Raw genomic sequence first — 72,089 nt, forward strand, 5'->3', positions numbered from 1 at the left:
TACACACATGTACTTTGATATAGGCATGTACCTTGGTGTTACACACATGTACTTTGATATAGGCATGTACCTTGGTGTTACAAACATGTACTTTGATATAGGCATGTACCTTGGTGTTACACACATGTACTTTGATACAGGCATGTGCCTTGGTGTTACACACATGTACTTTGATATAGGCATGTACCTTGTTGTTACACACATGTACTTTGATATAGGCATGTACTTTGGTGTTACACACATGTACTTTGATATTGGCATGTACCTTGGTGTTACAAACATGTACTTTGATATAGGCATGTACCTTGGTGTTACAAACATGTACTTTGATATAGGCATGTACCTTGGTGTTACAAACATGGACACAAGAATGCTTCAAAGTTATAAAGAAGGCAAGGGTTACAGTTATTTCACAACAGGTCAGATTTCCTTTATGTTTGTATTTTGATGATACCATATGGTGAGATCACCACATTTTAGCTACATGAACGTTTTTTGTTTAGTTTTTTCACCAATATCTAGCTGTCCCATACCTAGTAATTTTATTTAGCAATATTTGGTATAGTAAGTTTCCAACACAATTGTGCATGTATTTAAATACTTGGTACATCATTTATTTTGATGCAATAGCTAAACATAATTATAGTTGCAATAGTTTTGTTTTATTTTCAACAGACTGCTTAGAGAATAATTATCGGTAAATGCAATCTATGAAATATTTAATTCATTAATTTGAAAAGTTCTTCACTTTAAACAGAATGACATTCACCCCTACTTATGACGTTGAACACATTACACACCATTATACTAAATGTATGACTATTCCTTGCAGGTTGGATGAAGGAATTGTTCTACAATCCTATCAGCAATGATGATGATCATGTTCCACAGATTCCACTCCAGTGTTGAGTTTTGGGGACTGAAAAAAAGAAGAAGAATATGTCATTTAAAATCATTTACCAAGTAATATGTGCCAAAATTTCCTACAACTAAATGAATTTAAAACTGAGATAATTGTTTTTGGTGCTAAAAAAGAAAGGTTTAAAGTCATCCAACACCTTCAATCACTGTCCCTGAAAACCTCAAATAAAGCCAGAAATCTTGGGGTTATTTTAGATTCTGATTTACATTTCGACAGTCACATCAAATCAGTAACAAAATCGGCCTACTATCACCTCAAAAATGTAAAAAGACTTAGAGGGCTCATGTCAGCTCAAGACTTAGAAAAACTTGTACATGCCTTTATTACCAGTAGGCTAGACTATTGTAATGGTCTCCTTGCAGGTCTTCCCAAAAAAACTGTCAGGCAGCTACAGCTTGTTCAGAACGCTGCTGCTAGAGTTCTAACAAAGACCAAAAAATGTGAGCACATTACACCAATTCTTAAATCCTTACATTGGCTCCCTGTACATCAGAGAATAGATTTCAAAATCCTCCTGCTCACATATAAATCACTACATGGTCTAGGGCCCAAGTATATCACTGATATGCTCCCACTATATACGCCCTCTAGATCACTAAGATCTTCTGAGACCAATCTGTTAGCGGTTCCAAGAGTAAACTCAAATCAAGGGAGATCATCATTCAGTCACTATGCAACACATAGCTGGAATAAACTTCCTGAAGATGTCAGACTCTCCCCAACTCTCACTACTTTTAAAACTAGACTGAAGACTTTTATGTTCACCTTAGCTTTCAGCTAAATATTTTAATCTTTTAACTTTTAACGTCTGCACTGTTCTTATTTTTATTGTCTGCATTTTAATTTTGCTTTTATTTTCTTTCATTTCACTTTGTTGTCTGTGAAGCACTTTGAGTCTGCCTTGTGTATGAAAAGCGCTATACAAATAAAGTTGCCTTGCCTTGCCTTGCCTAATAAAACTGTTAATTGGTACTTTTTAGTAAACAAATAACTGTCAATTGATATAACCTATTAGTAGATAATCCATGACACTTAGAACATTTGTGATTACAGGATAACAATGATGTAATGTACCTCTTATGAATATTTGTACACAACATTATTGTATAATGTAGCAATTTGTTTCAACAATGTGTATTTCAACTACTGTCCATGTCATGTTTTATCATACCTGGTGTGGTGGATTCAGAACTATCCTCTACTTGGCCAGTCTGTGGGATAACTTCATCCATGGAAGCAGCAGCAGTAGTTGACGCTGATGTTGACGTTTCTGTAGGTCCATGCCGCACTAGTCTTCTTCTTCTTTTCACGCTAACTGTTGATGTGTAGCCCATTTCTAACAATGGCAAAGGGTGCTCATCCGTTGGTTTACCATGCAAGAAATGTTTATTGCAGATCTGTGAGTCTTTTGGAGGCTTCCAGTCCACCCACTTGTTATTAGCGTTCTTACATTTCCTATTAACGACCTTAATCCATCTTATTTTCATGTCTGGATCTTTTGGAAACTGGTACTGTTTGAATGGTGGATCACAAACACATCTTCCTGAGTCAAAATAACACTCTTGAATGTCACACATAGTTTGTTTCCATCTTGTGAGGTGATATGTACTATTAGAACATCTCACAACTGCACAAATTGTCTTCGGCATATTGAAAAATATACACGACGCGGAATAAACAAATCAGAAATATATCTACTACTATTCACATTAAAGAGTATAAAAACAAACCATGAACGGACGAAGTTTACTAAAAAAGTATGGAGTTGCTTGGCTTTGTTTATCCCTCACGAACTTTGACCTCCACAAATTGGACATGCGCAGAAGCCAACTTGGAAGTGGTCCATTGAAATACCGGAAGAGATCACCAATGCAAAAGATGGCAAAAAGAAGCATTTGACACAATCATAGCATCTTAATAAACAAATTAGAAGGGTATGGAATCAGAGGGTTGGTCTTGAACTGGGTTAGAAGCTACTTAACCAACAGGAGGTGTACAAAGTCTGCCTCTGTAACGCTTGTTTTCTTTTTGTGTCATTGGGCTGCTTGAGTGTAGTTCACTTTTACGACACTGGAGGGGGCATTGAACGCATCATTGCATCATCAAGCTCTGAAAGTTACTGTGAACTTCAAAGTCAATTGTTTAAAGGCCTACTGAAATGCGATATTGCCATATTTTTGCTGAAAGGATTTAGTATAGAACAACGACGATAAAGATCGCAACTTTTGGTATCTGATAAAAAAAAAAAAGGCTTGCCCCTACCGGAAGTAGCGTGACGTAGTCAATTGAACATATACGCAAAGTTCCCTATTGTTTACAATGATGGCCGCCAGAAGTGAGAGAGATTCGGACCGAGAAAGCGACGATTTCCCCATTAATTCGAGCGAGGATGAAAGATTTGTGGATGAGGAAAGTGCAAGTGAAGGACTAGTGGGGAGTGGAAGCGATTCAGATAGGGAAGATGCTGTGAGAGCCGGGGGTGACCTGATATTCAGCTGGGAATGCCTACAACAGTAAATAAACACAAGACATATATATACTCTATTAGCCACAACACAACCAGGCTTATATTTAATATGCCACAAATTAATCCCACATAAAAACACCTAGGTGTTTGTTATGCTAGCTCCTAGCTACTAGCTACTAGCTCGAGCTAGTTATAGCTCGAGCGGTATATGGACGGGATCCCGTCCATAAAACCCGCCAATACAATTCAAACACCTGCACAACACACACACTCACTCAGCCCAAAGGACCGTTCACCTAACCCAAGGTTCATAAAGCTTATATATTTAACCAAAGTTACGTACATGACACGCACGTACGGGCAAGCGATCAAATGTTTGGAAGTGCGCGGGTGGGACCTGATATTCAGCTGGGAATGACTACAACAGTAAATAAACACAAGACATATATATACTCTATTAGCCACAACACAACCAGGCTTATATTTAATATGCCACAAATGAATCCCGCATAGCAAACACCTAGGTGTTTGTTATGCTAGCTCCTAGCTCCTAGCTCGAGCTAGTTATAGCAAGCGATCAAATGTTTGGAAGCGTACTCACGGTATCGCGTCTGCGTCTGTTAACGAAGTCAAAGTCCTCCTGGTAAGAGTCTCTGTTGTCCGAGTTTTTCGATCTTGAGTGCATCTTTCGGGAATGTAAACAATGAAACACCGACTGTGTTGTGTTGCTGACTTCCCTCGCAAAATACTCCGCTTCGCACCGACTTTCTTTTTTGCTTGCTCAGCTTCTTTCTCCATAATGCAATGAACAAATTGCAACAGATTCACCAACACAGATGTCCAGAATACTGTGGAATAATGAGATGAAAACAGAGCTATTTCGTATTGGCTTCAATGGGGAAGCCATACCTCTGTTGAACTGGCTACGTCACGCGCATACGTCATCCTCCAAAGGCGTTTTGAACCGGAAGTGTGGCAGGAAATTTAAAATTGCACTTTATAAGTTAACCCGGCCGTATTGGCATGTGTTGCAATGTTAACATTTCATCATTGATATATAAACTATCAGACTGCGTGATCAGTAGTAGTGGCTTTCAGTAGGCCTTTAATTGGCAGTGTAGTGAGTTACTTTATATACACTTAAATATCACTTGTTATGTGCTTACAATTGTATTGCAACTCATTCTGTCAGTTTTATTGTAGTCTAATGGCTGATTGGCATCAGGTTGACGAGCTAACTGCTAGCTGAATATCACACCCTGGTTGGGGCCTGTTTGTAGCATTGGACATGTTTGTTAGCCCCAACTTACCATTTACAATTATTGTTGTGATGCTATTTACATTCCATTACTCATTACATTACTTAGGGCTGGGATGGTCAAATTCTGTGCATTTATGTACATGTGTATACACAGCTAAGCGATGTATATTTAACAGCCCTGTAGCAGGCTTGTGCCTATATTTCATTGCATTGTGCTCACTTTAGTTGATTTATAATGATGGTATTTGTTTTGTATAGGAAACAACACACACACACACACACACACACACACACACACACACACACACACACACACACACACACACACACACACACACACACACACACACACACACACACACACACACACTCACACACTCACACACACACACACACACACACACACACACACACACACACACACACACACACACACACACACTCACAACTCATGCAAGTCTTCAATAGACAATTGAACCTACAAATCTGGATTTGGACAATCTATTATTCCTCCTGCACTCACCTGAACGAATAATTGCTGTCCTGACCAGACACTCTGAAGTGATTGCTAATCCATATTAATCCAGTCATAGTCGTCACTACAGGAAACAATACTTGAAGATAGGAGAACACACTTCTACACAGCTCAAAATATCGTGTGGCGTACCTCAGGGATCAATACTTGGACCAAGATTGTTCAATCTTTATACAAACAACATTTGTAAAGTTACAAATGACTTAAAGTTAGTTTTATTTGCAGATGATACAACTGTGTTTTGTTCAGGAGAGAACACACAGAAGTTAATACAAATAATAACAAAATAAATGAACAAATTAAAAAGATGGTTTGACATAAAACAGACTTTTCTTTGAATCTCAGTAAAACTAAAATAATGTTATTTGGTAACAGTAGAAGGGAAAGTCAAACACAAATACAAATAGATGGAGTAGACATTGAAAGGGTAAAATAAAACACATTTTGGGTGTAATAATAGATGATAAACTGAACAGGAAACCTCATGTAAAAAATATACAACATAAAGTAGCAACAAACACGTCAATAATGAATGAAGCAAAACATGTTCTAGACCAAAAATGACTTCATATTCTCTACTGCTCACTAGTGTTACATATCTGAGTTATTGTGCAGAAATATGGGAAATAACTACAAATGTGCACTTCATTCATTAACTGTGTTATAAAAAAGATCAATTATAATAATACATAATGTTGGATATAGAGAACATACAATCATTTTATTTATACAATCACAAATATTGAAATTCAACGATTTGGTGCAATTTGCAAACAGCTAAAATGATGTACAAAGCAAACTATAACCTGCTAGCCAAGAATGTACAACAATTCTTCTCTACAAAAGAGGAGAAATATAACCTTAGAGGAAAATCTAATTAAAAACATTTGTATGCACGTACAACACTTAAAACCTTTAGCATATCAGTATGTGGAATTAAATGATGGAATGGATTAACTAAAGAAACCAAACAAAGCACCAATATGATCCAGTTTAAGAGACTGTTCAAAAAGTACAAAGAAGAAGAATTATGAACATCTTGAACCTTTTTTTTTAGATAATGATTATTTATGTATTTAATATTTGTTTACTTACTATTGTGTATTAATTATGTATTCACTGTTCTGTTACAGAGAACAAGGAAATGGGATAAAATTGCTATGATATGAAAAGGGCTAGGATTAAATAAGCTCTGCTTCTTCCTGCTCCTTTTCGGACGTGCTGTCATGAAGCAACTGGAAATATGTGATGCATTACATGTATCGTATGCATGTTCCACATAAACTGAACTGAAACTGAAGGGCAATAACACCAGACAAAGTGCGGCCCTTTTAGGCTCATTACGTGACACATACTTTTGTTTCTCATTCTAATTCTGTTTTTCAAGAGACGCTTGGCAACCCCAAATTATCACTAAATAATTCAAACAGCTAGAAAAAAAAAATCAAATTTTTTGTCTCACAATCTGCTGTATGTGCTTTTTTTTGTTTTTTACAGGAATACTTGAGACATTTGACACTTGTTTTGCATGACTGCAAACTAAAAGTGTTATCATGTGTGTAATGACAAAGCACCTCCAACACAGAATTGTATTTGACAAGTTTTTACTGAATAAAACAGCCAGAATGTACATGAAACATAGTACACATAAAACACTGAATATCAAGAGTGGCCTTCCTTGTTTACTTCCCAAATGACATCCTCGCCATGTTTGGCAATCAAGCAAAAATATGACTATGCAAAAAGGAACGGAAATAACAGCAACTATTTTCAAAAAATATAAACATTTTGCAACGCTTTGTCATAAATGTTGTGTCACTGTCCCCCTCCGTCACACTAACTGGTAGGTTGGCTACCCAATTCACTACTTTGGTAGGTAATGACCCCAATTCCCTTAACTATCAATTCAAGTAAAATCAAACGGTGCCATAGTTGGATACCTTTGTTGCATGTGACGTCATGTCCGGTTTCAGACTGGTCATGTCTGCTTTCAGACTAAACACGGGCTCACGTAAACAATCACTCAAGCAGCACTGAGGCCAGACTCAGCCAAACTCCCTCTAAGTCACCTTGACATTTTCAACACCAACAAAGTGTGCTTCATAAAAAAACGCTCAAAGGTAAAGTAATGCTACACTCTTTCAAAATGCGCTAGCTTATTGCTAATTTACATAGGATTTGCCATAGACAGGCTACTATTAGCATGGGCGATTTTACATGGCGATTTCAACACCTTGGAATTTGGTAAAGGAAACGACAACTAAGATTATAGTTGGAATTTTACAGTTTTGTGTAATGAGGACAATACTTACAGTATTGACACTTTGTAGGGCGCAACCTAACAAATTCATCTTCCTGGAAAAAAGCTACTTTTTAGTTTGACAACATAGCATAAATAGTTATACAGTGCTGCCATCTAATGGTCTTGGAAGTGCAACTGCATTGCAAATGAGACTAATGTCATCAGAAAACAAGATATAACAACTGGACAACATTTTTAAATGTTACATGAAAAAATGATTACCAAACCAATAACATTAACATACAAAAGTACTGAAAAATGGTACTATTGTTCCAAAATATTAGTGAAAATAATGCTGACATGTGACACAAGGTGATATTCACTGATAAGCAGCTGTCTATTGGTTTGAAAAGGAAAGAAGAAATCCTTGTCAATGTGATGACACATGAGCCCCAAATGATGACATCACAACTACATGGACACAAAGATCAACATCAACATGATTGACTGGCAAAATATTGTTGAAAAATGCAGATTTTCTCAGCCATAAAGAGCCAAAGAAGACATGATGGATGAGATGAGGAGCAATTAGTGCATAAATGTCCAAGTGTGATGAGGTCCCTCAGCGATGGAGACATCTCTCTGTGTTCCAGTGCACAAAGCATCCTGGAGGAAGAAGATGACTCAGCACATTCCCAACAAAAGCAGGTGAATCCAAGTGCAGATGTTAGCATGTGGCAGAGTGAGAGCCAAGTTGAACATCATCTTCACACAAAGTCAGAAGAACATTTGGAGGTGCATGAAAAAGAAAAGTCCTCACTGTGTCTCACTCAGCCTTCAGCCTTCACGTCTCTCTGAGAGCTCGTTACCAGCGTCACCAGCTGTGGGAGCACAAAAGGCACCGTGAGCTGGTTACGCTGCTCATGCTAAGCCAACACCTCACTCTGGTGAAGGAAGTCCATCCAGAAGGTGCATCTTCACTCATATCACATCTTTTCAGCTGTCAATTCAATCAGAAGCAGAATTCTGCTCTTCTACTTCCTGACTAGTCTAAGACTAAGTCTCCAAACAGGTTCAGCTTGGCTTCAAGGCTCATGTGCAAGCAGCCCTCCAGTGTCTTAGTCAGGTAAGTGTCCCATTAGTGCCATGCCTCCGTTTCCTTTCACCAAGCCCATTTCATCTTCTTCTCTTTAGCTGCCTTCTTCATCTTTATTCTTGAGTCTGTTCTGTGTGAGATGCTAAATAATTGTGTGAATGCTCCAAACATTCACACATGTGCTTTTCTACACCAAAATTCATCGATTTATTATTCAACTTCTTCTTCTGGTTAACATTTTGCCGCGTTCTACGTTCCGTATTTTTCACCCGATTCAAAGCGTTCCAACTTCAAACTGTTCAGCCTATTCGAGAATCGCGGGCTTTCCCTTGACAAATTCCAAAAATTCTCAGATTTCCCAGAATTCCAGGTTTTCCAGGACATTTTTCCCATTCCAAATGAATTGGCCATTTTTCAAACTTCCACATTTGTCTACCTATTTAAACCACCTTCAACACATTCCACCATCCTGGAAATTCAAACTTCCCCTTTTCCAAGCTAAAAAAAATTCCAGGATTTTCCACAAGTCCTGGTTTTCCAAAGCCCCATTTCCACCTTTTTTCTGGCGAGTACTCCTTTCACATTTTGCAACGCATTTCAACCATTCTACTGTCAAAACATTCCTCTTAATCAGGACAAAAAACTAATTCCAGGAATACTATTTCTCAATTCAACATGTTACTATTTCAACATTTCTCGACCGATTTGAAAAAATTCCAACACCAACCATTCCAACTCATTCAGAACATTCACGTTTTTTACCATTTTTTAAAAAATGCAAATTTTACCAAAATTCCCTGATACCATTTACTACTTCAACATTTCTTGCCCTATTCAAACAATTCCAACACCAACCAATTCAGCTCATTCAGGACATTCATGCTCCTAATCATTTTCCAAAAAATTCCCAATTTTCCAGGAAGTTCCCATTGAAATGAATGGGACATTTTTCCAAGATGCACAATTCCCACATTTTTCAATCTATTCAAAGCATTCCAACATTAACACATTCCTCTCATCCTGGACATTCAAACTAACACTTTCCCAAGTTTCAAACCAAATTCCGGTTTTCCTGGGAATTCAAACTCTTCAACATTCAAACCATTCCAACATTCAAACTATTCTTACATTCATACTACATTCTGTCAGCATTTCAGTTCAACTTCAGCATTGGAGCATTCACACACAATTCCTTCAGGAATTGCCTCATTTAGTTACATTTGTATCTCCTCCTCCTACTATTGTGGGGGATTGATAATCAGCATATATTCTGCACATACATGAAGACACACACGCTAAATGGATTGTGTTCTCTATTTTGCTCATTTCAGAGACTCTGCGCACGAGTTAAGTAGATCAGGTTTGCACATGTTTTAATACACACAAACCTTTATGCCAAGTTCACACCAACGGCGCTTGCCGCGCTTTAAAGCGGCGAGCAAAGCGCCGTCATTTTTGTCAATTTTTCCACGAATATCCCGATCTCCGTAGTAATGTTATGCTTTGATACGCTCTGATACGCTCTGATATGAATTAGTTGCCGCTTAGTTACCGTTCCTCACGATTTGATGTCGCTTTGATACGCTTTAAATCACGCTTTGATACGTTTTATTACGCTTTATTGAACTTTATTACGCTTTGATGCGATCCTGACGCTTTAAATCAGGCTCTGACACGATTATCAAGCTCTGTTGTGCATTGTTACGCTCTGTTACGCATTGGAATTATAAATAGAAGAAATATGGCAAAAAAAAAGAAAAAAAAAGAAAAAAAAAGGGAAAAACTCAGGTTTTCCCCACATTTTTTAGATTTATCTATTTATTTGATTTCTCTTTACGTTTTATTATATACAAGATAAAACACATAATGTAATAAAAAACAGAAATATGATAAACAAATAAGTTAAAAAAAAGTGAAAAACTCAGTATACTAAGTTTCCCCCACATTTTTTAGATGTATCTATTTATTTGATTTCTCTTTACGTTTTATTATATACAAGATAAAACACATAATGTAATAAAAAAGAGAAATATGATAAACAAATAAGTAAAAAAAAAATGTGAAAAACTCAGTATACTAAGTTTTCCCCACATTTTTTAGATGTATCTATTTATTTGATTTCTCTTTACGTTTTATTATATACAAGATAAAACACATAATGTAATAAAAAAAAGAAATATGATAACAAATAAGTAAAAAAAAAATGTGAAAAACTCAGTATACTAAGTTTCCCCCACATTTTTTAGATTTATCTATTTATTTGATTTCTCTTTACGTTTTATTATATACAAGATAAAACACATAATGTAATAAAAAAGAGAAATATGATAAACAAATAAGTAAAAAAAAAAAGGTGAAAAACTCAGTATACTAAGTTTCCCCCACATTTTTTAGATTTATCTATTTATTTGATTTCTCTTTACGTTTTATTATATACAAGATAAAACACAAAATGTAATAAAAAAGAGAAATATAATAAACAAATAAGTTAAAAAAAAGTGAAAAACTCAGTATACTAAGTTCCCCCCACATTTTTTAGATTTATCTATTTATTTGATTTCTCTTTTCGTTTTATTATATACAAGATAAAACACATAATATAATAAAAAAGAGAAATATGATAAACAAATAAGTAAAAAAAATGTGAAAAACTCAGTACACTGTTTTCACACATTTTTTTATATTCATTTATTTTTTCAATTTCTCTTTTTTTTTCTCGTTATATTATGTTTTATATGAACCATTTTTGTTTACATTTTCATACAGAAAAATTATAGACAGTAATGTCAAACTGTAACATCAAACAGCAAACTCTACAGAAACAATGATCATCGTATAAAAAAGGCAATGATGCAAAAGAGAATGGATTTGTAATCCTGTGTTGGTTTTACATAAAGTTTCAATGTCACTAGTCAATATCACAGTCGCGCTTTGAACAAGATCTGTTAAGCTTTCCTACGCTTTGAGTCAAGCTTTGCTGAGCTTTGTCACGCTTTGATACGCTCTCGGCGCTTTATTCCATTCTTGACAGAGCGCCAAATTTTTTTAAACCGTTTAAAAAATTTTGGTGGACTTGCCGCATGTCCCGCTTCACTACAAGCTTTCCCACGATCCATTACGACCCTCACGCTTTAATCACGCTTTGTTACGCTTTAACGCCGCTTTGCATGCCGCTTTAAAGCGCCGTCAAAGCGCCGTTGGTGTGAACCTAGCATTAGTCGATCAGGCCCTTGATGTTCATTGTCATGACGACTCATCAAAAGTTGTCTGTGATACTTTCTATTGCGTGCGCTTACACCAGTATCAAGCTACTCCTAATGGAGGGAAGCTTTTATTTTCCTGTAACACGTGTCTACATCACACCTTAAAACAGCAAGTTTGCAAGTTGACCCTTACAAAGATAGCAACAATCCAGAATGTTGATGGTAACAGAAACAGAAAGTCAATATTATATTGAATATACCTGACATAACAAAGATGAATATGTAATAAATTATATGAATAACTTCAATCTTTGTGGGGGTAAACTTACAAAGTGTGTGAGTGATGCTTCACCACTGCTATGTTTATTGTTATGCTTTCCAAGAAAGAGAAGATGTTTTACTTACCAGCTGGATCGTATTGGGCTGAAATGAAAGAGAAAGCAGGTGAAATTCACATCTCATGAATGACGGCAGAGACTTTTCCGCGTCTTCCTGAAAGAGGAAACATTTGTGTCCCTCACCTTGTCTGCTTGGGCGACGCTTGATGATGAAGATGATGATGATGATGGCGGCCGCCAGGAGGACCACCACAGCGAGGACCGCCAGCGTGGCAGTGACGCTCACGTTGCCTGTTGGTATGGTATGATTGATTTGTTTGACAGCTGCTTCATAAGTCCCATGAAGGAACATCAGGTGGTTACATTGACACTATTCAACATCTCACCTTCATGGCTTGCGTTGCTCAGGATGCTTCTTCTCTCCAGCTTGGTGACCAGGTCCTCCTTGACGCCAGACAGCTGGAACACACATTCGTACTTGCCCTCCACCTCGGCCGTCACCTCCACTTTCAGCTCCACCGACATCTGGAAGGTTCCGTCGTGGTTGGGGAGCAGCTCTCCGTGCTCCACGTCCTCGAAGATCTGCTCGCCGTCTTTCCTCCAAAACAGGTCGGCTAGGTCGGGGTAGAAACCTGTCGCCATGCAGGTGACCGGAGAGGACGGCGTCTTCTGGAGGAGGAACACCTCTGGAAGCTCTGCCCAGGAAGTGACGTGTGCATGGAGGATGACGTGGAGAGAAGATGGAGGTCAATGGAGAGAATAGAGGTAAAGATGGAGAAAAGAGGAGGTGAAGAGAAAAGAGTATAAAGTGTAATGTCAGTAATGTTCCTATAGGGGGAGTGCTAACATGTTAAAAGGTGAAAGTACAAGGTGTGCTTCTACCTGTTCTCATTAGGACCTTCTTCCCATACTCCACATACTTCTTCAAGTAAGAAGGACAACGCTCAGTGAAATAATACTTTTTGTCATTTAGTATAAATATGTCCTGGTCCCACTTGAGTTTGGAGGGGAAAGCTTGTGGTTTTGCTGCAGTCCATGTCCATGTCTTCATGTCCAACGATATGAAATCTTCTCCATCATAACTGTACTGCTGCCAACCTTTAACCTCATCAGTCTCATCATTCCATTCACATCCTGTCATCACCTGGACAATGTGAACACCTGAGAGACACAAAGTGTTGTAAAGCAGAGTGAAACTAACACACAACATGTCTTTGTTGTAGGTTATTATGGGATGGACAGAGACAAGGTATATCAGTGCAGTAATGTGTGTTTTTAATACAGTATAAAAATATCAAATATATTAGAATAGTAGAAAGTTCAACATAAACAAACCTCCAGTTTGGTTGAAACGCTTCATGGCTGTTTCAATGTTGACTTTGTAGACATGTTCTTTAACAACATTGTTCTCTGTTTGTCTCTGCCAGTAGTTTGGATCCTCTGCTGTGATTTTGTTCATCCAGTCCTGTTTGGATTCTGTTTTCCTGATGTTGCTGTCATAGTAACTAATCTCAACTTCATCAACATAAGCAACACTCACAAACTCTGGGAAGTTTGGAACTTGAGAGGATGCAGTGGTGAAATACTTGAGTGAATGAATCACTGAAAGACAAAAGGCAGAAAAAGAACATTTTATTGTTTAGTTTCATGTTGAACAATTCCTGTTTGAAATTATGCTGTCTTCATTTCAACTTCAAACACTGCTGCTTCTCACACTAAACAATCACTTCCTCTTCTAATATTTCATATTTATACCTCACTTTAAGACCACACACATGAATAACTTGACTTATTTCCTTCTACAAGTGTAAGTGTCAAATAAATATATGACATTATTGCTAGCAGAGAAGTACAAGTAGTTTTCCTAGGTGAGGGGAAGTTCAAACTAGTGATGTCACTGCCAAAGCATGGAAATATAGCAGCGCCTTATGGAATGTTTACAATGGAATACAACAACAATATTAGAATACTCTTCATTTACATATTAGGACTATTCACAGTAAAAAAGCATTTAAGAAACATGTAAAGTCACTTTTTAGACTTAAGAGTTCATCTTTCATGTTATCAGTTTGACAACTTTTTTTTCTTTCTTTCCCTTTTTCCTTTCTTATATTGTAACTTGATGTGTGTATTATTATTTTACTTTGAAGTTTTGAAAAGGACCCTGGCGTTTGTGTGTCGGCTAATGGGGATCCTCAATAAACAATAAACAATAATCCATCCATCCATTTCCTACCGCTTGTCCCTTTGGGGGTCAATTATATCCATTATTTCAGAATAATTCCCAACAATAGAGTAATTTTTGTGTGCATTAAATGATTGTGATCTACATCTCATTTTATAACTGATACTTGATTGTTTCCTGGATTAATTATTGTTATTTTCCTATTTAAAAGTGAAACCAACGTTTCCGGAAATGCTCAAGTAAAAAGTTTGATGTATTTTGCTGCTAAAGTGAGACAACTTGAACAAGTTTGACTCATGAAATGTTTGAGCAACAAGTGAAGATGCAAACTATTCACTGATTGATGTTGGTGAAAAGAGAAGATAATAATGAGAAGAAGTATTTAGGATGAAATGAGCATGTAAGAATGAGGTGTATAAAGTTTTAAAGAAAGTGGACTTACCAGGCGTCACGCTGTGTGTTTGTACAACTAGGAGAAAGAAGAAAAGCAAGTTCATCATTAAATGTCACAAGTGCACAAGTCAATAAAAAAAAAGTTTCTAGTTTTAATCGTCAGAGAAAAACAAGGCGACGACAACTTGAGTAAACATGAAATGGACGCCAAGGCAGAAACGAGCTTCTATAAAATCACGTGACTTGAAAGAAGTTTCTGGAGGAGGAGACAAATATTTGACAGCAACGCAGTTCCTCCACTGCAGCTAACACGTGAATATTAACAAAATAAAAGTCATATCATCATTACAAGAATAAAAGTGAATCTAGCGAGGGTGACGTCATGTTTTCTGAAGCAGCTTTATTATAATACACACACAAACTTTATAGGACCAATACACAACAACAAGATGAACATTTGACATAAGTCATATTGTAGCGTCTAAGCCTTTAAAACATTGATTGATTGATTGAGACTTTTATTAGTAGGTTGCACAGTGAAGTACATATTCCGTACAATTGACCACTAAATGGTAACACCCGAATACGTTTTTCAACTTGTTTAAGTCGGGGTCCACTTAAATTGATTCATGATACTGATATATACTATCAGATATATACTATCATCATAATACAGTCATCTCACAAGATAATCACATTGAATTATTTACATTATTTACAATCCGAACTGTCCCTTACCGGACAACCGTGTCACATACATTGGTGGCTGGGTGGTAAGAAACATTCTCACCAGGCTAACATGTGACACATGTAGATTTGTCTTAGTTACAGACGTTCTCACACGGTCATACCACTTATTAAAATGAATAAACAATGGTGGACTTGTTATGTCTATTATGAATATTCACGGTGTCAAAGTGTGCAAGTTGCAGCATGTGCATGTGCACACACACATGACAGCCCAAATTCCTGTAGAGTTACATTATTCTATTTACAGGTTTATGGATTTTCTATGAACTAGAATGTAACACTAATTCCATTCAGGTGTATTGAGGGGATAAAAATAGTGTTTAAACAATAAAGTAGGGTCTGTGGGTAGAAATTAAACAGTTTGACTGGTAATGAATTTACATGAAAGTCACAACAGAAAACGTATACCTCCCAATCTCTGGAATACGACATTTTGAATTATACACCATATTGAATGTGAATTCACAAGATTCAACCATTTTAATTTTAAGACTCCAATCATTAGATTCAAGTCAATTTAAAACCCTCTTCAACACATTTAATCATTGCTACTTTTCTTATATAATGACATTTGTTTTTCCAAATGAATTTTAGGTTGACGTCATTAATAGTTTGAACAGTCTTGGTTGTAGCAGGCAGGGAACAAGCCGGGTAGATAAGTCTAGAGGCTAACCTTTCCTGTGATAAAATGGCAACCAAGGTAATCAAAAAGGTTAACCAACGAACAAGATTTCTCTACAGAATCTCCTCTCTGGTCAACAAAAGCACCATGAGGATTCTGGCGGGAACTCTCGTTCAACCCTTTTTCAATTACGCATGCACCTCCTGGTACCCTAGCACCTCCAAAACCCTCAAATCTAAACTCCAAACATCTCTGAACAAGCTAGTCAGATTACTTCTAGACCTCCACCCCAGATCCCACCTCACTCCTACCCACTTCTCCAAAGTGGGCTGGCTCAAGGTGGAGCACAGAGTTAAACAACTTGCACTGAGCCTAGTCTATAAAATCCGCTACACCTCCCTGATACCGAAGTACATGTCAAACTACTTCCTTAACGTAAATGACCGCCATAACCACAACACCAGGGGGAGCTCCACTAACCATGTTAAACCCAGATTCCGAACTAACAAAGGTCTTAACTCATTCTCTTTCTATGCCACATCAATGTGGAATGCGCTCCAAACAGGTATAAAAGAAAGGGCATCTCTATCCTCCTTCAAAACCGCAATAAAAGTTCACCTCCAGGCAGCTACAACCCTAAACTAACACCCTCCCCGGATTGCTAATAATTAAATGTAAACAATCATATCCTACCCCCCCCCCCCCCCCTCCACACCCCTGATTGTAAATAATGTAAATAATTCAATGTGATTATCTTGTGAGATGACTGTATTATGATGATAGTATATATGATAGTATATATCTGTATCATAAATCAATTTAAGTGGACCCCGACTTAAACAAGTTGAAAAACTTATTTGGGTGTTACCATTTAGTGGTCAATTGTACAGAATATGTACTTCACTGTGCAAACTACTAATACAAGTCTCAATCAATCAATCAATGGACATGATATCCATTTTAGTCAGCAAGATTCTTCCAAAGATGGATAAGTCCCGCTGAAGCCACCTGTTTAGGATTGATTTACAGCCAAGTTGACTTTATCTGCTCTGATCTTATTTGTTACATAAAACAATGCCTAAATATTTGCCCTCATCTTTCACTTTGATATTGTGCAATGTTGTGCTTGGACAATGGTGTAAGGTGACGATTTCACACGTGTCCGTGTTGAAGTCCAGTCCAGAAGCTTTAGAAACCAAATCAATAGCTTGTAGGGCCAAAGGGATTTGATGATGATTTTTCAAAAAAAGGGTGGCGTCATCAGCCAGATGACTTATCAATATCTCATTTCCCATCACTTGAATGCCTTCTATAAAAGAGTTCTTCATGAAAATAGCTAACATTTCTGCCACCATTATAAATAGTAAAGGTGATCTTCCACAGCTTTGTCTTATTCCTCTTTTGACATCAAATCTTGGAAAAGTCCCTCAGTCTAGAGCTACTCAACTATTAATGTTGGTGTATAACATTTAAATTGTAGCGACACGTTTGTGTCCAAATCCAAAATATTTCAAGGTGTGCAGAATAAATGGATGCTCAACACAGTCAAATGTTTTATAGAAGTCTAAAAACAACACAAGACTTTCGCTGTTGATGATAGCTTTATAGTCCACCAAGTCTAAAAGTAGCCTCTTTTAGGAATCCTGAAAAAAAAAAAAAAAAAAAAAAAAAAAAAAATATATATATATATATATATACATATATATATATATATATATATATATATATATATATATATATATATATATATATATACTACCGTTCAAAAGTTTGGGGTCACATTGAAATGTCCTTATTTTTTAAGGAAAAGCACTGTACTTTTCAATGAAGATAACTTTAATCTAGTCTTAACTTTAAAGAAATACACTCTATACATTGCTAATGTGGTAAATGACTATTCTAGCTGCAAATGTCTGGTTTTTGGTGCAATATCTACATAGGTGTATAGAGGCCCATTTCCAGCAACTATCACTCCAGTGTTCTAATGGTACAATGTGTTTGCTCATTGGCTCAGAAGGCTAATTGATGATTAGAAAACCCTTGTGCAATCATGTTCACACATCTGAAAACAGTTTAGCTCGTTACAGAAGCTACAAAACTGACCTTCCTTTGAGCAGATTGAGTTTCTGGAGCATCACATTTGTGGGGTCAATTAAACGCTCAAAATGGCCAGAAAAAGAGAACTTTCATCTGAAACTCGACAGTCTATTCTTGTTCTTAGAAATGAAGGCTATTCCACAAAATTGTTTGGGTGACCCCAAACTTTTGAACGGTAGTGTATATAGTTTTGTTTGCGTTGACAAAAAAAGAGCACAGTGAGTCGATCTTGTGTCTTGTATTTTAAGCACTTTGGTCTTTAAAGTAACATCTGCGAGGTCATTTGAGAAAGTAAATATTTTCTTGCCAAGTTGATTTCCAGTCTATATTTACAAGTTATTCCAGTAAAAACTGCTGCAGGTTTGAAAACAATGTCGCTTTGTAAAGTATCACTAAAGCACTGATTTGAGGATTTATCAGTCAATAGTGAGCACGTATTAGCAATAAATTTATCATTGGAGTAAAAGTTGAAGACGTCACATTTCAGATCCTTAGATTAGTAACCTTCTAGCACCTTCTGGTATTGCATCCAAATAATGAAATATTCACAGGTGTAACAGGTAGACCATATACTGAGCTAAATTATTTTTAATTTATAGAGTATATATATATATATATATATATATATATATATATATATATATATATATATATATATATATATATATATATATATATATATATACATATATATATTCTTATATCTAATGTCTTGATATTGCAAATATAATATCTGTTGGGAGAGGAATTGTGTTTGTATATCATTGACCATGACAATAGAAATCCACTATGAAAATGTTATAATTTTACTGGAAATTCTGAAATATTATAACTACATCTTAGCAAACAATTTGAAACCTCCTATGGTTTAAAGACATGAGCAGTAACGAAGTTCCATATGCAATTATAATTTTTTGTTTTTTAAGGACAGTTTCTCTTTGATTCTTTGGGCCACAGACACTCATTTTGGATTTGTCTGAGTTCAGCTGAAGAAAATGGTTTTGCATCCGCACACGGATCTGTTCCATGCAGCGACAAAGTGAATCAACAGGCCGACGTTCACCTGCCGTCAGTGACACGTAGATCTGAGTGTCATCTGCATAGTTGTGGTATGACACATTGAAACTGCATGTGAGCTGGCTTAGTGGCAGCATGTACAAGTTGAACAATAGGGTCCCAGAATAGAGCCATGAGGAACCCCACAGGTCATAGCCATTTGGTCAGAGACACAGTTACCAATTCCAACAAAGTATGTCCTGTGATCGAGATAGGACTTGAACCAGTTAAGAGCAGAACCGGATATTCTCACCCAGTTTTCTAACCTCTGTAATAAGATAGTATGGTCAACTGTGTCAAAGGCAGCCCTCAGGTCCAGCAGAACCAAGACTGAGACTTGTCCTGCATCTGTTCACAGGCCGATATCATTTGTCACCTTATCACTGTTTCAGTGCTGTGGTGGAACCTAAAGCCTGATTGGAAAGTAGCAAACACATTGTTGAACAGGAGAAAGTCACCAAGCTTTTGGTAGCTCAATGTACTGAAATTTCAATATGACCGATACCAGCTCTTTATGCTCTAATGTCGATTCTCAAGTCAAAATATTGATAGTTTTGATACTTTAGTTATTTGACCTGATGTTTATCATTAACATGAACACAGTTACTAAATCACTGATATCTTGTCAAAATGAAACGCGAAAGGTGGGAACTACTTTTTCTCCCGCAGAGGTAAGTACGTAGCGCAGCGGCACATTGTGCTGTGCTCAGTCATTCAGTCGGTCATTTGTTTATTTAAGAAAATTACTGGCAAGTAAAATGAGTCAGTCAGTATTATAAAACAGCAAATGTATGTTTCCTTTTATGTAGACTATTTGAAGACACTTCATACAGAGTTGAATATAGACAAGATAACACATTTAGTGCAGAATAACACCATTATTTGATTCGCCCTCTGACTTTATATCGTTCGAAGATGATTCCCCAAGATTAGCAGCACTCAAAATACACTACTTTTTAAACATTACCGGACCCATTAAGTATATTTGCGCAACGTATCAGTATCGGACCCGTATTGCACATCACCAGCTTTTGGGAGACACCTTTTTTCAGGACTTTGCCCAAAAATGGCAGGTATGATATTAACTATCCAAATCGCTATTATTAGCTAACAGCACCCAAAGCTAATGCATGTGTTACGTACGTATGTAGTTACATCATTACGGCCTAGAAGCTGAAAGAAGGAGGGATATGCTGTGTGAAATAAATTGTAAAGTTAGCGCCCTCTAGACATCTGTGTAAATGTTGCTAACAGCCCCTTTAAGGCCTTTGGAAATGTTCCAGTCTGAAGTGAGACGTTAACTAGATGAAGGACAAACTGCTCAGCACAGACTTTAGAAATCTAGTGGGTAAGTCATCAAGGTGTGTATGTTAATGTTACATATGTGCCGTCTCCAAGCAGAAGAAATCTTTGACCTTGGCTCTTGGCACATTTGTTCTGTCCATCTGACGCTTTGTGCTGACTTCACACATTTTATAGTTTTATTTCTGTTTGTGATAGTCACTCACATTTGGCAGTTCTGCCTCGCATGGGTTAGATTCCAAGCCAGGGTTACATTCCAAGCCAGGGTTGGATCAGGAAGTAAAAACTAAAGCTGAAACAAGTCACGTGATTGACTCGCTGTGGCCAAAGTACTAAAAGTGGGAGGACTAGAAAAGCGTGAGGCTGAATCTTCTGGTGGCAAAGCATCCAAGAAAAGGAAAGTGAAATGTGAAGTTAGACACGGTAAAGCCAAACATTGACTGGACGCTTGATCCAAGTCTGTTAACCGCAGTGACCATCATGAAAGGTAAAGATGGTAACTTCAACATGATAGGATCTGCCGCTATGAATATTACTGACTTACCTGTTACATCTCAGGGCAACAGGTGTGTACTTGTGGTTAGGGACTACTTTACACGCTATGTCAACCTTTTCCAGCGTGCCTTTACAGTAGCAACATGTATGTTTGAGGACTATATCAGACAACATGGGTTGCCAGAGTGTAGTCACACAGACCAGGTAGGCAATTTGAGTCAGACCTTGTAAAACACTTTGTAAAACCTTGCTGGAATAGTTACCTCTACTGCCCCCCAGTGGCCGTTACAAAGGATGCATACATTTTGTGTTGAAGTCCTTAAAGCTGTCTTTCACTTTTTGTCTTGTCATTTGTGTCCCAGATGAAGTGGTTAGTGACTCGGGGGAGGATAGGCGGGGCATTAGCTCAGCAACATTCTTCTTTTCTTTTCTTTTTTACAAGAACTTTGCTGACAGAGTGCAAGTGTTTGTGGGCTTTACTGTACATTTTGGTATTGATCACACCACCCGGTAAATACAGGGGAAGTTTTCAACATCATTAAATGATTTTGACTTTCAATTTTTGAACAATATAAACATATATGAATACAACAATGTAAGACTTAGTCACTGATGTGTGCTCCTTTCCAGAGTCGTGTAGAGAGAGAGTTTGGCCAACTCGGGTTCGGAGTCGGTGTCTAACAAGGCGCCCTGTAGTCACCTGAGGGGATTTGACCAATTAGAGAGAGTATGGCCAGACAGTCTCCCAAATGATTGGTTAAAAACCCTTCACGTGACTACAGGGTGCCATGTTGGACACCAACTCCAAAACCCTGTTGGCTATACTCTCTCTGAACCTTTCTGGCCTCGGATGACACTCACTACGTCACAGAAGCCAGTGTGAAAGTGACAGATTCACAAAATGTGCACAAAGCGCATTTACGTCCCTCGTCTGGGTTGAAGTGGATGAATGAACTTGTATTGCGTTTTGCATATGGTGAATGTTTATATTCATGTTGGAGAAAGCAAAGCACCAGGTTAACGAGCAGCTATTTCACTCTGGGCCATACTTGCCAACCCTCCCGTTTTTAGCGGGAGAATCCCGATATTCAGCGCCTCTCCCGACAACCTCCCGGCAGAGATTTTCTCCCGACAAACTCCCGGTATTCAGCCGGAGCTGGAGGCCACGCCCCCTCCAGCTCAATGCGGACCTGAGACTGAGTGGGGACAGCCTGTTCTCACGTCCGCTTTCCCACAATATAAACAGCTTGCCTGCCCAGTGACGTCATAGCATCTAGGGCTTTTAGAGAGTGCACAACTGCGCACACAACAATGAGACGAATCAGAAGAACGAGGAAATTGCAGACATGGCGGCCAAAATGATATACTCATCATGAACGGAGAAGTTAAACAGGACAATACTGCCATCTAATGGATAGCCACTGGAACACTTAAATTCAAGTTTGTTTGTTTTTTTCTATGTAAATAAAATAAAAAATAAAATATATATATATAGCTAGAATTCACTGAAAGTCAAGTATTTCATACACATATATATATATATATATATATATATATATATATATATATATATATATATATATATATATATATATATATATATATATATATATATATATGAAATATATATGAAATACTCAAGTTGGTGAATTCTAGCTGTAAATAACCACGCCCCCAACCACGCCCCCCGCCCCCAAACAGCCCCCCCCCCCACCTCCCGATATTGCAGGTCTCAAGGTTGGCAAGTATGCTCTGGGCACATAATAACATGGGGCCCTTTAGTACTGACATTTGTGTGTGGATTGGATTAGTTCTGGCGGAAGAAGAGGCAATCAAGTTGGACCTTGTCGGAAAAGCAACACATTTAGCTGAACTGCACCAATTTTGTCAAGAGGAGTGGTCAAAAATTCCACCAGAAACTTGCCAGAAGCTTGTGGATGGCTACCAAAAGGCGCTTTATTGCAGGTAAACTTGCCAAGGGACATGTAAGCAAATATTAACATTGCTGTATGTATACTTTTGACCCAGCACATTTGCTCACATTTTCAGTAGACCCATAATAAATTCATAAAAGAACCCATCCATCCATCCATCTTCTTCCGCTTTACCGAGGTCGGGGCCCTCTCCCCAGCCACTTCGTCCAGCTCCTCCCGGGGGATCCCGAGGCGTTCCCAGGCCAGCCGGGAGACATAGTCTTCCCAACGTGTCCTGGGTCTTCCCCTTGGCCTCCTGCCCGTCGGACGTGCCCTAAACACCTCCCTAGGGAGGCGTTCAGGTGGCATCCTGACCAGATGCCCGAACCACCTCATCTGGCTCCTCTCGGATGACAGAGCTTCTCACCTTATCTCTAAGGGAGAGCCCCGCCACCCGGCGGAGGAAACTCATTTGGGCCGCTTGTACCCGTGATCTTGTCCTTTCGGTCATAACCCAAAGCTCATGACCATAGGTGAGGATGGGAACGTAGATCGACCGGTAAATTGAGAGCTTTGCCTTCCGGCTCAGCTCCTTCTTCACCACTTCACGTCTTTCACAACATTTCTAAGTCCTGTTATTTGTTGGAGGCTAAATTGTAGTCTCTTAGGAATGGTTGAAAGGACATTGTGGTATCTATCTACTAAATACTACATTACATTGAAGAGATTATTGAAGAGATTTCACAACCTTTAACATATAACAGCAGCATATCATTTCAAAAAGGTAAATTCCCAAACAATATGAAAAATGTATAAGACTGAAGACAAACAGCAGTTTACAAACCACACACCTGTTTCTTTACTTCTACAATTTTATGAAATGATTGAAAAACTGTTTAACAACAGATTGGACAAATTCATAAATAACAATGAAATACTCACAGACAACCAATACAGATAGAGAACCAACATTTCAACATCAATGACATTTATCCAAATAACCACCAGATCACCAACACAATAGAAACATGTTCTAGACTAAAAATCACGTTGTATTCTCTACTGCTCACTAGTGTTACATATCTGACTTATTGTGTAGAAATATGGCGAAACTACAAATGTGCACTTCATTTACTAACTGTGTTACAAAAAAGATCAATTATAATAATACATAATGTTGGATATAGAGAACATACAATCTATTTATTGAATCAAATATAATGAATTTCGAGGACTTAGTGAGTGTGCAAACATGTAAAATGATGTACAAAGCAAACTATAACCTGCTAGCAAAGAATCTACAACAAATCTTCTTAACAAAAGAGGATAAATATAACCTTAGAGAAAAATCTAATTTAAAACATTTGAATGCACGTACAACACTTAAAACATTTAGCGTATCAGTATGTGGAATTAAATGATGGAATGATTAAGCAAAGAAATCAAACAAAGCAATAAGTTTAAGACTTATTAGTGATTCCCAGAGCCAAAAAAAAGTCTGCGGGCTTTAGAGCGTTTTCTATTCGGGCTCCAGTACTCTGGAATGCCCTCCCGGTAACCGTTAGAGATGCTACCTCAGTAGAAGCATTTAAGTCCCATCTTAAAACTCATTTGTATAATCTAGCCTTTAAATAGACCCCCCCTTTTTAGACCAGTTGATCTGCCGTTTCTTTTCTTCTCTCCTCTTCTCCCCTGTCCCGTGCGAGGGGGAGTTGCATAGGTCCGGTGGCCATGGATGAAGTGCTGGCTGTCCAGAGTCGGGACCCCGGGTGGACCACTAGCCTGTGCATCGGTTGGGGACATCTCTGCGCTGCTGACCCGTCTCCGCTCGGGATGGTTTCCTGTTGGCCCCGCTGTGGACTGGACTCCCGCTGATGTGTTGGATCCACTGTGGACTGGACTTTCACAATGTTATGTCAGACCCACTCGACATCCGTTGCTTTCGGTCTCCCCTAGAGGGGGGGGGGGGGGGGGGTTACCCACATATGCGGTCCTCTCCAAGGTTTCTCATAGTCATTCACCGACGTCCCACTGGGGTGAGTTTTTCCTTGCCCGTATGTGGGCTCTGTACCGAGGATGTCGTTGTGGCTTGTACAGCCCTTTGAGACACTTGTGATTTAGGGCTATATAAATAAACATTGATTGATTGATTGAAGAAAGTGTTCAAACTACAAGTGTTCACTAAGTACAAAGAATAAGACTTATGATAAACATCTTGAACCTTTTCTTTATTATTATTATTGTTGTGTAGAAGTTCACATGTCTAATATTTAAGTATTTATTATTTGTTTACTTACTTATTGTAAATAATGTATTTACTTGTTCACTGTTCTGTTAAAAAACAGAACAACAAATGATTAAACCGCTATGATATGAAAAGGGGTAGAATACATAAGCTCTGCTTCTTCCTACTCCTTTTCCGACACCGTTATATTTGTTGATGAGTGAGGGCATTTTTTTGGGGTGTGTTGGTATGGGCTAGGTAGTGAAGAATAACGGTGCAGTGCTCTCTACCGTTATTAAAAAGAGACGACTGACTTTTATGACAACTTTACTGACTTAAACACCCAGAGATCATGATGGGGAAGGTGAGTATCAACCTTGTGTCTTAATAACTTTCAAAGAGGAATCATTGACAGTGATTTGGTATAAAAACAGTCTGCAGAAGATGTAAAAATCTTAAACAATTAATGAGCCAATATTTATGGAAGTAGAGTTGTCTCACATCAACTTATATATATATATATATATATATATATATATATATATATATATATATATATATATATATATATATATATATATATATATATATATATATGTATATATATATATATATATATATATATGTATATATATATATATATATATATACACTACCGTTCAAAAGTTTGGGGTCACATTGAAATGTCCTTGTTTTTGAAGGAAAAGCACTGTACTTTTCAATGAAGATAACTTTAAACTAGTCTTAACTTTAAAGAAATACACTCTATACATTGCTAATGTGGTAAATGACTATTCTAGCTGCAAATGTCTGCTTTTTAGTGAAATATCTACATAGGTGTATAGAGGCCCATTTCCAGCAACTATCACTCCAGTGTTCTAATGGTACAATGTGTTTGCTCATTGGCTCAGAAGGCTAATTGATGATTAGAAAACCCTTGTGCAATCATGTTCACACATCTGAAAACAGTTTAGCTCGTTACAGAAGCTACAAAACTGACCTTCCTTTGAGCAGATTGAGTTTCTGGAGCATCTCATTTGTGGGGTCAATTAAACGCTCAAAATGGCCAGAAAAAGAGAACTTTCATCTGAAACTCGACAGTCTATTCTTGTTCTTAGAAATGAAGGCTATTCCACAAAATTGTTTGGGTGACCCCAAACCTTTGAACAGTAGTGTATGTATGTATGTATGTATGTATGTATGTATGTATGTATGTGTATATATATATATATATATATATATATATATATATATATATATATATATATATATATATACATATATATATGTCAATATGATATTAGTACATATGCACACAATCTATGCTTTTACCAATCAAATTGCAAAATGTTAATTCAGTGCACAAAAAGTTACTTTTAACTGAGATGTAAAAAGATGTAAAGTATAAAAGATGTAGAGATGTAAAAAGATGTAAACAAAGCTGCTCTGTGTAGCACAACTTGAGGTTTGAAAACAGCATCCAGTAGTTCTTCTAGACCTTTGTTCTCCTCCATTGTCCTAGAAAGTTCCTCCTCGTACTCTACTATGGTTCTTTCAAACACTCCAAATATTTCTTCAAGAACAGAATTTAGTCGCTGTCCCATCAACATTCTCACCTTTCTGACCGGACACATTTTTTAAACAAACACAACCTGCGTGTTGCTAACTTCCGGCTTTTCTTCTTCGCTGGTTTCTCGCTGCCACGATCAAACACGCGGACTTACAGCTGATTTTAAAAGTTGAATTAAGATAAATCAATTAATCAATCAAAGGTTATTTATATAGCCCTTAATCACGAGTGTCTCAAAGGGCTGCACAAGCCACAACAACATACCACATCAGGGCAAGAAAAAAAGTCAACCCAATGGGCACAAAGAGAAACCTTGGAGGGGACCGTAGATGTGGGGGTTCTGGGGAGCCTGGCTGCCCTGATGGAACACTTGCTGCAGGGTACGTGAGAGACTCCTGGGAGAAATGGAGAATGATGTGCCTCTCAGTGCTTACCGTCCAGGACGTGGAAGACCTCTACCTATTTGGAACCGTGATTGCTGGGCACCTGCTGATTGGGCTGGGCATTGCTTTGGTGTATCCTCAAATTCGGAAGACGATGGCAGACATTCAAGGACCTCAAAGGCTGCCCGTCGCAATGGAAGACATGGGTCCAGCTGTGGGAACGCAGACTGGGGCCATTTCAGAACTGAATCGTAAGTTGGATCAGGACTCTCTCCAGAGGCTGCAGCGCTTGCAGAACTCTGCTGCTCGTCTTTTAACCAAAACCAACCGACGTGAGCACATTACCCCTGTACTGGCTTCCCTTCATTTTAGAATTGTACTTATTGTTTTTAAATGCTTACACCAAGGAGCCCCGCCCTATCTTTTTGAGCTGCTGCAGCCTTATTATCCCAGCAGGACCCTGAGGTCTTCAGACCAGCTCCTTCTGGCTGTCCCAAAAACTAGGCTAGAAACCAGAGGAGATGGAGCCTTCTCAGCGGCAGGGCCCAGACTGTGGAACAACCTTCCACTATCTATTAGATCCTCCCAGTCTCTGAGACTATTTAAATCTAAAAATATATTTTTACTCCCTGGCCCTGGCGTTCAAATCCAGTTAGGCAGGATATCTTGGTTGTTTTGTTATTTCTTGTGTTATCCATTTGTATTTATTTATTACATTTTAGTATTTTAGGTGATACATTCTGCACTTCTTTTAAGGTATATTTTACTATTGTATTTATTGTTACTATGTTAATGTGACACTATGTGCCCCTTATGTCTTCTGTCTGTACAGCACTTTGGCCAACTGAGGTTGTTTTAAATGTGCGATATAAATAAATAAACTGAACTGAACACATCATTGAGTGGCATTTAGTTTTTCCACTGGGGGGGACCAGACAAGCTCTGCTTCTTCCACTCATTTTGGACGGTTGATCACTTGAGCAAAAGTTGTGCTTGTAAAGTTTTGACATGTTCAAAATAAGTACATTGAAAGTGAACATTAATAATAACATTTTAAAGTATTTTTTGGTTGTATGCCAACTTTGCGGAGCAGCTCTTCACAGCATCACCTCGCTAGTTAGCTTAACGTTAGCATCTTCTTATTGGGTAACATATATACACATCATTTTTGGTAAATGTTTTGACTTTATTAGTACATTAACCTCCAGTCTTCACACAGTGAGCGTAGAAATGAGTTTAACTTTGGGGGGACATCAATTTATATCTCAAAATAATTTTAGGACAAATAAATGATTACACAGTATCAGTATCAGTCTATGTTAAGCATTTTATGTAGCATTCCCATTTTACACTTTTTGGTGAACTCTTGTGAAATATCCACTGTCATGTTACTCTTTATAGTTAATTACTTAGTAAAATAATAAAATATTTACTGAGTCCTTCTGCCAGTTCACTTTTTTGTGGTGTCATTTTGCTACCTGTTAAGGAAAGTATGTTTTGATTGATTGATTGAAACTTTTATTAGTAGATTGCACAGTGAAGTACAATTGACCACTAAATGGTAACACCCGAATAAGTTTTTTTTCAACTTGTTTAAGTCGGGGTCCACTTAAATTGATTCATGATACAGATATATACTATTTTCATACTACAGTCATCACACAAGATACTCATCAGAGTATATACACTGAATTATTTACAATCCGGGGTGTGGGATGTGGGGGGGTGGGGGGGGGGGGGGGGAGGGGGGGGGGTAGGCCTGGTTGGTATCAACACTTCAGTCATCAACAATTGCATCATCAGAGAAATGGACATTAAAACAGTGTAGGACTGACTTGGTAGGATATGTACAGCAAGTAGTGGACATAGAGAGAGAGATCAGAAAGTATAAGAAAAAGTGTCTACATTTGATTATGTACATTTGATTATTTACAGTCCGGGGAGGTAGGATGTGGAAGGGAGGGTGTTAGTTTAGGGTTGAAGTTGCCTGGAGGTGTTCTGTTAGTGCGGTTTTGAAGGAGGATAGAGATGCCCTTTCTTTTACACCTGTTGGGAGCGCATTCCACATTGATGTGGCATAGAAGGAGAATGAGTTAAGACCTTTGTTAGATCGGAATCTGGGTTTAACGTGGTTAGTGGAGATCCCCCTGGTGTTGTGGTTATGGCGGTGGTTATGTGTTCTTAAAGGCCTACTGAAAGGAAATGTTTTTATTTAAACGGGGATAGCAGATCCATTCTATGTGTAATACTTGATCATTTCGCTATATTGCCATATTTTTGCTGAAAGGATTTAGTAGAGAACAACAACGATAAAGTTCGCAACTTTTGGTCGCTGATAAAAAAAAGCTTTGCCTGTACCGGAAGTAGCGTGACGTCACAGGAGGAAGGGCTGCTCACATTTCCCCATTGTTTACACAAGCAGCGAGAGAGATTCGGACCGAGAAAGCGACGATTACCCCATTAATTTGAGCGAGGATGAAAGATTTGTGGATGAGGAACGTGAGAGTGAAGGATTACAGTGCAGTGCAGGACGTATCTTTTTTCGCTCTGACCGTAACTTAGGTACAAGGTCTCATTGGATTCCACACTTTCTCCTTTTTCTATTGTGGATCACGGATTTGTATTTTAAACCACCTCGGATACTATATCCTCTTGAAAGTGAGAGTCGAGAACGCGAAATGGACATTCACAGTGACTTTTATCTCCACGACAGTACATCGGTGAAGCACTTTAGCTACTGAGCTAACGTGATATCATCGGGCTTAACTGCATATAGAAACAAAACAAATAAGCCCCTGACTGGAAGGATAGACAGTAGATCAACAATTCTACCAAACTCTGGACATGTAACTACACGGTTAATGCTTTCTAGCTTGGCGAAGCTGTTGCTAACGACGCCATTGAAGGTAACTTAGCTACGGAACCTCGACAGAGCTATGCTAAAAACATTAGCTCTGCACCTACGCCAGCCCTCATCTGCTCATCACGACCCGTGTTCACCTGCGTTCCAGCAATCGACGGTACGACGAAGGACTTCACCCGATCACCGATGCGGTCGGCGACCCGGAGACGGAGGAAGTCAAGGTGAGGTCGGTGGCTAGCGCGTCTGCTATCCATCTCAAAGTCCTCCTGGTTGTGTTGCTGTAGTCCGCCGCTAATACACCGATCCCACCTACAACTTTCTTCTTTGCAGTCTCCATTGTTCATTAAACAAATTGCAAAAGATTCACCAACACAGATGTCCAGAATACTGTGGAATTTTTAGATGAAAACAGAGCTTTTTTGTATTGGATTCAATGGGCTCCGAATACTTCCGTTTCAACCATTGACGTCACGCACATACGTCATCATACATAGACGTTTTCAACCGGAAGTTTAGCGGGAAATTTAAAATTGCACTTTATAAGTAAACCCGGCCGTATTGGCATGTGTTGCAATGTTAAGATTTCATCATTGATATATAAACTATCAGACTGTGTGGTCGGTAGTAGTGGCTTTCAGTAGGCCTTTAAATATATAAATAATCCTCCATATTGGCAGCCATAGTGATTCATTTATTCAGCAGAGCAATAAAACTTGGATCTGACAAAAAGTAAACACAAATGCTGTCTTCCTCGCTGATAAAACATGATAGCAACATGCAGCTGCTAGCTCATGATCGCCCCCACTTCTCAGTGTGGCGAGTTGGAGTACTACAAGAGGCACTCTAATACAGTGCTTAAATCTGTATTTTTAGTCCTATTATCAAGGAATAATGAGGTCACACGTATATTAAAACATTAATGCTAAGGTTTAGTCCAGTAGTGGGCCGGTGATGATGATGAAGATGTATCTGTGCAAGTGAACAAATGGATCCACAAGGGACAACAACCCTTTCCACAGACTACACACACATCAAAAAAATACATCTTAGAAGCCTACAACAATATATTTGAAGAAGACTTTAGGATTAAAAGTGAAGATGTGAGGTGAAATAAGTACAAATGCAGCAATAAAAACAAGCAACTCCACTCACGATGGCTCTAAAGTTCAGTGATGTGTTGCTAACTTCAGCATTTTTCTTCTTTGTGATGTTTTGCAGTAGTTAACATCCATGATGTAACAATGCTGCTAATCTACCAGAGTCCACATTTTGTTAACAATTTCATTCATTCATACTTCTAATTGGATAATAACATGAATAAAATGCAATTGAAAAAATGTGTGATTTTATGAGACGAAAAAAACCCAAATGAAAATAATAAGATGTCCTCTCTTCAAAGATGAGAAGAAAAATAAAATAGTAGCTACATATATAATATTCAATACATGCACACAACTTAAAAAGTAACTACAGGACAACATATAAGACTAGAACAGGGGTCGGCAACCTTTACCACTCAAAGAGCCATTTTGGCAATTTTCACGAATTAAAGAAAGTAATGGGAGCCACAAAAAAAAAAATTTAAATATAAAATGAAAAACACCGCATACAGAGCTTAAATGCTTTGTGCTATGTTAACCAGGGGTCTCAGACACACGCACCGGCACACACTTTCATGTGGAAATTTGATGTTAGTGCAGCCCGCGAGTTTTGATTAATTGGCGCTTGACAGCATCATACTCGCCAACCCTCTCATTTTTTCCCGGGAGACTTCCGAATATCAGAGCGTGATGACACTACATTTGGCGCCCTCTACAGACTGCCCTAATAGTGTACCTGCTCGACCACATGTAGAATGCAGTTTCAGTTTGCTCACGTAAGTGACAGCAAGGCGTACTAGCTCAGCAGCCACACATCTTACACTGACGGTACCAATACCCAGAATCCCATGCAGCCCTAACTCTTCCGCTCAACCAACGCACGGAGAGGGGGGGCGGGGGGGGGGGGGGGGGGGGGGTTGATGTGTGGGGGGGGGTTGTGGTAGCGGGGGTGTATAATGTAGACCAGAAGAGTTAGGGCTGCATGGGATTCTGGTAATGGTTGTGTTGTGTTTATGTTGTGTTACAGTGGGATGTTCTCCAGAAATGTGTTTTTCATTCTTTTTTGGTGTGGGTTCACAGTGTGGCGCATATTCGTAACGTAACAATGTTAAAGTTGTTTGATACGGTACGGCTACCGTCAGTGTAAGCTGTGTGGCTGATGAGTAAGTATGCTTTGCTGTCTCCTGTGTGTGCAAGTAATAACAACATACAACATGTGGCTGGGCTGGCACGCTGTTTGTAAATGCTATAGAGGACAATTACTGCAGTGCAATTAGGGCACGTCCTTTATTTAGTAATTAAAGTGGAAATAGGATTATTTTTACACTGGGAGTAATCTATGAGAGACACTGAGATCCATAAGTCTCCTGGGAAAATCGGGGGCGTCGGCATGTATGTAGCTGAGCCGCTTCAGAGTGGTCAAGGAGCCGCATGCGGCTCCGGAGCCGCGGGTTGCCGACCCCTGGACTAGAAGATGAGAAGCACTACATACAACATCAAATATACATTCATATTAAACATGCTGTGTTTTTAAACTACATTTAGCACAATCACTGTTTAAGTGTTTTTAAATCCCTTCAGCTTCCATGACTGTTACACACTTGTGTCTACTGACCTGATTCTTAAACCTGAACATCTTATCACACACAGTGCAATTAAATGGTTTCTCTCCAGTGTGTGTGCTCATGTGTGTGGTCATGTTATCTTTTCTGGAGAAAATCTTCTTACAAACAGAGCAAGTAAAAGTTTTCTCACCTGTGTGTGTTCTCATGTGCAATATCATTTCCTTCTTAGTGTTGAATCTTTTAGCACACGCTGAGCAACCGAAAGGTTTCTCTCCAGTGTGTGTTCTCATGTGTCTGGTCATGCTTTGCTTTCTGGAGAAACTCTTCATACAAACAGGGCAAGTAAAAGGTTTCTCACCTGTGTGTGTTCTCATGTGCAATATAATTTCCTTCTTAGTGTTGAATCTTTTAGCACAAGCTAAGCAAGTAAAAGGTTTCTCTCCAGTGTGTGTTCTCATGTGTCTGGTCATAATTTGCTTTCTGGAGAAACTCTTCTTACAAACAGGGCAAGTAAAAGGTTTCTCACCTGTGTGTGTTGTCATGTGCAATATAATTTCCTTCTTAGTGTTGAATCTTTTAGCACAAGCTGAGCAAGTAAAAGGTTTCTCTCCAGTGTGGGTTCTCATGTGTGTGGTCATGAGTTCCTTCCTGGAGAAACTCTTCTTACAAACAGAGCAAGTAAAAGGTTTCTCACCTGTGTGTGTTCTCATGTGTGTGGTCATGTCATTCTTAGTGTTGAATCTTTTAGCGCAAGCTGAGCAACAAAAAGGTTTCTCTCCAGTGTGTGTTTTCATGTGTGTGGTCATGTCACCCTTTCTGAAGAAACTCTTCTTACAAACAGAGCATGTAAAAGGTTTCTCTCCAGTATGTATTCTCATGTGTACTGTAAAATTACTCTTCAGTCTAAATGATTTCCCACATTGAGAGCAGTCAAAGTGTTTGTTGTTAGTGTGTTGTCTCGTATCACCTTTAGAGTCATTTTTACTCTCCAAAGGTTTTTGGATGTGGTCACTGTGATCAGACATCATGTTGTCCATGTCTGACAGTGGGGCAAAGATGCTGTCTGGTTCTGACTTTATATCTTCACAATGCTCTCCATCAGCTTCTGTGATGTGTTGACTTACAAGCTCCGCCCCTCTGTTCTCCTCACTTTGACTGTGATGAAGCTGTAAGGACTGAGCTTCATCTTCATCATGAAGCTGCTCCTCTTTAATGTGGGAGGGGGCCTGTAGCTCCGTCTGTCCCACACTGGTGTGCCACTCCTCTTCATGACTCTCCGCTGACACCCGCTGGACATCTGCAGAACAAATGAGGTGTTACTGTATTGAAGTTTGCAGTATTCAAACTATTGACATGTGAGCGAGGCCAAATAGACAGTGATGGGCAAGCTACCTGGACAATGTAGTAAGCTAAGCTACAAGTTACTCTCAATTAAATGTAGCTAAGCTATCCTCAGAGAATTGTAGCAAGCTACACTACAAGCTACACTGCAAAAGTAGCTCGCCGCATCAAAGCTACATTTAACAGCATTTATTATATATATTGGCCCACATGTATAATATCAATGTTTATGTTGTCCATGGAAATAAGTTAGTAAGAAGCAAAAGAAAAACAACCAACCATGGATGACAAAAGGACTGAAAATGCTTGTCACAAAAAAATACATGATATGGAATATTAATAACACAGACATCTATAGAGGCAGAAAATAAGTATAAGAAGTATAAAAAAACAAGCTAATTGGTATACTAGGAACATGTAAGAAGGAATACTACAGACAAAGAACAGAAACATGAGAGCAACATGGGACATCCTAAATAGCATCATTAAAAATGCTGCTAAGAAAGATTACCCCCAGTACTTTCTACATGGAAATACAAAAAAAGACAATATGAACCAAATAGTTGAACGTTTTAATGATTACTTTGTTAATATGGGAAAAAATGTGGAACAAAGAATTCCAAATGCAGAAGATGGGTCAGTTGAGGACTTGAGTGAGCTCATAGACAGAAATCCCAATTCTATGTTTCTTAAGAACGTGACAAAAGAAGAAATAATCAAAATTGTAAAACATTGTAAATCCAAGACCTCAAGCGACTGTCATGGAATAGATATGGTAACCATGAAAAAAGGTTATAGAAGACATTTCAGAACCTCTGACAATATCAATATCAGCAACGTATCATTTCTAACCGGCAAATTCCCTGACAAAATGAAAATTGCAAAAGTCGTACCAATTTATAAGAATGGAGACATACACCAGTTTACTAACTACACACCAGTTTCATTACTTCCACCATTCTCCAAAATCACGGAAAAACTATTCAATAGCCGATTAGATATATTTATCAACAAAAGTGGGACGCTGGTGGAGAACCAATATGGACGCCCAGCAAATATCTCAACATCTGGTCAACATATGTAATAACAAGTTTATGTTAGATATTGAAATGAATCAAAACAATGTAATGTATATATATATATAAATATACATACAGTGTTTCCCATAAACTGCCAAGATACCTGTGGTGGTGGGGGCGTGGCTATGGGCGTGGCGATGGGCGTGGTCACCATGACATCATCGAGTAATTTGCATAATTTACTACAATGATATGATTTTCTCTAAAAAGGCTCAAAAAATGTATACTTACTAATTAATAATAACAGTTTTGTTTTAAACGTCCATCCATCCATCCATCCATTTTACAATATAATTACAACACTTTATGTAGATATTTATAATACAGATTTGAACAATAAGTTATTCACTGAAATATATTTATTAATTGTGGTTCTTATAAAAAATATATCTTATAAAACATAAAAGCTAAAATGTCTCATAAAGCTCTGCCCCTTTAATTAGTGCATACTAAATACTTTAACTTTAGCCTACTACTACAACCATATTATTTACCAGCAACATAAAGTGAAACAGAGGCAGAGGTGTCCTGCCACAGTCAGTAACAAATAAACAGAAAACAGTAGTGGTGGTAGATAGACACAGAGCTTCATCAAACATCTGATCCACTGAACAAAGAGCTCCAAAAATCTTGAACTTTAGACTGCCATCAGTTTTACTCCCTACACTTAACCATGTGTTTCCTACTGCCTGCAGACTTTGCACCCTTTTTTAATACACATGTTGTGTTTCTAATATAAATACATTTAATAAAGTCAAATACAAATAAGGCAACAAGAGAAGTATCCTACACTTCTCTTTTGTAAAGTAAATCTGAAAAGCCGATATGGGCATCTACATCAACTATATGATTTGCCTGAGAAGCTGGAGAGGACAAAAAAAAAAATATATATTTTTTTTTTAAATTTGTTTTTTATTTATTTATTTATTTATTTATTTTTTTAAATTTGTGGCGGACGTAATTCTTTCGTGGCGGGCCGCCACAAATAAATGAATGTGTGGGAAACACAGATATGTATATATATATATAGATAGATAGATAGATAGATAGATAGATAGATAGATAGATAGATAGATAGATAGATAGATAGATAGATAGATAGATAGATAGATAGATAGATAGATAGATAGATAGATAGAGAGAGATCGTGATGACTTGAAGTAAATAATGAAGATTGAAAACCAATTACAAAAAACTAAATCCAAAACAAATTTACTAAAAGCTTACCATTTTTATATTTGCATAGTATGTATATATTATTAATGTTGTAAATATAAATCTTTATATATTTAAAAATGCTGGTCCTAAAGAGGTAGGCATTTTTCAGAGGTTGTCAAGAAGGTCACACATACAATAATGTGTGTGCGTGCGTGCGTGCGTGCGTGCGTGCGTGCGTGCGTGCGTGCGTGTGTGTTCTTGAGACATGAAGAAGGAAAAGTAAATTCCATATGAGGAGGTGTGAACAAGTTAAGACATAAATCATTGTCCCAAAAACATTGCATCTAATAGAGAGCCAAATACTAGAGTATGTGAACATTGCTCCAAAGTCAGGATTTTTTGTTGATTTAATGTGCATAAACATTGAACATTGACAGGTGCAAAGGCAGCAATATATGATAAAACAAGACGGCAGCTAAAGGACTAAAGAAGGACTTCCCTATTCATCCCCCTCTGGCCAACATATGTAATAACAAGTGTGAGTAAGAAATTGAAATGTGCCTCCTTTGGCCAAAATGTATCAAATAAATATGTATACAGAGACATACTGTAATAACTTGAAGTAAATAATGAATATTAAAAAATAAAAATTACAAACAAAAAATTTAAAGCAAAACTTATTAAAATTAACTAAAAGCTTACCTTATTTTATATTTGCACAGTATGTATATATTAATGTTGTAAATACACATCTTTATATATCTAGAAAGGGTGGTCCTAAAGAGGTAGGCACTGTCACATCTAATAGAGAGTCAAATACTAGAGTATGTGAACATTGCTTCAAAGTCAGGATTTTTTGTGGATTTAACGTGCATACAAAAGTGAACATTGACAGGTGCAAAGGCAGCAATATATGATAAAAAAAGACGGCAGCTAAAGAAGGACTTCCCTATTCATCCCCAAAAAACCCGCCAGGTGAGCAGCTGATTTTACCAATCCCGGTGCTGACGTAAGACAACCCACGTCCCATATGTTTTTTTTTAATGAAATAAGTTTATTTCCATCATATAATCAACCATCAACCATTTTGTGTGATCAGTTTAACAGTACAGATGATACATATTTAACAATCATACACATTTACACACACACAAAAGAAAAATAATTACCGAAAAAGGAATAGGCTGAAGCCAAAGCTTATATTTGGGGGGATTACCCCAATACTTCTTAGACAGAAACACAAATAATAACGAAGAATGTTTTAATGTAGACACATAGAATCATCATACTGCTGTGATTATATGCATCAAGTGTTCATTCAAGGCTAAGGCAAAATATCCACATATATATGGTGTATCGTGACATGGCCTAAACATATCGAGATATTAATAAAAGGCCATATCGCCCAGCCCGAATTAGAATGTGACATTTTTTTTTTTCTTAAATATATCCATCGTCATGTCTTTTATAATGATTGTGAACGATAGAAAAAATTCCCCCAAAAAGTGCAGTTCCCCTCTAAATTCCAGTGATTAGATTTAAGACTTGAAGTCTATGAGCATGAAGTGATGAAGCCTACTTGGATGAGAGGACAAACGTCTTCTAAGACAAAGTGAACAGTCCAGTTGTGATGGATTGAATGCCCTGAGAATAAAATGATATGTGGATGTTGTGCTTACTTGGACTGTGATGAAGCTGTGAGGACTCAGGTGGTTTGTCTTCATGCTCTTCAGTCTTCACAGAGACAACAGTCAGTGGAAACTTGGTGACATCATCCTCCTCCTGCCCTAGAAGACACTCTCCCTCCTGAGTGATCCACACTTCCTCCTCTTCCTCTTTCATGTGGGGGGGCTGTGGAGCCTCCTCTTCCTCTTTAATGTGAGGGGGCTGCTGGACGTCTGTTGGGTAAATAAGTAAATAAGATAAAGAGAGAATATAAATAGTTTTGGACTGACACTGTTAACACAATGACATTATTTGTGTTCTTCCGTGTGTTGTGTTAAAAGTGTGTAGCAAAACAACTAATAAAAACACGGGAAATACCTCCTTTTTTCCGAAAATCAATTCAAAAGTGAGTACCGAAACAGACTTGGAAATAGGATGGGGGGCAATTTGAAAAGTTTTTATAAGTATGAGGCAGCATTGATTGAGGCATTTTGAACTTCACTGATGTAAAGTGTGTAAATATTTTATTCTGTATACGGTCTATTACACCTACTCTTTATCTCTTAACTTAACCATAATCTTTTAATGACAAAGTCATTACCATAACTTCAATATCATGGAAATAAAAAAAATCTGATTCCAAAATCACTTAAAAAAAACATTCATGGTATGTTTTTGTCATCATGCAGAATACTTTTTTGTGGTCATTTTGTTGCCTGGGCCAAAATGAACTTTTACCAAAAACATGTTTTACTTTTGAGAGATTGATTGAGACTTTTATTAGTAGATTGCACAGTACAGTACATATTCAATACAATTGACCACTAAATGGTAACACCCGAATACGTTTTTTTAACTTGTTTAAGTCGAGATCCACGTTAATCAATTCATGGTAGTATGTGGTGTTTTATGGAGTATCTCCATCAACAATTCCTCTTTAGGAATTGGAGACCATCTACAACACGCTGAAGGAAAGTCAGTCACCTTTATGTTATTTTAATAAATCAAGTGTTGACTACTTTGGTTATTGAAAATAAATGTTTACTTTCACTTTTTGATGCATGTAAGTCAGAATCAGGAAGTGAAATTATAACTTTAATTAGATGTGATTACAGTATAAAATGTATTTGGTGAGTGTGTGAGTTTTATGTAAACATGTTGATACAGGGTTACATCTTCTTGGGGACTGGAACACAGATATGTCCTGAAAGGATGCACCCATTTTTAAAACCTTCACTAAGGTGTGCCACCAACATTGTCTCACTTAGCTCATTAAGCAAACTACCAGGGTGAGTGAGTCCTTTTAAACCATCATAGACCTCGTTGTTACTTCTGACCAGTCTAAGATCACCACAAGTGGAACTACTGTATGCGGCTTTAGTGATTGTTCCATCATTTTCTGTACCCATAAAGAACATAGAACTGAGGCTGACGGCCACAAAACAAGCAAAGCTACAATCCTCAAGACCTAGACTAGCAAGGCTTTCAATGACAAACTGGCAAATTAAGACTCACCCCTGGTACTTGCAAGTACACAGGTCTTTGGGTCAATTCCTAACCTCAGAAAAGTAGATCACTTCACAGTCAAAGTGGGTGACAATATTATACCAAACAAAAATGAGATTACCAATTTTGGCTGCATCGTAGAGACTAATCTCTCCAGTGAAAAAATGACTACTAAGGTAGTCAAAGAATCAACCGACAAATTCTGTTCTTACATAGTAGAACTACTCCTTTGGGTAGTATTGCACTTAAGACTATAACACAAGCACTCATTTAACCCCACTTTGAGTGCAGAGTTCATGTTTGGTACCGTGACGCCTTAAAAGCCTTGAAAAACAAACTCCAGACAGCCCAAAACAAAATGATTGGGCTTCTACTCAACCATCCATCTCACCTTTCCTTAACGTGGGGAGGCTCTTGGTGGCCGACAGAGTACATCTTCTTGCAGTTAGTCTGGTGTACAAGATACACCACACCACTAAAATGCTCATGTACCTGTCTAGATAATTCAAAATATATTCACCATTATAACACCAGAGGTAGTTGTACAAGTCATATTCAACCCAGATCTCACTCCAAAATAGGTTCCAATTTGTTTGCCTGCTGTACACCAAAATGTGGAACTCCCTATCAATAGCCATAAAGGAGTGTAAATCCCTTACTTCCTTCAAAGTCGCTTTGAAAAGACATTACAGGTTGCGGCTACTCATAACTGGGAATATACTAAGCCTTCTACTTTTATTTTATTTTCATTGACTTTCTTGCAGTATTTTTGTCTACGTTCTACATAGTACTGTGTTCTGTGTGAGTTTAAAAAAAATATTTCAACTGAAACCATGTCAGGCTTTCTTGTAGCAGTGAATGTGTACCGTGATCCCCACCTACTACCATCCTAGTCACGTCCGTTGTGTCCTTGGGCAAGACACTTCACCCTTGCTCCTGATGGCTGCTGGTTAGCGCCTTGCATGGCAGCTCCCGCCATCAGTGTGTGAATGTGTGTGTGAATGGGTGAATGTGGAAATACTGTCAAAGCGCTTTGAGTACCTTGAAGGTAGAAAAGCGCTATACAAGTATAACCCATTTATCATTTATGATGAAACTGTACCCTTTCCTATGCAAACTTCTCATAACTCCTTCAATCAATCAATCACACATTGTTACAAACTGAGAGGAACATCGACCTCAAACTGTCTCGTTTACTTCACTTCACTTAAAAGGGAACCACACTTTTTAAATGTATTTTGCCTATCAAGAACACATATTTTTTCTTTGTTATACATTTTAAATAGTAAATAAATATGATCAAAAGTCTGCTTACAATAGAGGCTATTAGAGTCGCACTATTCTGCCTACAAAGTACTTAAAACACATCCAAACACCTCCAATAAGGTTTTATGTACATGCAATAGGTATATATGTCATTTAGTAACAGGTACATTTTTTTATGTAATATTTATGTATTTTTTCATTAGCGCATTTATTTTAAAAACGCATCACAACATTCGCATTTTTTTTTAAACATCACTGAATATTACACACTGCAGACTTCATGAGAGCCAACAAACATAATAAAACATCACTTACTGTACAAGGTCTGCTGTCACTATGACGCAGACTGACGGAATCTTGTTATATTCCCGTTTAGATGCAGAATGGCTCATAATCGTCGCACGGAAAAGGGTGTTGAAGCCAAGCGTCTTTTTGTGTCGTTCGCCATTGCCGGGTCTAAATTGGCTGTCAAACGATACCTACTTGTCAGAGTACGTCCTCATCCTTCTACTATCCAGGTGAGATTCACGATTCATGATCTGGAATAATCTTTCACCAGCGAGGAAGGAGCTCACCAGCCGGTGATGTCAACATAGACACACAAGCTATAAATAGTTTGTCTGCGTTAGCACTTATAATAACAATATCACTAATACTTGGTTGCTATTCAAGCCACCAAATGCAAATGGAGTATTGTTGGTGTATTTTGGATGGTTATAAAGGACCTCCCATTGGCTCCACTGCAAGTGGACTTTTATTTACATTTATGAGTTAGAAAGTGATTTACAAACATATATATATATATATATATATATATATATATATATATATATATATATATATATATATATATATATATATATATATATATATATATATATATATATATATATATCCATCGTCATGTTTTTATAATGATTGTGAACGATGAACAAAATTCCCCAAAAAAGTGCAGTTCCCCTCTAAATTCCAGTGATTAGATTTAAGACTTGAAGTCTATGAGCATGAAGTGATGAAACCTACTTGGATGAGAGGACAAACGTCTTCTAAGACAAAGTGAACAGTCCAGTTGTGATGGATTGAATGCCCTGAGAATAAAATGATATGTGGATGTTGTGCTTACTTGGACTGTGATGAAGCTGTGAGGACTCAGGTGGTTTGTCTTCATGCTCTTCAGTCTTCACAGAGACAACAGTCAGTGGAAACTTGGTGACATCATCCTCCTCCTGCCCTAGAAGACACTCTCCCTCCTGACTGATCCACACTTCCTCCTCTTCCTCTTTAACGTGGGGGGGCTGTGGATCCTCTTCTTCCTCTTTAATGTGGGATGGCTGTGGATCCCCCTCTTCCTCTTTAATGTGGGGGGAGCTGCTGGACGTCTGTTGGGTAAATAAGTAAATAAGATAAAGAGAGAATATAAATAGTTTTGGACTGACACTGTTAACACAATGACATTATTTGTGTTCTTTCCTGTGTTGTGTTAAAAGTGTGTAGCAAAACAACCAATAAATACGCAGGAAATACCTCCTCTTGTTCCAGCCACTACAATTAATTCAAAAGTGAGTCCAAAAACAGACTTGGAAATTTGATGGGAGGCAATTTGAAAAGTTTTTATAAGCACGAGGCAACATTGATTGAGGGATTCTTAACTTTACACTCATCTGATGTAAAGTGTGTGAATATTTATTGTGTTTACTAGAGATGTCCGATAATATCGGCCTGCCGATATTATCGGCCGAGATATGCGTTAAAATGTAATATCGGAAATTATCGGTATCGTTTTTTTTTTTGTTTTTTTTTTATTAAATCAACATAAAAAACACAAGATACACTTACAATTAGTGCACCAACCCAAAAAACCTCCCTCCCCCATTTACACTCATTCACACAAAAGGGTTGTTTCTTTCTGTTATTAATATTCTGGTTCCTACATTATATATCTATATATATCAATACAGTCTGCAAGGGATACAGTCCGTAAGCACACATGATTGTGCGTGCTGCTGGTCCACTAATAGTACTAACCTTTAACAGTTAATTTTACTAATTTTCATTCATTACTAGTTTCTATGTAACTGTTTTTATATTGTTGTACTTTCTTTTTTATTCAAGAAAATGTTTTTAATTTATTTATCTTATTTCACTAATTTTTTAAAAAAGTACCTTATCTTCACCATACCTGGTTGTCCAAATTAGGCATAATAATGTGTTAATTCCACGACTGCATATATCGGTTGATATCGGTAATTAAAGAGTTGGACAATATCGGAATATCGGATATCAGCAAAAAGCCATTATCGGACATCCCTAGTGTATACGGTCTATGACACCTAAACTTTATCTCTAAACTTAACCATGATCTTGTAATGACTTAGTCATGACCATAAATAACTTCAATATCATGGGAATAAAAAATCTAAAATTCCAAAATCACTTAAATGGTATGTTTTTGTCATCATGCAAAATACTTTTTTATGGTCATTTTGTTGGCTGGGCCAAAACGAACTTTTACCAAAAACATGTTTTACTATGTGGTGTTTTATGGAGTATCAGTCTGCTGACATATGCAGTAACATATTGTGTCATTTATATTCTATTATTTTGTCAAAATTATTAAGGAAAAGTGGTAGGAAATGGATTATTAATCTACTTGCTCATTTACTGTTAATATCTGCGTATTTTCTGTTTTAAAATGTTTTATCTACACTTATGTTAAAATGTAATAATCACTTATTCTTCTGTTGTTTGATACTTTACATTAGTTTTGGATGATACCACAAATTTGGGTATCAATCTGATACCAAGTAGTTACAGGATCATACATTGGTCATATTCAAAGTCCTCATGTGTCCGGGGATATATTTCCTGAGTTTATAAACATAATATAAATTTAAAAAACGAAAGATGTTGTGATGCCAAAAAATATTGATGTAATCATAGAAGTCTTACTTTTTAGAGGCGGTATAGTACCAAATATGAATAATGCAGCTGAGATAGGCTCCAGCACCCCCCGCTACCCCAAAAGGGACAAGCGGTAGAAAATGGATGGATGGATGGATAGTATTGCAGTACTATACTAATACCGTACAACCTTACATAGTAGGATCAACCCGCTGGTGGGTAGAAATACACTTAACACTCTAACACAACACATTTTAACCCCACTTTGACTACAGAGTTCATGTTTAGTACCGTGATGCCTTAAAAGCCCTAAAAAACTAACTCCAGACAGCCAAAACAAAATGATTGGGCTTCTACTCAACCGTCCATCTCGGGCTCACCTTTCCGCCAACCATTTCCTTAACGTGGGGAGGCTCTTGGTAGGTGACAGATTTCCTTAACGAGGGGAGGCTCTTGTTAGGTGACAGAGTACATCTTCTTGCAGTTGGTCTGGTGTAGAAGATACACCATACCACTAAAATACTCATGTACCTGTCAAGATACTTCAAAATATATTCACCATTATGACACCAGAGGTAGTTGTACAAATCACATTCAACCCAGATTCCACTCCGAAAAAGGTTCTAATTCGTTTGCCTGCTATAGGCGAGGGCGGACCTACGTCACTTCCGCCTACCAATCCCCTAACAACCGGTCGCCATATTGAATTAGTTGAAAACAAACCAGCTCACAGCGAACACAGCATTGACAGAAAAAGCATTTAACGAGGTTTCACGGCATTTTAAACTGTTCTAAATGGCGTATGATTATGTAAATAGTCTTTCCAGTGAGGCTAGGTTAAGATACGAGTTAAAATGTTCTGTAGTTGGATTAAACGACTGCCCTTACCGCCTTCCAGCAGATGCGTGGACTGATAATCCTACACAATGGCCGGACATGGAATTTGGAAATCTATACGTCTACCTCACAAGCGCACCAGGTATATTATTTCATATCTATAGAAAGCCGATTCAAATTTAAACGAAACCGGTTTTCGAAAATAGCCTATGCAGGCTATAGACTATATAGTATATACACCGCATGTTATTTTTATACAACAACAACTTCAGCTGTCGAACGTAAGGTACAAATAATAAAAATAAGGTACAAATTCAACAAGTACAACATTAGCACGGACGGTATAGCCAAGTTGTGGTTAAGAAGGTGGATTTTTGTTCCTTATATTTACCAGAAACGAAGTGGTCCGAACACACGACCCGGGACTTTGGGGGACTCCAGTGAGAACCGTCCTCGTTTTCCCGGTGTAAAGCTGTGAGCCATTTGTCTCGTCTCTGTGGGCTTTTATCACGCTTTGGCAGAACAAAATATGACCTTTGTTTTCCTTGTTTCCAGTTGTGGTTAGCACAACCAAAAACAACACAGTTTTTCGGCATTTTGGAGGCAGAATGACGGGTTTAATCAGCGTAGGTCGACAGGTTAAAGAGTAATGGCAACGGTTTGTTTTCAACGCCAGTCTGGTTGCTATGGCTCGAAGAACCCGTATGTAGCTCAGTTGCCCGGATGTCGGCCCTCACCCATACCACCAACATGTGGAACTTCCTATCAATAGCCATAAAGGAGTGTAAATCCCTTACTTCCTTCAAAGCTGCTTTGAAAATACATTTTAGGTTGTAACTGGGAATAGAAAAAGCCTTTTACTTTTTTTAAATTGTATTTTCTGTATTTGTGTACTTTAAATGCTTCGTTCTACATAGTTCTGTGTGAGTTAAACTAATATTTCAACTGAAACCATGCAAGGCTTTCTTGTAGCAGTGAATGTGTACCGTGATGAAACTGTACCCTTTCCTATGCAAACTTCTCATAAGTCCTTCAAACAATCAATCACACATTGTTACAAACTGAGAGGAACATCAACCTCAAACTGTCTCGTTTTCATGAAGAATCTAAATCTTGGCATTGCATCATCCCCACAAGACAAAGCATCTTCCTATTGAAGAAAAGTGTTACTAATGAAATATAAAGTTAGTAAAGATGTGAGAGTAAGAAGTAAACAAACCTGTTCTGTGTAACACAACTTGATGTTTCTTGAAAACAGCGTCCTGTAGTTGATGTTGTCGCTCCTTCTCCTCTTTTGTTGGACAAAGCTCCTCCTCATACTTTGCTATCGTTCTTTCGCACATTTTCACACAATCACAACACTTTACACTCACATTTGATCTCTACTTAGCGATGTGTTGATAACGTCCGCGTCTCTTTGTTAGCAGCTAACAAGCTAAGCTAACCAGCAAGCTAAGCTAGCACATAAAGTGCGCTCAGACTAATGTATCCGGATACAAACAATGACTAACAATGTTTCATCTACTACACGACATATATGCGTACATGTATGCACTAAATACAAATAGAGAAACAATAATGGCCAGTGGCCACGTTTAGGCCTTCTCTGTCAAACGCCATTTTGCTTTTTACTCCTTCGTCTTCTTTGGATTTCCAGCAGACTAGTAGAGCATCTTAGGCCTCCACAGCTTCTTAACGGGACTTCTTCGTCCTGTCCTATGGTCCATACTACATTCTACAGTACAGGAGGTCGCGCTAGCAACCTTTCAATTGACCACTTCCAAGTTGGCTTCTGCGCATGTCCAATTTGTCGAGGTCAAAGTTCGTGAGGGATAAACAAAGCCTTCTTCTTCTTCTTCTTTTGGTTTAATGGCGGTTGACAAGCAACCTTGTGGTGTGCATTACCGCCACCTACTGAAATGGAGTGTAGACCGAGGTGGATCCCTACTGTATATTATTTTATTCAACCCAGTCTTTTTTAAATATGTCTATAATGCTTTATAACCTATGTGTTCTGAGTGCAATCCTAATATATCTTCCACTGCTAACCTAATATTCTCTTTCGCTAGTTTACCTACCCACTTCTCCAAAGTGGGCTGGCAATTCCGTTTCAACGATTGACGTCACGCGCATACGTCATCATACATAGACGTTTTCAACCGGAAGTTTAGCGGGAAATTTAAAATTGCACTTTATAAATTAACCCGGCTGTATTGGCATGTGTTGCAATGTTAAGATTTCATCATTGATATATAAACTATCAGACTGCGTGGTCGGCAGTAGTGGCTTTCAGTAGGCCTTTAAGCGACTCCAAAACATTTTTGATTTTAGAAAAGTGTTTTGGTAGACTTCTACAATTAAAATGAATCAAAGAAAATGTATTTTCTATGCCTACGTCATCAAGTTGTTCCTCAGTGTAATATTGGCAAGAATCCTTGATATGCTTAAATATTTGAGTCTCTGGATCCACTTCATTATCAAAATCAAATGTGTATCCATTTCTCTTTCTCTTTTGGAGTACTTTGTTGTTGTATATCTTTTAGTACATCATTATTCATGTCACTAGTTTGTAGTTTGAAATTTGTATTTCCTTTTCTGTGGCTTGTTTTGCTTTTTTGTCAGCAAACACATTTCCTAGTGATACTGTGTCCGTTCCTTTGGTGTGTGCTGCACTTTTGCATATTGCTATTTTAGCTGGTAGCTGTACTGCTTCTATTAATTATTTTTTTCCCCTTATTTTTTTTAAAATCAGTTCTCCAATGTGTTACAGATTTTCCTGTTGACTTTATAATTCCTATATTTTGGCTATCTTTATATATATTGTGACCTTTTGATTTTCATTACTTTACATGCTTCTATTAATGATTCTAGTTCTGCCGCTTGCATTCAGCAAATTGATGGTCATTTGATAGCTTTCAAAATTTTCGTTACTGTAACAATCGCACATTCTGTTGTATTTTTATTTCACAAAATGCTGCTTTAGCTTCTGAATTCCACTCTACAGGTGATTACATTTGTTCATTAATTTACTTAAAGGGGCTACTATTTCAGCATAATTTGGTATCTAACTTCTACAATAATTTGTTAATCCTAAAAGTTACATCATTTTTTTGTGGTTTTTTTACTTGTAGTACTTTGTTTTTCTATTTTCCACAATAGTGCGTCCATCTCTGTTTAGAGAACGTCCTAGATCCTTTACTTCTCTTTTGCATAATTGGACTTTATTTTGCTTATTTTGTGTCCTTCACTATGTAGATTATGGCAGCACGGTGGAAGAGGGGTTAGTGTGTCTGCCTCACAAAATGAAGGTCCTGAGTAGTCGTGAGTTCAATCCCAGGCTCGGGATCTTTCTGTGTGGAGTTTGCATGTTCTCCCCGTGACTGCGTGGGTTCCCTCCGGGTACTCCGGCTTCCTCCCACCCCCAAAGACATGCACCTGGGGATAGGTTGATTGGCAACACTAAATTGGCACTAGTGTGTGAATGTGAGTGTGAATGTTGTCTGTCTATCTGTGTTGGCCCTGCGATGAGGTGGCGACTTGTCCAGGGTGTACCCCACCTTCCGCCCGATTGTAGCTGAGATAGGCTCCAGCGCCCCCCGCGACCCCGAAGGGAATAAGCGGTAGAAAATGGATGGATGGACTAGGTAGATTATTTAATAACACCAATGTTATTTTTCTCCTAATTCAAATGTTATACATATTAATTTATGTATTTTTTAAGTAACGTTTTAAACTCACTTAACTGTCTATACGCCACTTAATCTATACTTTTACACTCAGAATTTACATTCTTCCCATTGTTTATATTTTTTATTTGCAATTATTATTCAACAATATTCAAAGCAAACAGTTGTCTATCGCTAGCTGATAGTTGTCGCGATTGCCATACCTCTTTATTTAATCTATGTTATGTTATTATCTTATCTTAGCTCAACACTCAGATGTATAGTGTACTATAAATGTCTGAAACATAATCTAACCTAAGAATGTTATACTACACTTCAAAGTTAAACCTACTTTAAAGGCCTACTGAAAGCCACTACTACCGACCATGCAGTCTGATAGTTTATATATCAATGATGAAATCTTAACATTGCAACACATGCCAATACGGCCGGGTTAACTTATAAAGTGACATTTAAAATTTCCCGGGAAATATCCGCCTGAAACGTCGCGGTATGATGACGTATGCGCGTGACGAAGTCAGTTTAACGGAAGTTATGGTACCCGTAGAATCCTATACAAAAAGCTCTGTTTTCATTTCATAATTCCACAGTATTCTGGACATCTTTTGCAATTTGTTTAATGAACAATGAAGGCTGCAAAGAAGACAGTTGTAGGTGGGATCGGTGTATTAGCAGCGGACTACAGCAACACAACCAGGAGGACTTTGTTGGAGAGCAGACGCGCTAGCCGCGACCTCACCTTGACTTCCTACGTCTCCGGGCCGCCAAACACATCGGGTGAAGTCCTTCGTCCTTCCGCGATCGCTGGAACGCAGGTGAGCACGGGTGTTGATGAGCAGATGAGGGCTGGCTGGCGTAGGTGGAGAGCTAATGTTTTTAGCATAGCTCTGTGCGGTCCGGTTGCTAAGTTAGCTTCAATGGCGTCGTTAGCACAGCATTGTTAACATTCGCCAGCCTGGAAAGCCTTAACCGTGTATTTACATGTCCACTGTTTAATAGTATTGTTGATTTTCTATCTATCCTTCTAGTCAGGGGTTTATTTTTTTTGTTTCTATATGCAGTTAAAGCACAATGCTATCACGTTAGCTCGTAGCTAAAGCATTTCGCCGATGTATTGTCGTGGAAATAAAAGGCACTGAATGTACATTTCGCGTTCTCAACTCTCATTTTCAAGAGGATATAGTATCCGAGGTGGTTTAAAATACAAATCCGTGATCCACAATAGAAAAAGGAGAGAGTGTGGAATCCAATGAACCAGCTTGTACCTAAGTTACGGTCAGAACGAAAAAAAAAAAAGTATTTCACTGCATTCTAGTCCGTCACTCTAACGTTCCTCATCCACAAATCTTTCATCCTCGCTCAAATTAATGGGGTAATCGTCCGAATCGCTCTAGCTGCGTTGAAAACAATAGGAAAATATGAGGGAGTGAACAACTGACAACGTCACGCTACTTCCGGTAGGGGCAAGGTTTTTTTTTATCAGAGACCAAAAGTTGCGAACTTTATCGACGTTGTTCTATACTAAGTCCTTTCAGCAAAAATATGGCAATATCGCAAAATGATCGAGTATGACACATAGAATGGATCTGCTATTCCCGTTTAAATAAAAAAAAATCATTTCAGTAGGCCTTTAAACTTACATGTAATACATTCATTTTCACACCTCCCCCAATGCGCCACACACACTCACACACACACACAAGGTGGTGTGTGAGTGCGTGAGTGCACTCCTAAGGGAAAAGGTCAGCAATTCTTTCCTCAGCTAATAAACATGTAACCCACTTTATCATTTTATCATACTTTACATCTCAACTCTTATTGTAGTTATTAATCTAGGTTTTTATTTGTTCCATTATTTAATTTTATATATACATTTGTATATATAAAAGCGCTCTTTATATGTCCAAACATACATGTATATCTTCAGTCTACCTTTTCTTCATCTCTCATGTTAATACCCCCCATTATCTCTGTCGTAAGCATTAGTTTATTCCATTTTGCATTCATTCTTATTATTGATTTTTGCAATTTTAATACATCACCTACTTTGAGGCAACCGGTAAATTTGTGTTTTGAGATCCAGTCATCGAGAAATGTCAGTAAATCTGGGTTTGTTATTTCTACCACTTTCCAGTCTTTACATTTTAAGTCGTCTTTTGGACTAACCTTTGGTTTACTTGTCCCTTTTCCCATTTTGTAAATTTGGAGTAATCTGTCGTCCCCTACAGAGCTGAATTTATAAGGATTACTTTTGTCTTTGTTGTAAGATAGTGGTTTAATTTATTATTGTGGTACACGTCGCTTCTACTGGAGATGGAGTGGAGGTGTCATGCATAAAGCATCCTCAATAACCCACTATTTACTTCTCACAACTTTAATATGGAGTGATAGCCTAATGGCGATTACTCACACATACTCTCACGTTTACACCTTTCCGTGTATTGATTGACGGATATTTCAATGTTTCATGTCGGCTCCGCCACCCTCCAGGTTGTTGTTTTTTACGGAATAATTTCAGTTTGTTTTTTTACTGAGTAGACCATTTTAGGTCTGCGTTTTTGGACTCCGACGCCCCTCAGGATATTAGTTTACGGATATTTCAATTTATTGTGGGCTCCGTCTCCCTCCAGTATGTTTGTTTATGGATATTACAGATATTTCAGTTTTCGCAGATTCTGTTTATCTTCTGTATATTGGCCTGTTTAGTTACAGAATTTTCCTTAATTTGGCTTATTTTCAATGTTGAATTTCCCGGAATTTTTATTATTTCTATTTCTATTTTATTTATTTATTTATATTTTCCCTTTGCGGCTCCGTCACTCCTCTTATTGGCCTTTTTTATCTGTTAGAGCCTAGGATTTACAGGGTTTGTCTATGTGTCGTAACCCTCAGTCACACGCTTTTTCTTTGTCGTTTCTTTCTTCGTAATTCAAAACGTACTCACTGATCTCTGCGTTCCTTCCTCTTGTCCTCGGTTATCCGTCAGTCTTCCAATTCCAGCCGAAATGAAAAAAGCAGTTCCTCAATCAGGATTTCGATGCCATGGTCTTTCTGGTTTCACTCATTCATGCTGGAATCGTCAGGCGTGTTGGAATCCGGCTCGAAGGACCAAGAAAATGTCAGGTTCAAACACTGTTGACATCTATTAATCAGACAAGAGGCAAAGAATCAAACAGAGACATAATTAAATTTGGACTTATGAGGAGACACGTGGTGACAGTCCTCTCGGAACCGTCTTAAACCACGCTCTGCCCAAAATTGGTCTCCTCCTTTCTTTATTTGACTTTCTCCCCCCACAGCTGCTTCAAGAGGGCAGCGGGTCGTAAACAGCGTTGCCTTCGGTTACCAAATAGTTCAAAGAGAGTTTGTTAAACACTTCAAAGAGAGTTTGTTAAACACTTCAAAGAGAGTTCCATAAAATAGTTCAGAGAGTTTGTTAAACACTTCAAAGAGAGTTTGTTAAACACTTCAAAGAGAGTTCCATAAAATAGTTCAGAGTTTGTTAAACACTTCAAAGAGAGTTCCATAAAATAGTTCAGAGAGAGTTCGTAAAATACTTCAAAGAGACTTCCTTCTGGAAGTTTGAAGATCCTGCCATCTGTCCGACTTGAAGTCACAGTGGAGTTTTACGAGCCTTCTTCCTCTTGGTAGGCTTCGAAGACAGCCTTTATCTTCTTATCAGGAACACAATGTAATACAACGTTTTTTTGTGATAACTTACAAACAATTATTCCAACAACGATACAACAATGAAGATTTCATTGTTAAGTACGAGCTGGGCAAAAAAAAAAAAAAAAAAAATTAAAAAGGCTTTCGTTCAAAATATTCTAATTACAATATATCATCTTTTTAATTATTTACTATTTATTCTTTACTGTATTTTCTCTGGAACAAAAACAATACTCATATCTTGAAAGTTTCCATTCTTCCAAAAGCAAAGGAGTTAATTTAAGGAAAAAAAGACAGAAATGACCACTTAAAATAATTTTTAGGATGTTGTTTTGCAATTGAAGACAACACTTGTTCGTTCTGTGATAGGGAAACAAAATACACATTTTATTTCATGAATGTATGCAAAGTAAATCTCTGTGGGATGATGTACAATATTGGCTTTTACCTGACACTCCAAACTTTGATTTCATATTAATGCATGCACTTGACTGAAAAAAGCACTAATACAAAATATCTAATCTATAAATGTAGAAGGATATTAAAAAGTGTGTAACAATGTCACACATGTTATATGTGCTGATGTTGTTAGAAAGTCCAAATTAAAGTCTTGACAGTTTATTTCAAATCCTGCAGTTTCATTTGCTGCTGCTGTTCTCACCAGCACACTTGTGTTTCTTACACTGGTACTTAGAAGACAATCTTTCACCACACACACTGCAACTCAACACTTTCTCTCCTGGGTGTGTTCTCATGTGTACTACAAGGTTTGAATGTTGACAAAAGCTTCTCTTGCAGATTGAACATGTGAAAGGTTTCTCACCAGTGTGTGTTCTCGTGTGTACTTTCAAATTGTGACTTTGTGCAAAACCTTTACCACATATTGAACAGATAAAACGTTTTTCTGCGGTGTGTGTTCTCATGTGTACTGTCAAATAGCGACATTCTACAAAACCTTTACCACATATTGAACAGATAAAACGTTTTTCTCCGGTGTGTGTTCTCATGTGTTTTGCCAAACATGAACTGTGTGCAAAACTTTTACCACAGATTGAACAAGAAAAAGGTTTTTCACCAGTGTGTGTTATCATGTGTACTTTCAAATTGTAACTTTGTACAAAACCTTTACCACAGAGTGAACAGATAAAAGGTTTTTCTCCAGTGTGTGATCTCATGTGTGTTTTCAGACGACAATGGTATTTAAAGGTTTTGTCACAGTGAGAACATTTGAAGTGTGTGTTGTCAGTGTGACATGTCTTATCATCTTTGAGCTTGTCTGCTTGTGATCCTCCACAGTGGTCTCCATCAGCTTCTGTTGTCATGTGTTGTGTTGAGCTGCTGCTTGGAGGCTCCGCCTCTCTCTTCTCCTCACTTTCACCTTTGACCTCACCATCTTCACTCTTCACAGGGACACCAGTCACAGGGAACTCCACCAACCATTTAGGCTGACGGATGTGGTGTTCCTCCTCTTCCTCTTTAATGTGCAGCGGCTCTTGGTCCTCCTCTTCCTCTTTAAAGTAGGGGTTCTGTGGGTCTTCCTTTTCCTCTTTAATGTGAGGGGTCAGCGGGTTCTCTTGCTCCTTAAAGTGAGGGGTCAGTGGGTCTTCCTCTTCATTTTTGCTGTGTAAGATCAGTGGGTCCGCCGCTTGACCTTTAATGTGAAGGGTCAGTTTAACACTATGGGTCTGTGGCGTCTCGTCTTCCTCTTTAATATGGGGGGGCTGTGGCTCCTCTCCTCCCTCTTTAATGTGATGGGAATGTGGTAAATTGTCTTCCTCTTTAATGTGGTGGGGCTGTGGCTCTTCTTCCTGCTCACGAGGAAGATGTTCTTCTACGACATCTGCGGGACAGGAGAAAACATACAATCTTTAGAAAAGTCATGAGACATTTTCCTGCACCAACATACACTACCGTTCAAAAGTTTGGGGTCACATTGAAATGTCCTTATTTTTGAAGGAAAAGCACTGTACTTTTCAATGAAGATAACTTTAAACTAGTCTTAACCTTAAAGAAATACACTCTATACATTGTTAATGTGGTAAATGACTATTCTAGCTGCAAATGTCTGGTTTTTGGTGCAATATCTACATAGGTGTATAGAGGCCCATTTCCAGAAACTCTCACTCCAGTGTTCTAATGGTACAATGTGTTTGCTCATTGGCTCAGAAGGCCAATTGATGATTAGAAAACCCTTGTGCAATCATGTTCACACATCTGAAAACTGTTTAGCTCGTTACAGAAGCTACAAAACTGACCTTCCTTTGAGCAGATTGAGTTTCTGGAGCATCACATTTGTGGGGTCAATTAAACACTCAAAATGGCCAGAAAAAGAGAACTTTCATCTGAAACTCGACAGTCTATTCTGGTTCTTAGAAATGAAGGCTTTTCCACAAAATTGTTTGGGTGACCCCAAACTTTTGAACGGTAGTGTATGATCTCACAATCTCATCAGTTTCCCCTCACAACAGTCAGGGTACTTCCAGCGGACACATGAAGAAGACCTTCAGGGGAATGCCTTCCCAGGCCAACGTCCAATCCACCTTATTCATATAAAAACATCCTAAAAGTAATTCCTGCAATCCTTAAAGGCCTACTGAAACCCACTACTACCGACCACGCAGTCTGATAGTTTATACATCAATGATGAAATCTTAACATTGCAACACATGCCAATACGGCCGGGTTAACTTATAAAGTGACATTTAAAACTTCCCGGGAAATATCCGGCTGAAACGTCGCGGTATGATGACGTATGCGCATGACGAAGTCAGAGTAACGGAAGTTATGGTACCCGTAGAATCCTATACAAAAAGCTCTGTTTTCATTTCATAATTCCACAGTATTCTGGACATCTTTTGCAATTTGTTTAATGAACAATGAAGGCTGCAAAGAAGACAGTTGTAGGTGGGATCGGTGTATTAGCAGCGGACTACAGCAACACAACCAGGAGGACTTTGTTGGAGCGCTAGCCGCACTAGCCGCGCTAGCCGCCGACCCCACCTTGACTTCCTACGTCTCCGGGCCGCCAAACGCATCGGGTGAAGTCCTTCGTCCTTCTGCCGATCGCTGGAACGCAGGTGAGCACGGGTGTTGATGAGTAGATGAGGGCTGGCTGGCGTAGGTGGAGAGCTAATGTTTTTAGCATAGCTCTGTGAGGTCCCGTTGCTAAGTTGCTAAGTTAGCTTCAATGGCGTCGTTAGCACAGCATTGTTAACCTTCGCCAGCCTGGAAAGCATTAACCGTGTATTTACATGTCCACGGTTTAATAGTATTGTTGATTTTCTATCTATCCTTCCAGTCAGGGGTTTATTTTTTTGTTTCTATATGCAGTTAAAGCACGATGCTATCACGTTAGCTCGTAGCTAAAGCATTTCGCCGATGTATTGTCGTGGAGATAAAAGGCACTGAATGTCCATTTCGCGTTCTCGACTCTCATTTTCAAGAGGATATAGTATCCCAGGTGGTTTAAAATACAAATCCGTGATCCACAATAAAAAAAAAGGAGTGTGGGGAATCCAATGAGCCAGCTTGTACCTAACTTACGGTCAGAGCGAAAAAAGATACGTCCATCACTGCCTCTCAAGTCGTTCACTGTAACGTTCCTCATCTACGAATCTTTCATCCTCGCTCAAATTAATGGGGTAATCATCACTTTCTCGGTCCGAATCTCTCTCGCTCCATTGTAAACAATGGGGAATTGTGAGGAATACTAGCTCCTGTGACGTCACGCTACTTCCGGTCAGGCAAGGCTTTTTTTTATCAGCGAGCAAAAGTTGCGAACTTTTTCGTCGATTTTCTCTACTAAATCCTTTCAGCAAAAATATGGCAATATCGCGAAATGATCAAGTATGACACATAGAATGGATCTGCTATTCCCGTTTAAATAAAAAAAAATCATTTCAGTAGGCCTTTAATGGTAGACGCCATACGTGAAAGTGTGCTGTTATCCCTCTGAATAAGTCATACACACCCAGGAAATAATGTACCACATGCCAGCCTCCACGCAGTAGTACTAGTGATGAGCTCCCTCTGCTGGTGGACAATATTTACAGTGATTTTCACATTCATCTTTAGAGACATGTCTGCTCTAAAAAAAGCATGAGCACAGTCAACATGTTGGCCAAAAAAGATGACATCTGTTTTGCTTTCATTTAGATCAGGGGTCTCAGACACGCGGCCCGCGGGCCAATTGCGCCCCGTGAGACGTTATTTTGCGGCCCCCACCTTAATATGAAAGTTTAATGTTAGTGCGGCCCGCAAGTTTTATATGAATGGCGCTTGACAGCGTTGTGTGCGGAGCTGAAGGAATCTACCAATCACGGTGTGGTATACGGCTCTCGAGGGCCGAACATTGACGTCACTTGCGTGATGCAAGCTGAGAAACGTTTTGCCGCTTTTCCTCTAGACCAGCACGCGCCCTCCCCCCCCCTTCCCTCCCTCGCATGCCGCCCACCCGCCCGCCTGCTCGCTTTCTCAGTCACTGTGTGTGTGTCTCTCTATCGCTCCCTCCCCTGGCGCCGCTGTAAACAGTCCGGGCCGGGGAGAGGAGCGGTCCGGTAGCTTCCGAAGCAGTCCGCCGAAGGACCGAGCGACAATACAAAACTGTGGTGCACTGAACCCCAGCGCTAATACTCCGGCAGAGAGTCGCTGGGCGAATCGGACGTGTAACACGTTAGTCGTGATGTTAGCCCGTTAAGGGCTAATTGTGCTACCGTAACTGTAAGCTCCACGGCGAGCCCTCCCTCCGGCTCCAGACAGACGATTTTTGTTATTTGGCTCCAAAATGGCTCTTTCAACGTTCTGGCTTGCCTACCACTGTGTTAGTGGAAAAGCGGCAAACGAGTGAAAGCGACAGAAACGTTGCCATGGAGATGAGGGTTTTCTTACATGCCTGGCTGCAGTCACACCGCGACACCTGTCCGTCAGTAATAACAGTCCCCGATAACCTGGACCAATTCAAACCGTTATTTGTTTTTTTTATTGTTTAATTTGCATTGCCTCACACGATGAACACTACATATATTTCTATATGACGCCGGATAACACTCCGGGAGCCGTCACTTTTTTGCGCTCGCTATCCCGGTACTTTCCCGGCTATTATCCGCCGACCGCCGTGTTGCTGTAGGGAGGAAAAGCGGAACGACACACACTGCGGAAATAACATTATTCTCCGTGCGTGGGCTAAATACAAATATATTCCACAACCCCAAACATGTCTTTTTCAAAGCCTGCAGTGAAGAGAAAGGTTAGTGATGAGCAAAGACAATTCCAGGAAAAGTGGGAGATGCAATATTCCTTTGTTGAGCACAGGGGCACCCCGACGTGTCTTATTTGCACAGAGAAAGTTGCGGTGCACAAGGAATACAATTTGAAACGTCATTATACAACAAGACATGCTGAGGAGTATGCAAAATATCAGGGAGATGAGAGAGTGAACCGGGTTGCAAATTTTAAAACCAGTCTGAGGCAACAAGATTTCTTCAAGAAAGCAAGCGAAAAGAGCGATGCAGCAGTCAAAGCTGGCTATATGGTGAGTGAGATGGTTGCTAGGGCGGGAAAGCCATTCAAAGAAGGTGAATTCATTAAAAAGTGCATGTTAGATTTTTTTAAAGAAATCTTTTCTTGCGGCCCAGCCTCACCCAGTTTCTGCATCCAGTAGCCCCCGGGTAAATTGAGTTTGAGACCCCTGATTTAGATAGTGTTGCGATAGTTAAACTGGGAAGAAGTAATCAGATTACTGACTACTTCTTCAAAATATAACTTGTTTACCTTATTAATAATAGTAATAATGGATTAGATTAATTTAGTGTGTTTTTAGACACTCAAATTGCGTTACAGTGAGAACTGAGAATGAATCATTCATGTAGTCCACACATTCAATGTGGTAAACTACATTTAATTATAATAATACTAATAACTAGATGAAGCAACTCCTGAAGGAATTGCGTGTGAATGCTCCAATGCTGAAGTTGAACTGAAATGCTGACAGAATGTAGTATGATTGTAAGAATAGTTTGAATGTTGGAATGGTTTGAATGCTGAAGAGTTTGAATTTCGGGAAAACCGGGAATTTTTTAAGTTCTTAAACCAACTTGTTTTTTTGTCCTGACTCAGAGGAATGTTTTGACAGTGGAACGGTTGAAATTAGTTGAACAATGTGAAAGGAGTCATCACACTAAAGAAGGTTGGAAATAAGGTTAGAAAAAAACAGGAATTCCTGGAAATTTGTTGAATGTGGTAAAATGGTTGTTTGAATTTCCAGGATGAATTGAATGTGTTGAAGGTGGAATGGTTTGAAAATGTGGGAATTGTGGAAGTTTGAAAAATGGATAATTAATTTTCAATGGGGAAAATGTCCCTAAAGACTGGGAATTCTAGAAAATCCGGGAATATCTTTTATTAAGTGTTGAAAGGGGGCACACAATTCCTGAACACACTGAATATTTTGAAGTTGGAACGGTTTGAATCGGATGAAAAATGTGCGAGTTGTGGAACTTTCATTTTATTCCTTACAAAGGGAATTACATGGAAATTTTGTAGAATTTCGGGGAAAGCGGGATTTTTTTTGGAAAATGCTAAAAAATGTGAATGTTCTGAATGAGTTGAAATGGTTGGTGTTGGAATGTTTCAAATCGGTTGAGAAATGTTGATGTCGTAAAATGTTTAATTGACAAATGGTATTATGGAATTCCTTGAATTCCGGGAAAAACTGGAATTTTTCAAGTTCAAAAAGAAACTTTGTTTTATGTCCTGATCAAGAGGAATGATTTGACGGTGGAACGGTTGAAGTGGGTTAAAAAAAATTGTAATTTCAATTTCCAGAATTAGTGGAATATGTTGAAAGTGGAATGGTTTGAATCGGTTGAAAAATGTGGAAATGGTGTCATTTTGAAAAATGGCTAATTCATTTTGAATGGGGAAAAATGTCCCGGAAAACGTGGAATTCTGGGAATTTTTGGAATTTGTCAAGGGAAAGCCCGTCATTACCGAATAGGCTGAACAGTTTGAAGTTGGAACGGTGTGAATCGGGTAAAAAATGTTGGAGTTTTTTAACTTTGAACAATTTCCCATTATTTTCAATGAGAATTTCATGGAAATTTGGACATTTTGGGAAAAGCGGGAATTTTTTGGAAAATGCAAAAAAATTTGAATGTTCTGAATGAGTGAATGGTTGGTGTTAGAATTTTTCCAATCGGTCGAGAAATGTTGAAGTAGTAAACATTTTTCCATTGAGAAATAGTATTATGGAATTCCTGGAATTTTGGAAAAAGCTGGAATTTTTCCAGAAAAAAACACTTCGTTTTTTTGTCCTAATTAAGAGGAATGATTTGCCGGTGGAAAGATTGAAGTGGGTTGAAAAATGCGGTCGACAGAAAAAAGGGTGACAAAAGGGTTTGAAAAAACGGGAATTCTGGGTATTCTTTGAATTTTTTGGACCTTGGAAAAATGATAGTTTGAATGTCCAGGATTAGCGGAATATGTTGAAGGTGGAATGATTTGAATCGGTTGAAAAAAGTGGAAATGGTAGAAGTTTGAAAAACGACCAATTCATTTTGATTGGGAAAAATGACTAAGCACTTATTTCTTCTTGTTTCAAGCTAGTTTAGCAGCTAGCTTAGCTCTTAGCTTGCCCGTCCTTTGTGTGTAACATGTTTAGCCTCATTCTACAGTCCTTCAGTGATAATAATACTTTTAAGAAATGTAATGTATGTGCTGCAATGGAGGATGGTTGAACGTGTGATGTAAGAAGATACAGTTAGCTGTCGTGACAACTAATTCCTCTGGTCGGCCAACTGAACATCAAAAATACAAATCAGCGGTTAAAAATCTGGACGTTTGGGGTCTTTGTGAGTGAAAAAATTTTTATTTCACAATTTTGCGATACAAGAAGACCTGGCAATAATGTCCCATACTAAATCAGAGTTTTAAGGTTTGATGAACATGATGGCCTAGTAGTACAAAGTTTAGTTTCTCCACAGTTTGGTGAATATATGTATGTAAGTAAAAATGCTTCTGTTGTTTTATGTCAGTTTTGTTCAACTAAACTCCTATTTGTTAAACCTTTGTACATGTTTAAAACGATCGCAGTGCTAATTTTTGTTAGTCTGTCAATGTGGTCGTCCATTGTATGTTAGCATTAAGCTAAAAAGCCAACCTTTATCCTTTATGGTTGTATTGGTTTTATTTAGGTTTACACCAAACTGTATTGTTGATTGAACATGATTGTTACATGTATGTGCAGGTCTTTTGCAGGCTCCTCAAACACACGGCGGAGAAAGTGTGCCGTCACTCCGGTGGGTGTACGGATGTGTCGAAGGTACGTAGACACAGAAAACTCCCCCGCAATGGTAATAAACCTACACGTTACTATGAAACATGCAACCGTCCCGTCCTTGAGGCGGTCATTCGAAATAGCGACTAAACTACGAAGCTAAAGCTGGCAAGGAAAATCCATACACCCACAACACATCTCATCTGATTGTGTTGTTGTGAACGACATCATCCATGTAGGATTAATGTACAAACAGGACAACCTACTCAGTGGCTTAGAGGTTAGTTATTATATAAACAATGAAAACGTATTATTGTCTTACATAAGGATTGTGAATGATAGGCAAAATAAAAATAAAAAATCAGATCCCCTTTGATAATTTTTCAACATCCTGTGAACGGGTTGATGCTGTGGTGAAAGTGAGAAAATAAATACATGTCGGGAAAATGCAAATTTCAGCAAAAATGGCTGGCAAACTTTTTAAAACCTGGTTAAAGATTGTTGGCGGTAAACCCAGAGAGGCATGTGTATGTTGTAAAATGATGTTAGGATTAGCTTTATTATTTGGGTTTAGGGGGCCCCGTCATGGGGCCGGCCCCAGTTCTGACTTGTTCCACCACTGGTCATTGTGATTATATTATATATTCCAAATGTCATTTTCTTGTTATTAATCAAATATAAAGTTAGTAAACATGTGAGAGTAAGAATTCAACAAACCTGTTCTGTGTAACACAACTTGATGTTTCTTGAAAACAGCGTCCAGTAGTCGATTGTTCACCTCTTTTGTTCTAGAAAGTTCCGCCTCGTATTCTGCTATCGTTCTTTCTAACACTACAAATATTTCTTCAGCGGCAGCAGTTAGTCGCTGATCCACCAACGCTCTCAACATTTGTAATGTAGACATTTTCACACAATCACAACACTTTACTCTCACACTTGATCTCTACTTAGCGATGTGTTGATAACTTCTGTTAGCAGCTAACAAGCTAAGCTAACTAGCGAGCTAAGCTAACTAACAAGCAAAGATAGCAGGAAAGCGGCACAGTGCTTCTAGCGCATCGAGACGACTTTATCCTTGAATAAAGAATCAAATATGTATTTTATACGACGTAAATATTTCAAACTGGAGAACAAATAATAAGACTGACTTATTAGCGTCCTGCACACTTCTATCTCCGTCGATGTGCTTTCACGAGAGTTAGCACACTTGACGTTAATCCTTCTTCTTCTTTTCAGTTTTACGGCAGCTGGCATCCATCTGTGTTGCATTACTGCCATCTTCAGTTTCATTTTATAATGACATGACAATCTCTCCTTGAGTCCAGTATTGTTCAAAGACGTCCTATCCACAGGTCCCATGCAGTACCCTCACTTGTTCACTCATAGTCACTCTTTCTATATTATATTTAGTACATTCCAAAACACTCAGGTTATAAAAATACAGAGTTTTAAAATTCAGTGTGTGCATTTTTTTTAATTTATTTGGTGTATAAAAACAGTGTTTGAAAAAATCAGTGCTTTACAATTCAGTGTGTAAAAATTCAGTGTAAATATGATGTATAAAAAAATGGTGTTTAAAAAAATCAACGTTTTAAAATTCAGTGTATAAAAAATATATATTTTTTAAATTTGGTGTATAAAAAACAGTGTTTTAAAAATATATATTTTAAAATTCAGGGTATAAAAATTCAGTGCTTGAAAAAATGTTGTGTTTTAAAACTCAGACTACAAAAATACAGTGTACCAAAATTCAGTTTTTAAAAGCGTTGTGTTTTAAAACACAGTGTAAAAAAATTCTGGGTTTTAAAATTCAGTGGGTAAAAATTCATTGTATAAAAATTCATTTAAAAAAAATCAGTGTTTTATAATTCAGTGTGTGCATTTTTTTTTTAATTTGGTGTATAAAAACAGGGTTTGAAAAAATCAGTGTTTTGAAATTCAGTGTGTAAAAAAATCAGTGTTTGAATAAAATGTATGTTTTAAAATTCAGTGTGTAAAAATTCAGTGTAAATATGATGTATAAAAAACAGTGTTTAAAAAATCAACGTTTTAAAATTCAGTGTATACAATTTTATTTTTTTTTAAATTTGGTGTATAAAAAACAGTGTTTTATAAAAATATATTTTAAAATTCAGGGTATAAAAATTCAGTGCTTGAAAAAATTTTGTGTTTTAAAACTCAGACTACAAAAATACAGTGTACCAAAATTCTGTTTTTAAAAGCGTTGTGTTTTAAGACACAGTGTAAAAAAAATTCTGGGTTTTAAAATTCAGTGGGTAAAAATTAATTGTATAAAAATTCATTTAAAAAAAATCAGTGTTTTGAAATTCAGTGTGTAGAAAATCAGTGTTTGAAAGAAATTTGTGTTGAAGTGTCAAAAAGTCGGGATTTTTTTTGTCAAAAAGTCAGGATTTTTTCTAAGTGTTATCCCAATTTTTTGACACTTAAAAAAAATCCCGACTTTTTGACACTTATAAAAATCCCGACCTTTTTGACACCTACAAAAAATCCAGATTTTGTGACACTTAGAAAAAAAATTCAAACTTTTTGACCAAAAAAATCCAGACTTTTTGACACTTACAAAAAATCCAGACTTTTAGACACTTAGAAAAAAATCCAGACTTTAAAAAAAAAAAATCCAGATTTTTTGACACTTAAAAAAAACTCCAGACTTTTTGACACAGATAAAATCCCGACTTTTTGACACTTAGATAAAATCCCGATTTTTTGACACTTACAAAAAATCCAGACTTTTTGACGCTTTGAAAAAATCCCGATTTTTTGACCCTTTGAAAAAATCCAGACTTTTTGACACTTACAAAAATCCTGACTTTTTGACACTTACAAAAAAATCCCGATTTTTTGACACTTACAAAAAATCCAGATTTTTTGACAATTACGAAAAATCCCAACTTTTTGACACTTACGAAAATTACCCACTTTTTGACACTTAGAAAAAATCCCGACTTTTAGACACTTAGAAAAAAATTCCGACTTTTTGACACTTAGAAAAAATCCCGACTTTTTGACACTTGTAAAAAATCCAGACTTTTTGACAAAAAAAATCCCGTAGATTTGATTGAAATGTGTTGCCTTCTTGGCACTGAGCCAGTTCAAAGCATTGTTCTCAAATGTTTAGCAAGGTTTAGGTCCAGTCTCTGGAACGGAAATTCCAGAAACCTGCCTGAAACCCTTTAAAAGCAGTTTTTTATGTGTGTTTAATATTGTTGTCTTGTTGGAACACCTGCTTGTACAAAGATCAACCTTTTCACTGTTGATTGGAGGTGAAGCAAAATCTCATCTGATCAGTAAACTTTTGTCCCAAAAAATGCTTGAACGTGTGGGGGTCTTATAAGTAAATCCTTCTTAGAGTTGGCAACTAGGGGACAGGGGCTTCTTTCTTGGTCTGCACCCTCTCAGTCTATGACCGTGTAAAACTGCTTTGAGTTCAAGCACTTGGCGGGCTTGAGGTTTGACAGTTTTCAGCCTGTCACTAAACATCCATCAATGTATTTTCTACTGCTTATCCTTATAGTTTTGAGGTTCTAGGTCACATGACTAAAGCTACTGACAATTGAAATGTTCTTAGTGAGCCAATGACAAGTACTTTATTGACGATCCCTTAAACTGAAGCACTTGTCAGCACGGACTGACAGACGTGGCATGATTTTTCATTGCCGGGGACAAACAGTCAGCCTGGCTGGATGTTGAATGTTTGTTAAATATCCAACTTGGAACTAATTTGACCTCTGTTTGGCATTTAGTGATCACTCCAGCAGCACTGAGAGCATGCTAAGCCAAACTACCTGTAGGTAAATGTTGCAATTGTCAAGGCCAACAAAGAAATTCACTCAAAAAACGTTACAACGTAGGTAAAGCAAGGCTCCACTTTTCCGAAAGTTTTGCTAGCTTGACGCTAATATACATTGGCTTTGCTATTGACATGCTACTGATTAGCATTAGCAATTTGTCATGACTATTTAACACCCCCAAATTAGTTAATGAAAACTATAACTCAGATGCACGTTACAATCAAACAGCTGGTGCAACATATATACAATAGTTACAGTATTAACACTTTTTGGGCGCAACCAAAAACACTATGAATTTAGACGACTGCCCTCTAGCGTATTGGACTTGCAACTGTAAATAAACTTACTTATAAATGATACTATGATAATGAAACACGATGTAATAAAAGGACAACAGTTATCAATAATAAGCTCATTTTTAAATGTTGGAATGAAAATTGAGATTTAATTATCACCAACAATTATTTCTATTAACACACACAAAAGTACCGAAAAGTTGTACCGTTGAGGATCGGTATCGATTTCGAGTGGAGATGTCCGATTATGGCTTTTTTGCCGATATCCGATATTTCGATATTGTCCAACTCTTAATTACCGAATACCAACCGATACCGATATATACAGTCGTGGAATGAACACATTATTATGCCTAATTTTGTTGTGATGCCCCGCTGGATGCATTAAACAATGTAACTTTACCATGAATTGATTAACGTGGACCCCGACTTAAACAAGTTGAGAAACTTATTCGGGTGTTACCATTGAGTGGTCAATTGTACGGAATATGTACTGTACTGTGCACTCTACTAATACAAGTTTCAATCAATCAATCAAAAACACGGTTTTCCAAAATAAGAGAACAACTTCAACCCCAGTTATCGAAAAAAGTGCCAACATGGCACTGCCATATTTATCATTGAAGTCACAACGTGCATTATTTTTTTTAACATGCCTCAAAACGGGGGGGTTGAGGTTAGGAGGGCGGGTTTGAGGTGGGCAGGTTTTGGTGGTAGCGGGGGGTGTATATTGTAGCGTCCCGGAAGAGTTAGTGCTGCAAGGGGTTCTGGGTATTTGTCCTGTTGTGTTTATGTTGTGTCACGGTGCGGATGTTCTCCCGAAATGTGTTTGCCATTCTTGTTTGTTTGGTGTGGGTTCACAGTGTGGCGCATATTTGTAACAGTGCTAAAGTTGTTTATACGGCTACCCTCAGTGTGACCTGTATGGCTGTTGATCAAGTATGCCTTGCATTCACTTGTGTGTATAAGCCACATATATTATATAACTGGGCCGGCACGCTGTTTGTATGGAGGAAAAGCGGACGTGACGACAGGTTGTAGAGGACGCTAAAGGCACGCCCCCAATACTGTTGTCCGGGTGGAAATCGGGAGAATGGCTGCCCCGGGAGATTTTCGGGAGCAGCACTGAAATTCGGGAGTCTCCCGGGAAAATCGGGAGGTTGAAACCGATACCGATAATTTCTGATATTATATTTTAAAGCATTTATCGGACATCTCTAATTTCGAGGTAGTGGAATTCGTTCCGAATCGGTTGAAATGTGAACGGTACCCATCCCTACCAGCAAGTGTTGTTGTACTGGAAACTAATTTACAAACACAACTTCATCACACACAATACTCCACTATGGAATTGTTGTTATATTAAAATGAGAAACAAATCCATTTTTAAACAGCAATGGTTTGAAAAAGGCATTTGGTCGCTGATGCACTTATTGACTGATAAAATTATTTTATTATTTGAAGATTTCATTAAGTACGACCTGCAAATTAACAAAAATATGAAAAAAAATATATAAAAGCTTTCGTTCAAAATATTCTAAATACAGCATATAATGTTTTTCAGAACTATTTTCTAAACTTGCTGGGCTTTTGGTGGATGGACACAATAATACAAATTTGAAACTCTGAAATTAGACAATTCTTTACTATTTCTTCTTCGCTGTATTTTCTCTGGAACAAAACAAACAAAAAATACAAATCACTTGAACGTTTCCATTCTTCCAAAAGCAAAGGAGTTAATTTAACAAAAAAAAGACGGAATAGACCATTTAAAATTATTTTTAGAATGTTGTTTTGCAAATGAAGACAACGCTTGTTCGTTCTGTGATAAAGACACAAAATAAACAGTTTATTTTATGAATGTATGCAAAGTAAATATCTGTGGGGTGATGTACAATATTGGCTTTTGCCTGACACTCCACACCGGTTTTCTGAAATTCATATTGTTTTGGGGATGATAAAAAAATAAGTAAAAATACATTTTTAAAACACAATATTGGGAGTTTTTGTTTTATCCACAAATGTAAGTTTGTAAAAACAAAACCATCCTTCCACAAACAATTCAGCCATTTTTTCTCACTTTTATATTGCATAAAGATTCTGGGGACATACAAATAAAACAATCACAACACAATCATCATATTACAAAAGAGAGTAATAAAGATAATTAATAAAATGGATTATAGAGACCCAACAAATGATTCATAAAGTCACACATTTTAAAATGGCATAAAAGACAACTGTTCAAATGATGTATAAAGTAAATAATAATATGCTTCCTGAAGTGGTCCAGAAGATGTTTCAGATGTGAACCAGTACATATGTATATCATATAAAGGTGCTAATCTATGGGATCATTAATAATTACAAATAAAACTATGTAACACTTCAATATTTCAAACACCTAAAAAAAACACTGTTATGAATAAGTCTAAAATTGTCTGATGAATATATATACACATAAAATGTTTATTGTATGTAAAATATGTTTTGTACTGTTTACTCCCACTGCGATGAGTTGGCGACTTGTCCAGGGTGTACCCCGCCTTCCGCCCGATTGTAGCTGAGATAGGCTCCAGCGCCCCCGAAGGGAATAAGCGGTAGAAAATGGATGGATGGATGTTTACTCCCACCTTTTCAAATTGTTGTTCAAATTTAAAAGAAAATACACAATATTGAATATTTATGCATGTACTTGACTGAAAAAAGCACTAAAATAAAATATCTAATTTATAAATGTAGAAGCATATTAAAAAGATTGTTACACAAACAACAATGTCACACATGTTATATGTGCTGATGTTGTTAGAAAGTCAAAATTAAAGTCTTGACAGTTTATTTCAAATCCTGCAGTTTCATTTGCTGCTGCTGTTCTCACCAGCACACTTGTGTTTCTTACACTGGTACTTAGAAGACAATCTTTCACCACACACACTGCAACTCAACACTTTCTCTCCTGGGTGTGTTCTCATGTGTGCTACAAGGTTTGATCGATCACAAAAGCTTTTGTTGCAGATTGAACAGGAATGTGGTTTTTCGCCAGTGTGTGTTCTAACGTGTTTTTTCACATCGTGCTTTTTTGTAAAACCCTTACCACAGACTGAACAGGAAAAAGGTTTTTCACCAGTGTGTGTTCTTATGTGTGTTTTCCAATAGTGACTATTTGAAAAACCCTCATCACAGATTGAACAGGAAAAAGGTTTTTCACCAGTGTGTGTTGTCATGTGCACTTTCAAATATTTACTTAGAACAAAACCTTTACTGCAGATTGAACAGATAAAAGATTTTTCTCCAGTGTGTGTTGTCATGTGTACGTTCAAATTGGGACTGTTTGTAAAACCCTTACCACAGACTGAACAGGAAAAAGGTTTTTCGCCAGTGTGTCTTCTCATGTGTACTTTCAAATGTTCCTTCCTTGAAAAAGATGAGCCACAGATTGAACAAGAAAACGGTTTTTCACCAGTGTGTGTTCTCATGTGTTCTTTCAATTTGTGAGATTCTACAAAACCTTTGCCACAGATTGAACAGGAAAAAGGTTTTTCACCAGTGTGTGTTCTCATGTGTACTTTCAAATTGTGACTTTCTACTAAACCTTTACCACAGATTGAACAGATAAAAGGTTTTTCACCAGTGTGCGCTCTCATGTGTACTTTCAAATAGTGACTGTGTACAAAAGCTTTACCACAGATTGAACAGGGAAAAGGTTTTTCTCCAGTGTGTGTTCTCGTGTGTCTTTTCAGATGCCAATGGTCTTTAAAGGTTTTGTCACAGTGAGAACATTTCAAGTGAGTGTTATCAGTGTGACATGTCTTATCATCTTTGAGCTGGTCTGCTTGTGATCCTCCACAGTGGTCTCCATCAGCTTCTGTTGTCATTTGTTGTGTTGAGCTGCTGCTTGGAGGCTCCGCCTCTCTCTTCTCCTCACTTTCACCTTTGACCTTATCATCTTCACTCTTCACAGGGACACCAGTCACTGGGAACTCCACCAGTCCTTCAATATGATCTCCCTCCTGACTGATGCTGTGTTCCTCCTCTTCCTTTTTAATGTGGGTAGTCAGTGAGTCTTCCTCTTCCTTTTTACAGGGAAGGGTCTGTGTCAAAGAGGAAAAGGAGACGCCAGAGGGTCCGTGGCGTCTGGTCTTCCTCTTTAAAGGATCCTCCACCATCCTGAAGCTACACTCCTGTTTTTCAGGTAGAAGTTGTTCTTCACAGACGTCTGCAGGACACAAAATGGCAATTATTTGCAGTCTCCATTGTTCATTAAACAAATTGGAAAAGATTCACCAACACAGATGTCCAAAAACTGTGGAATTTTAAGATGAAAACAGAGCTTTTTGTATTGGATTCAATGGGCTCCGAATACTTCCGCTTCAACCGTTGACGTCACGCGCAAACGTCATCATATCGAAACGTTTTCAGCCGGAAATTTGCCGGGGAATTTAAAATTGCACTTTATAAGTCGGCCGTATTGGCACGTGTTGCAATGTTAAGATTTCATCATTGATATATAAACTATCAGACTGCGTGGTCGCTAGCAGTGGCTTTCAGTAGGCCTTTAATTCTTTTTAATACCATTTAAGACCTTTCTTTAATGACCCACAGAAACCCTGCTAAAGCTCTTCAATTTAAACAAATGTGGACCGATCAATACAAAAATCGACAGTAACAATACCAAGTGCTGTATTTTTCGGATTATAAGTCGCAGTTTTTTTCATAGTTTGGCCGGGGGTGCGACTTATGTGTGAAATAATTAACACATTACCGTAAAATATCAAATAATATTATTTATCTCATTCGCGTAAGAGACAAGGCGAATGTCAGCAATCGTCACTCACACGTCAACCAATAAGAATTCGGCGGGGGCGGGTCATGGGTGCATTGTGGGTCATGGGATGCTAACTGCTATATGCTACTGCTGTAGCTATTAAAATGGATCACATCAACATTGGTGGTAACCAGTGTTGGGTTAGTTACTGAAAACCAGTAACTAGTTACAATTACTAGTTACTTTATTTCAAAAGTAACTCAGTTACTTACACCAAAAAGTAATGCGTATATATTAACGTTGTTGCCCTAGGGTAAACTGGGTATAACACATGGCACACTGACAAAGCTTAACCTATTGTTACTATAACAATCTACAAGGTTAAGGTTGCTTCTCTTTCTTCCCCTCCATTTTTCTGCATTCTTTCGTATCTCAAGTTATCATTACGTATATGTATTGTTGCATTTGAACAATTGTATTGTTGATAATAAAGGTAAAGTACTGGTATTGTTTATTATCAATAGCACTATTTCTATTGGTATTCATATTGCTCCATTTTTTAGTGTAATAATGCTCATTGTCATTTCTGTATTTTTATTTTTATTTTCGCTAACTGCTTATTTGCTATTACTTTTACCATCATATTTGTACATGTCGTATTTGCTGATGTTGCTCTGTTGTTGTTGTTGTTGTTGTCTCTCTGTCTAATCCCCCTCTTGTCCCCACAATTCCCCCCTCTGTATTCCTTTTTCTCTCTTTCTATCCCCTCCTGCTCCGGCCCGGCTGCACCAAATGATAATATAAATACATTTAATAAAGTCAAAATACAAGTAAGGCAACAAGAGAAGTATCCTACACTTCTCTTTTGTAAAGTAAATCTGAACAGCCGATATGGGCATCTACATCTGCTATATGATCTGCCCGAGAAGCTGGGCAGGACATTATAAAAAAAAAAAAAAAAAAAAAAAAAAAAAAAGGAATGCGTTACTTTGAAAAGTAACTATTTAGTTACATCTATTCCCCCCCCCCCCCCCTTTTTTTTTAAGGCTCCCATTAATGCCCTTTTAGCCTTCATTTCAGTACTGTTATTGCACTGGAGAATAATACCATCTGTTGATCAACTTGACATGCATTTGCATCACTGAACTCAGAAAGCAATGTGGTATACATACAACACACAAGCAATGTGGTCTACATACAACACACAAACAATGTGGTCCACATACAACACACAAACAATGTGGTCTACATACAACACACAAAGACAAAGATATGTTTCAAAGGGCCAATTTATTTCAGGCCAGAAAAAATTGACAAAACTATTTTAAATACCGTATTTTCCGCACCATAAGCCGCACCTAAAAACCACAATTTTTCTCAAAAGCTGACAGTGCGGCTAGTAACCCGGTGCGCCTTATATATGGATTAATATTAATATTTATTTTCATAAAGTTTAGGTCTCGCAACTACGGTAAACAGCCGCCATCTTTTTTCCCCATAGAAGAGGAAGCCCTTCTTCTTCTACGGTAAGCAACCGCTCCATAGAAGAGGAAGCGCTTCTTCTTCTACTGTAAGCAACCGCCAAGGTGAGCACCCGCCCCCGTAGAAGAAGAAGCGCGCGGATATTACGTTTCATTTAATTTGTGTGTTTCTGTAAAGACCACAAAATGTCTCCTACTAAGAGACACGCGTACAAGGTTCCACTGACTTTTGATATTCATGTGAACCGCACTGTGGATACAACGGGAACACGTACGGTGAATATTCGCACCACAGGCAATGAGAAGTAGTCTTTCACCGTGAGCTAGCTAGCTTGCCATGCTAACGGCCAGAAACTTTCACCCACGGTGATATTCAAAAGGAAGACCTTGCCAAAAGAGAACTTTCCAGCCGGCGTCATCATAAAAGCTAACTCGAAGGGATGGATGGATGAAGAAAAGATGAGCGAAGACACCGGGTGACTTTTTTCACGCAGCTCCGTCCCTGTTGATCTATGACTGCATGCGCGTCCACTTCACAGATGGTGCCAAAAAACAAGTGAAGCACACCGAAGAAGAATAATTCGATGGATTTGTGGATGAGTAATAACTTCAGAAAGTGAGCTTTAAATGTTTATTTTGTGTGTTGTGTGACACTAACGTATGAGCAACGTTGAGTTATTGATGTTGCTATTGCTCTGCACTATTTTGAGTGTTACTATTTTTGTGATTGCACATTTGCACATTACATTTTGGGAGTGAACAGAATTGTTAGAACGCTGGTTTGTAATATATTATTAAAGTTTGACTGACCTATCTGACTGTTTTGTTGACATTCCCTTTAGCGTAGCGTAGGTGCGGCTAATAGCACGGGGCAGCTAATAGGTAAACAAAGTTTTGAAATATGCCGTTCATTGAACGTGCGGCTAATAACACGGGGCGCCTTATGGTGCGGAAAATACGGTAGCTGCAACATAATGGCACTTTAACTTTAACTCTAAGTAGATAGGATCTTTGATCCAAGACACAACTTACATTTAACTAAAATATTATTTTCTTTGTGCTCGACAAAAGAAAAGTATTGAGAATGTCTCCATGTTAAAAAACTCGACTTCTGGCTTCGCCATGATGTCTTGTTAGTTGTTATGAGAGTAGCGTATGTGTGTGTGTGTGTGTGTGGCCCTTTAAGATATGACAGCATGAGAGGTGAGTGACGTTAGTGAGTGAGTGGGCGAGAGAGGTGAGGGAGCGGCGACAGTGAGTGCGTGTAGGTGCTCTAGCTTGGTGGATGGCTGCGCGCAATAAAGTCACAAAGTTGCAACAAACTGCCGGGCTCGTCATTCACCCTCAGCTGTAAAGACCCTCTTCCGGGTAAAGTGAAGGTTGTTAGACCCGAAGTACGGCTCTGGAGGAACGTCTCCCCTGCGGGGAGGCGTGCTTTCTGTGGGTGGGGGAAAGCACGCCTCTTCTTTTCCACCGGAGCGCTCCAATAAAACACACTCAGATCTTCAGTTTCTAGCCGATACTACATAAAAATAACGTAAAATAACGCAGTAACGCATCATGCAGTAACGGTAACTGAGTTACTGTATATAAAAAAATAACGCGTTAGATTACTAGTTACCGCCGAAACTAACGGCGTTACAGTAACGCGTTACTTAGTAACGCGTTACTTAGTAACGCGTTAGTCCCAACACTGGTGGTAACTTATAAAAACTGAGAAGGGCTGAACTAAAATGGCACCGAAAAGGAAATCATATACTGCAGATTACAAGC

General features: G+C 38.1%; 3 protein-coding genes across 4 annotated transcripts; all 3 read right to left on the minus strand.

Moving 5' to 3' along the window:
• Positions 1-6,397: 6,397 nt before the first annotated feature.
• Positions 6,398-14,871, minus strand: LOC133664550 (H-2 class I histocompatibility antigen, D-D alpha chain-like). Of its 2 annotated transcripts, none has more exons than XM_062069264.1 (8): positions 14,692-14,871; positions 13,400-13,666; positions 13,163-13,225; positions 12,451-12,759; positions 12,248-12,355; positions 12,132-12,149; positions 8,248-8,308; positions 6,398-8,093 (listed from the first exon to the last, which is right to left on the minus strand). In XM_062069264.1, the coding sequence occupies exons 1-7, from the start codon at positions 14,747-14,749 to the stop codon at positions 8,265-8,267; spliced, it is 867 nt and encodes a 288-aa protein (XP_061925248.1). In that variant the 5' UTR covers positions 14,750-14,871; the 3' UTR covers positions 6,398-8,093; positions 8,248-8,264. The 2 variants fall into 2 exon arrangements, with proteins under 2 accessions (XP_061925248.1, XP_061925247.1); XM_062069263.1 differs by having other exon boundaries at positions 12,947-13,225.
• Positions 14,872-32,032: 17,161 nt separating this feature from the next.
• On the minus strand, positions 32,033-38,057 carry LOC133664543 (gastrula zinc finger protein XlCGF57.1-like). The gene is made up of 2 exons (XM_062069252.1): positions 37,840-38,057; positions 32,033-33,879 (listed from the first exon to the last, which is right to left on the minus strand). The coding sequence occupies exons 1-2, from the start codon at positions 38,000-38,002 to the stop codon at positions 32,585-32,587; spliced, it is 1,458 nt and encodes a 485-aa protein (XP_061925236.1). The 5' UTR covers positions 38,003-38,057; the 3' UTR covers positions 32,033-32,584.
• A 14,005-nt stretch (positions 38,058-52,062) lies between these two features.
• LOC133665301 (zinc finger protein 771-like) lies at positions 52,063-61,208 on the minus strand. Its single transcript, XM_062070559.1, has 2 exons — positions 60,680-61,208; positions 52,063-53,530 (listed from the first exon to the last, which is right to left on the minus strand). Exons 1-2 carry the CDS (start codon positions 60,864-60,866, stop codon positions 52,329-52,331), a joined length of 1,389 nt encoding a protein of 462 aa, XP_061926543.1. The 5' UTR covers positions 60,867-61,208; the 3' UTR covers positions 52,063-52,328.
• Positions 61,209-72,089: the final 10,881 nt, after the last annotated feature.

Source organism: Entelurus aequoreus, linkage group LG14 (genome assembly GCF_033978785.1).
Source record: "Entelurus aequoreus isolate RoL-2023_Sb linkage group LG14, RoL_Eaeq_v1.1, whole genome shotgun sequence".
NCBI classification, from domain to species: domain Eukaryota; kingdom Metazoa; phylum Chordata; class Actinopteri; order Syngnathiformes; family Syngnathidae; genus Entelurus; species Entelurus aequoreus.

What these genes read in the sequence shown, in the direction of transcription:
- LOC133664543 (XM_062069252.1), bottom strand. Translation starts at nt 38,002, where the DNA reads ATGAAAGAGGAAGAGGAGGAAGTGTGGATCACTCAGGAGGGAGAGTGT. An exon ending in ACAGCTTCATCACAGTCCAA is followed by an intron (nt 33,880 to 37,839) that starts GTAAGCACAACA and finishes TTTGTTCTGCAG; the next exon opens with ATGTCCAGCGGGTGTCAGCG.
- LOC133665301 (XM_062070559.1), bottom strand. Translation starts at nt 60,866, where the DNA reads ATGTCTACATTACAAATGTTGAGAGCGTTGGTGGATCAGCGACTAACT. An exon ending in AGTTGTGTTACACAGAACAG is followed by an intron (nt 53,531 to 60,679) that starts GTTTGTTGAATT and finishes CCTGTCCCGCAG; the next exon opens with ATGTCGTAGAAGAACATCTT.
- LOC133664550 (XM_062069263.1), bottom strand. Translation starts at nt 14,749, where the DNA reads ATGATGAACTTGCTTTTCTTCTTTCTCCTAGTTGTACAAACACACAGC. An exon ending in AACACACAGCGTGACGCCTG is followed by an intron (nt 13,667 to 14,691) that starts GTAAGTCCACTT and finishes TTTGTCTTTCAG; the next exon opens with TGATTCATTCACTCAAGTAT. An exon ending in GAGCAACGCAAGCCATGAAG is followed by an intron (nt 12,356 to 12,450) that starts GTGAGATGTTGA and finishes CCATACCAACAG; the next exon opens with GCAACGTGAGCGTCACTGCC.